General features: G+C 38.1%; 4 protein-coding genes and 1 pseudogene across 5 annotated transcripts in view; 2 read left to right on the forward strand and 3 right to left on the reverse strand.

Moving 5' to 3' along the window:
- The window catches only part of LOC143610176 (phenylacetaldehyde reductase-like), a 3,995-nt gene extending 436 nt beyond the window's left edge, over positions 1-3,559 (reverse strand). The window contains exons 1-4 of the mRNA XM_077084725.1: positions 3,429-3,559; positions 3,000-3,361; positions 501-666; positions 237-423 (exon numbers count right to left, since the gene is read on the reverse strand). Coding sequence (XP_076940840.1) covers positions 237-423; positions 501-666; positions 3,000-3,361; positions 3,429-3,546 — 833 coding nt within the window. The 5' untranslated portion in view covers positions 3,547-3,559. The remainder of the gene's footprint in view (positions 1-236; positions 424-500; positions 667-2,999; positions 3,362-3,428) is intronic.
- A 5,528-nt stretch (positions 3,560-9,087) lies between these two features.
- Positions 9,088-13,495, forward strand: LOC143610180 (ammonium transporter 1 member 2-like). The gene is made up of 2 exons (XM_077084727.1): positions 9,088-9,798; positions 12,241-13,495. Exons 1-2 carry the CDS (start codon positions 9,285-9,287, stop codon positions 13,281-13,283), a joined length of 1,557 nt encoding a protein of 518 aa, XP_076940842.1. The 5' UTR covers positions 9,088-9,284; the 3' UTR covers positions 13,284-13,495.
- Positions 13,496-17,262: 3,767 nt separating this feature from the next.
- LOC143610186 (uncharacterized) lies at positions 17,263-28,979 on the reverse strand (annotated as a pseudogene). Its single transcript, XR_013149547.1, has 12 exons — positions 28,844-28,979; positions 28,600-28,772; positions 28,295-28,486; positions 27,953-28,118; positions 27,683-27,868; positions 27,492-27,578; positions 19,219-19,346; positions 18,954-19,123; positions 18,496-18,687; positions 17,938-18,103; positions 17,699-17,849; positions 17,263-17,407 (listed from the first exon to the last, which is right to left on the reverse strand). The product of XR_013149547.1 is annotated as an uncharacterized LOC143610186 (transcript).
- A 603-nt stretch (positions 28,980-29,582) lies between these two features.
- LOC143610182 (photosystem I reaction center subunit III, chloroplastic-like) lies at positions 29,583-31,717 on the reverse strand. The gene is made up of 2 exons (XM_077084729.1): positions 31,282-31,717; positions 29,583-30,019 (listed from the first exon to the last, which is right to left on the reverse strand). Exons 1-2 carry the CDS (start codon positions 31,668-31,670, stop codon positions 29,710-29,712), a joined length of 699 nt encoding a protein of 232 aa, XP_076940844.1. The 5' UTR covers positions 31,671-31,717; the 3' UTR covers positions 29,583-29,709.
- Positions 31,718-32,214: 497 nt separating this feature from the next.
- LOC143610187 (uncharacterized) lies at positions 32,215-33,698 on the forward strand. The gene is made up of 2 exons (XM_077084732.1): positions 32,215-32,759; positions 32,830-33,698. The coding sequence occupies exons 1-2, from the start codon at positions 32,249-32,251 to the stop codon at positions 33,696-33,698; spliced, it is 1,380 nt and encodes a 459-aa protein (XP_076940847.1). The 5' UTR covers positions 32,215-32,248.
- The last annotated feature ends 19,805 nt before the right edge of the window (positions 33,699-53,503 follow it).

A 53,503-nucleotide genomic window follows, 5' to 3' on the forward strand; every position in this document is an offset into this window, starting at 1 on the left:
ATTGCTTATTTTACTTCCTTATGACTTATAACTTTCATAAAAAAGTCATAAGGTGTTTAGCAAAATTGAAAGTTGTGAGGAGAATAGGTTATAAGTTACACTTTCGTAAATTATAACTTATGAGAATAAGTTATAAGGAGGTGGAAATAAGGAATCCCAAACACCCCCTTATATAATAAATTACTAAATACTAAGAACTAGAAGTATTTAAAGTAGACCAACGATGCATATTATACCTTAGAGAATAGCCATGATCAGGGTAGAGTTTGTCTAAGATCATTATGATCTCTGATGATCGAACCACATCCCCGACCATGCAATATCTACCATTAGCTTCCGGTTTCTCTAATGCTAATATATGCGCGATAACAGTATCTCTCACATCAACAAGTATGTTGATTCCATCCGGAAATATTTCCTTTCCTGCATATATGTAAATTTATCAACTTCAATGCAGACTTCATTGTTTAAAATGAACTTTAGCTATAATGAGCAATTACCTTTTTCTATATAGTTTAGAAATCTCTCAGAAGTTTCGTTGAGAGTAGGCTGTAACAGAGGACCAATTACATAACCAGGATTTATGACCACCAAATCCAAACCATTCTCTTTTGAAAATATCACAGCAGCATCCTCAGCTAGGGTCTTTGAAACTTGATACCACCACTATAAAGAATATACAATCATATTTCGGTTCGTTTAATTTCCAAACCATTCTCTCTCTCTCTGTTCTTTTTTTTTTTTTTGCTTCATGAGCCATATTTTAGTTCGTTTAATTTCCGGTTTAATAATTGGTAGTTGCAGGTGACAGTAACAAGCTGCGCTACAACCCCTTTAAACAACAAGTTTATAAACTAACCATGGCTTTTAATCTTATATCTTCCACTAAAAGGATGACACGTTGTCCAGATGCTAGAATATGGGTTTCTTGTGCCAGCTTAGCACAAGAAAAAGGGTATCTTGCGCCCAAAATATATAAAAAAAAAAAAGGAAAAAAACCTAAAATATTTATAAACTTAATTTAATCTTTACTAAAACTTCTACATACCTAAAAAAGTAATTTAAGTAGGCTCGGGCTACCTTTAGCCAATGGGAGCCACGTACGAAATATCCGGCGTTACTTAGTTGGTCGTTCCAAAAAAAATAATTTGGGTAAAAATAATTTTAATACTTATTTTGAACATGCTTATTAAAGCCCCTATATTATTATAATTTAATATTTAGTCTTTGTAATACTTCAATTTGTTAAATCATATAAGAAAAATATAAAATTCAAATACAAGCGTACGCGTGTTAAAACTGTAACTTTCAAAACATATGAAAGCTCATTAGCTTAAAGCCTTAGATGGCTGGATGCGTTTTAACATTTAAAAAAACAAATTTTAAAAGTATTCAACCTAAAACTACTAATAATAATTAAATTTTGAAATTTCAATTAATCAATCATACCCAGTGAAGTCCCATCAATAGCAAAGCTATAGGTAGGGTCTGGGGAGGGTGGATGTAGGCACACCGTACCTCTATCCCAAGGGATAAAGAGGTGGCTTCCAGGGAGACCTTCAGCTTTAAAGTACATATGTATAAAGCAATACAAAAGAAATCCAAGTTCGACAGTAATATAAAAATACTAATGATACTAATACTAATAATAATAATAATAATAATATATGTAAAGAAAATATCATTCTGGTGTGTGATCAAAATAAGGAAAATAGGTGCCATAAAGTATTCATTTCTCCCTAAAAATCCTTAACTTTAATTCTACTTCTCCAAGAATTCTTATCCTCAACCATGTCCTCGGAGAGATTTAGGTCTATCAAATCATGTCTAATCCTCTCGTCCCAAGTCAATTTAGGTCGTCCTCTACCCCTCTTCCCCTCTATAGTAATGTTTTCTACTGATCTAACATGATTCGTCGTATGTCTTCTCTTCACATGTCCAAACCATCTCAATCTCTACTCTCTTATCTTGTCTGCTATGTTCGCTACCCCTAATCTCTCCCGAAACACAACGTTTGTTATTCGGTCTAACCTTGTGCGCCCACACATCCAACGTGGCATTCTCATTTCTGCTACCTCCATTTTCCGCACTTGTGCCTTCTTGATGGCCCAACAATCTGTTCCATATAGCATGGCCGGTCTAACTGCAATCCAATAAAATTTTCCCTTTAGTTTAGTTGGGAAAGTTTTGTCGCACAATATACTTGTGGCTGCTTTTCATCTACACCATCCTACCTGAACTCGATGGGTCACATCATTGTCTAATTCTCCATCACTCTGAACAAATGATCCTAGATACTTGAACTTCTTTACCTGCGGGACCACCTGCCCTTCAATGGTGATCTGTGCGTCCTCATTGTCATTTACTCCACCAAAATCACAATGGAGGTACTCCGTCTTAGAGCGACTAATCCTTAAACCTTTTGTCTCTAAGGTTGTTCGCCACTCCTCAAGCCTCATGTTTAGATCTTGTTTTCTCTCAGCAAGTAACACAATTTTAAGGATACGAGAAAAAAGAGTTTTAAACTGGGGTTTATGCGCTATAATGTTTTTGTCTTTGAATACTTTAAATCTTTTATAGCTCACTAAGATGCATATTCGTTAAAAGACATGAACAGTGTCATGTGCCCCACACAAGCATATTTTTGTATAGGTTTTGCACATGCTGACGCAGCTAAAACCGGTCAAAAGCCGTCGTGAAAAAAGAAGTCATCAAATAATCAATATTTGTAAATATGATTGACAATAATCATTCTTTTTAAAGAAAGCAATACAAAAGAAAACACACACATCTCTACAAATTAGAAATTAGAGAACTTTCAATGTTGGGTAATTACTTGGTAGTTATTACCAATGGATCATTGGCAGATTCATTACCAATTCATGTAACTATAACTAAAGGGATCTATAACATTAACTTCACAGACAAATTACCAACATAGTAGTTACCAACCAGTTTTCTTTTGTCGAACAGATTACCAACAGTTTTCTAGTAATTACCTCTTCCTGCTCACAAATGACCGGATCCGAAAACCAGGTTTCATCCACTACACCACCAGACTCTGGAAGTTTGACACCATACATAACTGCAGCCACCGAAGATGTCAACACCACTCTCTTGAGAGATTCAACTTTTGCAGCTGATTTAAGAACATTAAGTGTTCCCTTAACTGCAGGATCTATCAGTTGCGCCTTTGGGTCATCAGCCGAAAATATAACAGGAGATGCTGTGTGAAAGAGACAAACGCAGCCGTTAACCGCAGAATCAAAAGATCCATCTTCAGTTAAGTTAGCTTCAAATAAAGACAGTCTTTCCTTAGCTCCATCAAAATCAAGGAGATGTTCTGTCTTTTTTGGATCATCTGCAACGTATTTTAATGGAATTAGTATGTTTTAAAGGAAATTCAAAAGTTGGATGAAGAGACGGACCCAGGGAGCGGACAGTTGCATGAACAGTGTAACCACGATCAAGCAAGAGTTTAACGAGCCATGAAGCTATGTACCCTGAAGCTCCGGTAACGCAAACCACTTTCCCTTCTCCACTCATCTGTCTCAAACAATTAAGATTGGTAGATAGGTTAATTAATATACACAGAGCTGAAATATAATTTGATTCTGTGTGTTAAGTGTGTATGAAGTAATTGAATTGTTTTGTTTGAAAGAAAACCTTGGAAAATTTTTGTAATATTTAGTATAGATTGTGTTGTAAGTATTTTATTTTCATGTACTCTTTAATTAATACACACTAATGCATGAAGACAACAATGTGAGGTTATAAACATAGAGACAGAAATCAGATGAAATATAGAAAGGTTTCTCTATGTTAAGTAGTCAACAATGTGAGGTCATATATGTACCTTATTAACTAGTCAACCCATAACTAGCACGTTATGGGTTAACTAGCAATAACTAGCTAGTTACAATGGCGAAGGAAATAAAGAAAAATAACAAAGTAACCGGTTATTAGTGGGTGACCCCACAATAAGTTATCATTCATAGCGCTCATTAATGGTTTACTACCCCACCATAATGCGTGCACCTTTAATGAGCGCACGTTCAGCCTTGACGTGGTGAAGCCGACATTAATGTGACGTTAATGTGCTGACTTGGCACTCAAAACGCCCGCAGCCTAATAATGGTTGCAAGATGAGTTCTTTGTCTTATTAGAAAGTTTGATTTTGGATTGGCCGCCATGTATCAATTGTTATTGCCATCAAATTAAATTAATAATATTGTGTTAGTGAACAACTTATTCGTTTGTCGGATTATAAAGTTTGATTTGGACTTGCAAGACGAGACTTGGTATTAGCACCACTCTATCATTTACTGTTCCATAGATATTTATTATTAGGAAAGAAGTGGATAGAAAGGGAGAACAGATTGGGGTTAAAATCCATCCTTTTAAATTGGAAAGAATTGAAAAGAAGAGAAGAGGAGATATAGACAAAAAGAAAGAAATGTAGTCTTAAAGCATTTACATTTAATCCATCATATTATGTGAGTGAAGCTTTTATAATGTAGAGAACGATTTAGAGTGTTGTGCGTGATTACTTATATTTGAAAAGTTATTGTTCACACCCTATAATATTTTAATATATTTTGAAAGTGGTTGTGAGTAAATGAATGAGAAAGGAAATAATAAAAGTATAAAAAAGTATTATTTAATTACAAGAAAAAAGAAAATATCATAATTTTTAATGTAATTTTAGATTTGAATATAAGTGATTAGATGTGACACTAGAAACAAACCTCTAGTATCGTGTTTAGCAAATCTTCTGCTATGCTTATTTTTTTTCTTTGATTTTCTTAATATTACTTTGTCTACCTAACTAATCCAATACCATGTCACATTCAGGCAAATCTCTTGTTTACTACTGTCAGAAACTAATAAAATGAGGATTCAGTCATGCTCTAATGAAATGGCCAGTTATATTGATATGGTGGCATGGAACAATAAGAATGGTTATGAATCAGTGAATCTATGAATGTTTATGAATCAATGAATCCATGAATGTGTGTTTAGCTTATACATACATGCCTATACAAATACTTTGTTCATCTTTATATAGTAGGAGGAAAGAGACTCCATTTCATCTCTGGACTTTTCAGCTCTTAGGGTTATGTATAGTGGTCTCTTTCTTGCCTTCTTGAGTCTTCTCTCTCCAAGCCTTTGTCCACCGTATTTTGGCTTGGACTTAGAGGAGCCTATTGGTTTCAGCTTTTTTCCTTTTGACCATGGAGACAATGTCACCACCTTGGGAGACCAACTTGGATTTAACTTTCTTCACCTTGGTTTCCTGCCTACTCAACCTTAGCTTAGGCTCTTCCCTCATAGGCTTCAGTTTAGGCCCATTTTCCATAAACATCTCTTCTAGTCCACTTACTTAGTAATCCCTTCAGGGTTTCCATAAACATCCCCTTAATGTCTGACACATTACAAGGGTAACCTCTTCAAGTCTCCCCAGTCCATTGTGCTCGTTATTTATGACGAGTATAATGGCCTGATATAAGTTTTTCGCTATAATTTTAACTCGACGCTTCTTTATCTTCCGGAAGTGTTCACTTATGTTGTTTTCTCTATTGGCCCGATTTTCATGTTATTTTAAACAACTCAACACTTCTCTATAATCTTCTTAATACATTTTCTCTAGTGCCAGTATCCTTTATCGATCTCACCATCATCTTAACGGTTGCTAAAGTGAAAATGCTATTGTTGGGCTCCTTTCTAGGGTAACTTCATCCAGTCTTCCCCGTCTATTATCCTTATTATATATGATAAGGGTAATGGACAAAACCCCGACCCAACTTATCCTTATCTTTTTTGGACTTAAATTATCCAATCCCTTTTAATTTATCTTCGCAGCTTAAACCAGTGACAGTTTTGAAAATGCCTCTCATGCTTATCCCATGATGTCAATCTGTCACGATACCTTTTGAATTGTCTGTCTTTCTCTTAATTGCCTTATCCCTTTCTCACTTTCAAATTTGCATTTCTTTCACTCTATTTCCTTCTTGGGCAGTTCGATGTTTGGTTAGAGTAACTATTACCCCCCAAATATCTTGGCTTCTCCCAGGCTTACCTGACTTGGACCCATCATGGGATGGAGACCCATTTTCATAGCAGACCCATTCTTGAGTCCCCCTAGTCCCTTATGCTAGTTATTTATGATTGGGATAAGGGACATTAAATCCAAGTTCCTTTAACATAGCCAAGACAAGTTTCTTTAAGGAATACATAAACAATTTCCGATGTGATAATACATGATGAAATTTATCAAAACATCAACATTAATCATGATAATTTGAATTCTTTCTATATGTTTCTTTTGCAAGGTCTTGTCGGTTAATATGAAAAAATCAAGACAAAGGCGTTAGTGGATATTGTGTTTTGACTCGAGGGTACATATATTTAAGCACATTTTGGGCTATAAATTCACCTCATGATGTTTACCATTACGACCTAGTAGGCGATTTTGCACCATCTTGGAGCTCCTGGATCGTTAATTCGGCCATGCTTTTATCCGTTCAACATGTAATCGAGCTGTTCATCATGCAGAGACAAGGCTAAACCACTTATGACCACTTTATGTGTAAGGTTTGTGCTTAAACTGTGTATATGTGTTTCTTGTCTAGAAGTGGAATGAAGTTAAATTAGTTGTTTGATTAATCTATCTTTACGTTTGTGTTGATTGATAAATAGTTGTTTATATGAGATTCTCCTTTAACATCAATTGATTAGTTTGTGTTTATCAACATTCAAGATTAAGTTCTTATAGTCATTGAGCCGTTTACCTATGATAATTGATTTACGTGGATTTTTAAATTAATGAACTAGTAATTAGGTAGATTAAGTTCAATTGTGTTTAGTAATTGCTTATCAATCTTTACTGACGGTTCATGTCTATGTGTTTATCCAATCGATAGGATTCATAGTTTTTCATTTTATTGCATAACTTGAAGCTTAAGTGTAATCACTTTTCTAACATTGATTTTACATGTTACATTAAACCGGTTTTTGAAACTATTGTCATAATCAATTCTCTAAATTTGCTTGACATCGACTTTTCACCTTTAGTTAATTAATAAATAAACAATGAACTTGATTGGCATTTTTCACTGATTTCTTGTGGATTTGACACTTTATTTTCCCTTGCTAGTAAATGTATTTGTAACTGATTGACCTTTCGACATCGATTAAAATGAGAGAAATTGAACGCACACTACATATTAACAAAAAAGCATAAACCATATCACATAAGTTTGTTTGTTGATGATGTTATAAACGTATACATATAAGTTTGTTTAAGAAAGTGGTGGTTGTATTTAAGAAAGGAGTATTTGATGAATTGGAAATGTTATTGGAATTGCTCCAAACTATATACGGTTATCAACTTTCGATATGGTAGTAATATGCCCTTTGGGCTTGTGATTACATATTAAGTGTCACATTGAATTGAATGTGGCAATCACGAGTGCCGTTCACTCTCTATTCATGTTCTTTGTCACTTTCTTACACTTTTCAGCTGACTTTATAGATGGTGAGGGGAGGAACATATATCTTCCATGGTGCCCAAAGGGACCCATGTCTTCTCAACCAATTGTACGATCCACTTTTATAGGATGGCAAAAGAGTTGGTTTACCTTTTATGTGTTTGGAAGTGTTGATTTGGTACTTAAATATCTTCATGTTCTCTTATGTATGTTGTCTTTCTGTAATTTTATTACGGGTAACTTTGTAGAGTGTTCACAAAATTTTGTTACGGCAAATTCTAAAACTACGCTTTAATATATCGAACTATTATCAATAATTACCATAAGTTTACACTTAATGTCTATAAATTTTGATTTAGCTAGCATGAATTATTCTGGACGAAATACAAAAGTGTACCTACTTTGTAAGCGAAATCATGGAATATAAGTGTAAATATATGATGGTTATGTTAGCGAGATTGTCTATAATACAAAATTGAAAGTTAAAACTCACAGCCATTATATTTATTGGATATCATCAACGCATAAATTACCAAGAACAAATGCAGAAAGCCTAATATAGGTCTGTACTGAATCATATAACGACACCAACAATTGTTCTTGACTGCCCTACATATTGGAGCGGCATGATTATAACGATGCATTGCATCAAAAGCGTTGATAACCTACAATAATACATAAAAAAATAATAGTGTCACTATAAATAATTAATATTAGACTAAAAGTGAAAAATGGGAAGGTGGTTTATATACTATCCAAATGTTGCATGTGCCATAAAGTGACTCTATACATTTGTAATTGACGTATTAGTCCCTCTTATATTATTTTATAAATGCACTCTCATTCCTTACTAATCATATACCCCTCCTTCTTGAACTTTTGCTTTCTTAACATTTATAATTGACGTGTTAGTCCCTCTTATATTGTTTTATAATTCTCTCAAAATATTAAATAAAAATAATTAAGTTTTTATTTTTGTTTTCAGTTTTTTTTTATATTTTTATTGTTGATTTTATTATTTTATTTCTTTAAGATCTTATTAAAAATTTGTTTATTTTTTACATGTATTACAAAGTTTTGTTTGTTTTCTCTAATTAGTTTTTTTTAATAAAATTTATTCAAAAAAATTGATTTTTTTTGTTAGATTTGAATACACGAGATTAATGTTACCTAAAAAAAAGCCAAATTTGTTTATCAAATAGTGTGTTATATAACCCATTTATTTATATAAAATAATATGATTTTTTTATAAAAGAATGTAAAATATCTCTTAATTTAAAAATAATGCTCTCCAAAAAGATTATAGAAAAAAAACATTTTTTTAAACAAGAAAAACAACGTTTTTTTGAGAAGAGAAAAGTTGTTTTTCTAAGTAAGAAAAATGTTTTTGTATTTTTAAAGGCTTTTAAATATATATATATAAAATTAAATAGAAAAAAAAATTTAACAAAAATGAAAAAAATCCTTTTATAAAAATAATAATGATAATAAAAGATAACAAAATGACAAAAGAAAAAACAAAAAATTCTTAATCATATTAATATAAAACTTGAAAAAGGTGGTATGTTTATAAAAATAGATGGGTAGGAGATCAGGCTACTCTACATGCCTTTTATCTTTGAACTCCCAATTTTAGCGGTCCTCAACCATCATCACATTGTTGTGGACATAAATTGTTTCCACAATGGGTAGGGTGCGTTGACTTGTATAGTCCACCATCCCATGACTAAGCATATATATTCACTCTTTAAAACCACACCACACTAACCACAACCTCAACCACCCTTAGCTGCCATGGCGAAAATTTCGGCCTGCGAGGTGGAACAGCTAACCACTCTCCTGGGTTCCACTGGCAACGCCTCCATGGCAGCCGAGTACATATGCACACGCTTCACAAACACCTCGAATAATTTTACCAACGTCTCATATGCCATTGACAACACTTACCTGCTCTTTTCAGCATACCTCGTGTTCGCCATGCAGCTTGGGTTCGCCATGCTCTGTGCGGGGTCCGTGCGAGCTAAGAACACCATGAACATCATGCTCACCAATGTTTTGGATGCTGCAGCCGGAGGCTTGTCTTATTACATATTTGGCTTTGCTTTTGCCTTTGGTGTTGGTGTACCCTCAAATGCTTTCATTGGAAAACACCACTTCGGGCTAAAAAATATACCAAATGAGGATTTTGATTATAGTTCCTTTCTGTTCCAGTGGGCGTTTGCTATCGCTGCTGCCGGTATCACTAGTGGTTCCATTGCTGAGAGGACTCAGTTTGTGGCTTACCTCATTTACTCATCATTCTTGACAGGTCACCTTTTTGCGTGTCATCTTTTATTATCTTAGATTTGGTTTTATTGCAAATGGAAAAAAAAAATACAACACCAAAGGCGACTCTTTTGCATTAGTTTAGGTCAAAAAAAGTGTACAAGTCTTCACTTTTTTTTCACAGCTTAGTGAATATAAAAAATGAATTTTAATAGTTGAAGTTATTGTTAAGACAAAGCTCAAATTTTGTTAACAAGGATAATTCCACTAGTGTAATTATTATACACTAATTACATTTGATATTAAACTTACTATTATAAACACAACTCATTTTTTACTAAAATTTCCAATAAAATTCTTACAATTAATTTCAACAAACTTTTAATGCAATGAAAAGAAAATAATAATAATAATTACCTTGATTTTGCTACAGTATTGCAACAAAATAGTTTGATTTTTCATTAGAGAATTGTTGCCAACTCTCCAATAAAATTTCAACTAAAATTATATTTATATGATGTTTATTATTTTAGTTAGAAATTTGTTGGACAAAATTACAGGTATAATTATTTGTGTTATATATATTACTATACATTTGTTGGAAAGGTGTAGCACATTAGAAAAATAAAAACAAAATAAAATATTTTTGTAAGATTGTAGAAACTTTACCAAACATACTTTTATAGCAATTTTATAAATAAAGTTGTTGGAAATGAGTTTTTCAACATTTGTTTTCCTCATAGCATTCTTATTCTATCCTCCATAATTATGTAAGAGAAGTTTGTAAATTATAGAATGAGATTTTAAATAGTTGTAATTGTAAATTATAGGATGAAAGAGAAAAAGTAATATCTCCTCCATACTATACGTTACATTAAGCTTAATTAGTAAATATTGTGAATATTATCAACCAATGAACTCTAACTTGATTATTAAAATTCATCTTTTAACAAAAATATAAATAATATAATATATGTGGCATATGTTGTAAGTTAACACTCCAATACAAAATTTTATTTTGGCTAAATTCTAATTGAATATCTCCTTTTTTTTCCTACTAAATTCATCTGATAAGATGCAATAAAAAAGAATATCCGTGGACCAGTGTTTTTTTGATTGGCGTGAGAAACTGTATTATTTTCCAAAAGTTTTGAAAATATGGTATTTTATTTGTTTTATATAACACGTGTACGATTTCAAGCAATCACCGGTGTGACTGTGGACCATTCATTCAACTTTTATCTCCTAGCGAAACAAATAGATTTTTAAGATATGTATATGAGTACCACAAACAAATACCAGACTTATTTAAATATTGGATGATTATAAATGCTGTTAGAAAGAAAAATTTTAATATAACACGTGCACTTTCTCTGTTTACGTTTTCCATTTTTGATTTTTCTTTCGAAAACAAATTATCGATAAAAATAACAAATTTAATACGATTCTCCTCAAGACTTTCAATTCTTATATAAATTGGATATGGCTCAATGATAGAGCATTCAGTTTACTAGTGAGAGGTATGAGATTCAAAACTCACTATTATCAATTTATATGAAAGATATGAGGGATGACTCTGGCTTGTCAAGGTTCGAGTCCTGATCTCACCCGGTTTTACCAGCTCCTCGTTGCCGTGCCGTTTGGCGGGCGTGGGGTCGGGTTTAATCCGGGGAAAACCTCAATAGGTGAAACGCTAGGGGTTCCGTCCGTCCGGACTCTTAGCCGTTTCGGGCTATCTTTAGCCAATGAGGGCCGCGTACGAAGTAACCAGCGTTACCTAGTTGATCGTTCAAAAAATATAAAGACTTTCACTTCTTTGTTGGTGTACCGTCTCTTAGCACCTATATGAATAATCATGCGATGTGACTACAATCTTACTTTAAGATTAGATTTCAGATAGCTTTTTTTTTTAATATTTCAGGCTTATTCCCGTATTTCAATATTTAATATAATATGTTATAATATGTTAATATGAAGTTTAATAATAAAGTTAAGTGTTATTTTAGTACATGTGAGTTGTCTAATTACGCAACTTTAGTACTATTTTTGAATTTATTGTAAATGGCTACTTCAGGTTTCTAAAACTTGTAACTTTAGTACTTTTTACTAACTTTGTTTATTTTTCCCGTTAAATTAAGAATAATTTGGTAATTTCATTGTTTTCCTCATTCTTTTCATTTTCTTTTAATCAAATTATATCTCCCCTTTTGTAATATACACTTTTGTCTTCTTTCTATCCATGTGTATTTCTATGCACCACACACACAATGGAGCCATCTTCTTCATCTATCTCTAACCATCATCATAACCACCGTAACCAGCCACCGCATTAATTTTGATTTATAAAATATTAATAAAATTTGCTTAATAGACCATTAAATCACACTTTTTGAACACGTATAATTGCATCAAAATATGATTTATGACTTTGGCTTAGGTAATTAAAAATAAACCAGCCCTAACATGTTAATACTAATGATTACAGGTTTTGTGTATCCTATAGTCTCACATTGGGTGTGGTCTTATTATGGTTGGGCCAGTGCCTTAAGAAAATCGGAAAGTGGCAGCCTTTTGTTTGATTCGGGAGCCATCGATTTCGCTGGCTCTGGCGTGGTCCACATGGTGGGCGGGATTGCTGGCCTCTGGGGTGCGCTAATCGAAGGCCCAAGAATCGGCAGGTTTGATCGCTCTGGTCGGTCTGTCGCCTTGCGAGGCCATAGCGGTTCACTAGTTGTGTTGGGTACTTTTCTTTTATGGTTTGGCTGGTATGGTTTCAACCCGGGTTCCTTTTTGAAAATCTTCGTATCATATGATACACCAAACGATTATTATGGTCAATGGAGTGCGATTGGAAGGACCGCGGTTACCACCACGTTAGCCGGGTGCACAGCTGGACTGACTACTTTGTTTAGCCGACGGCTACTAGTTGGTCATTGGAATGTGACTGATGTTTGTAATGGGTTACTAGGTGGTTTAGCGGCCATTACCTCGGGTTGTGCGGTGGTTGAACCATGGGCCGCAATCGTTTGTGGGTTCATTGCGGCTTGGGTGTTAATAGGGTTTAACAAACTAGCAGAAAAGTGCAAGTATGATGATCCATTAGAGGCTGCACAATTGCATGGTGGGTGTGGCGCATGGGGGTTATTATTCACTGGGATGTTTGCCAAAAAACAATATGTCAATGAGATCTATGGCATACCTTACGGACCACGGCCTTATGGGTTGTTTATGGGCGGTGGAGGGAAGCTATTCGCGGCACAGATTATCCAAATACTAGTGATCATTGGTTGGGTGAGTGCAACCATGGGTCCACTTTTCTACATTTTAAAGAGACTCAAGTTGTTGAGGGTTTCTAAAGAAGATGAGATGGCGGGAATGGACATGACCCGACATGGTGGATTCGCGTATGTTTATCATGATGAAGATGGTAGTACTCACCCGCCTGCGGATTTCACGATGAGGGGGATTGATCCCTCGGGTACTACTAGTCCAGGGCCAATCAACGGATCAACAAACAATGTTGTGTAGCCAACTATCTAAATCTTCTTTTGGTGTCTTAAGTCACATTGGATATCATTCATGACAATGTTATATAGTGTACTAAGCTTGCTTTTAAGGTTGAAATTGTGATCATAAATATTGTAAAGTGTTCAAATTTAAATATACTTTATGTAGTCGGTCTTATTCGTGATAAACCCGATCTTAGTGTTGTGTTTAATGGTAAACATATGTATATTATATGGATTTGTTATGTTATCATGATCTCTTTTTTCTTTTTCTTATATTTTTTACCAACAAATCAAACTTTTCATTACAACGAAAACAAATACAACAACTCAACAAGATACATAATACTCAACTCCGCCTAATCTAAAAAATACAACAATTTAATTCAAGACTGATCACGATCTTTACAATGAGTCTCCAGTTTGTTTTCCATGGCTCTTGGGTAGCCATCAATCATCGCCGCTGAGTCTTCAACCAAAAGATGTTGGCTTGCCTTCTAATTGAAAGTGCATTGTTTTCATTGAGCTCCAGTTGCCTTCAATGTGCACATGAAAGAATGATGTCATTTTTTCACACCATTTCTTGCATACCCTTTTGGCTAGTTGTCTATCAACATATTGTACTACGTGTTACTTGCTGCATTATACAAGCCAAGACCCCCCCCCCCCCACCCCCACCCCTATAGAAAAAAACGCACACCACACGAAAAGAAACACACAAACAGAACATGTTTTATTTGGTGACAAGCAAACACCGCCTCCGCTCACAAGAAAAGCTCGGTTGAATCGATATCATAAAGGTTCACACGACCGTTTGGTAGGTGACTAATGTGACATTTGTCAATTTTTGCTTTATAAAAAATCATCGTATTACTTTTATTTCTTGTTTTTGTTTAAACTATCAAACTTGTGCAAATAATACCCCTATCTTAAGTTATACCAAGTGTGAACATCCAACAAGAGACAAGGAACCTAATTATAAATTATCTTAATATTCTCCTTCCTCCTTTATTTTCTCCTGTAGTCAATAGGAACTCCCCTCCGATTATTGCGTGTAAACTTCCAGAAATCACGAGATATAATATCATCAAATCGTTAACTTGTTTAAAACATGTTTAAGATATAGTTTATCTTGGATTTTGGCAGCTAATTGATTTCAATATTTGATCTTATCAATCCATGGTTAACTCGTCCTTGTTACGCTATATATACATATCCATAACGTAATTAAATGAAACCAGACAAACCTCATCACAACGCTAACATATCCCCTAAGTCAATTCAACGCTGAACTCGCTTAAGATCCAGTTTGTGACATCTCGGATTTTTCGTATTTGAATTCGTTTATGTTTAACCCGACTCGTAATGTATTTTGGATCTTTCAAATTATTTAAATATTTTATTTATTAGTATTTAACTTGGTTTAACTTATTTTATATTCTCCTAACTTTCAACTCGTCAAACAATGCCTAGAAACCTTTAAAATAACTTAAAATGGCTAAAAACGAATTCTTGAAAGTACATGGACTAATTTTGCCAAATTTTTCCTATTTTCGGCTAAATTAATGAAACTTAAGCTCCAAGATATGCCAATTAATGTTGTAAAACATCCCAATTCGTGTACATGGACTAATTTTGCTAAATCTTTCCTATTTTTGACTAAATTAACGAAACTTTAGCTCCAAGATATGTCAATTAATGTTCTAAAACATCCCAATTCGTGTACAAGGACTAATTTTGCCAAGTCTTTCCTATTTTTGACTAAATTAACGAAACTTAAGCTCCAAGATATGTCAATTAATGTTGTAAAACATTCCAATTCATTTTCTTGTTGTCAAAGCCGAATTTTGTTAGTTATTATACCCACTTTTCTCATTAATAGTTTATTTTGTTTTATAATCGAGTTGATTACTTCATAATTGTATTATAACTCTCAACACTTAATCAAAACATATTCCTAAACCCTAAATAATACTGAAATTCAGCATCTCTCCTGCATTACACGAAATCCCTCTCCCCCATTATCAATTTGTTAAAGATTATTCAAGTTCTTCAAGCCTCCATTGACTTTCAGGCTTCAAGACTCTTTGACCTCGTTTATCTTCTCGTTCCTTAACCTTTCTGGGTAAGTAGTCTTTTGATAAAACTTGTATTTTTCATCTCATAAACAAAAGCCCTCAATAAATTTCAGTGATTTAGGGAGTCTCGTTGGTCAATTTGATCTCGGCCCGTTTAAGGGTATTTTAGTAAAAACCTTTGACTTGTCAATTTCTCTACATTCTGGTTGGAACTAACGTTCGGGCCAGAAGTCTTTTATGTTTGTATTAAAATTTGAGTGTACTGGTCAGAACCCGTTCTTTGACTCGAAGTTCGGATTCTGAATACTACCAGCTCGCTTAGATAATTAAAATCTTATAACTTGAGTTTTATACCTTCGTTCGATATGATTCTAGCGGCTATGTTCTCTTTTTTAATTCTAGTTTACTGTATAAACTTCCCGGTTAGTTCGTGTTGAATCAGTCAGCTCGCTTAAGGCTTGGGACTCGTTTACATGTTTTATATTTAACTCGCCTAATTTTACTTTTTCGTTTTATGTATGATGTATGAATGATATATGTATGCTATAGAAAAGATTGAGAGTATGCATGAAAGTTTATAAAAATAATTATAGATATAAAGAAAGGTATGGTATGGTATGGTTGTATGGAAATAAGGGGACCAAACCCTAACAATATCCGAGGCAGAAGGGAACCAGGCCCTAATAATACTCGAGGAAGAAGAGAGTCGGACCCTAATAATATCTGAGGCAGAAAGGGAACTGGCCCCAATAATACTCGAGGAAGAAGGGAACCAGACACTAAAAATATCTGAGGCAGAAAGGGAACCGGGCCCTAATAATACTCGAGGAAGTAGGGCGAAATGCTCATTAAAACATATAAGTATGTATGTAAAGTAAGATAAAATATGAAAGTATGAAAGAAAGAAAGTATGAAAGTAAGAATGAATGTATATACTTATGTATGTACGAAAGAAATTAAAGGAGGTTAGGTATGTAATATATGAGGTAGCTTATGATAGTAAGAATGAAGGTATATACTTATGATTGTACGAAAGAAAGAAAGTATGAAAGTAAGAATGAAGGTATATACTTATGTATGTACGAAAGAAAGTAAGAATGAAGATAAAATATATGTTCACCGCGAAAAGAGATACGGTGACATCACTTGCTACACGTCACCGACGCACCCAAAGCCAGAAAACCGTTCACCGGACAACCACCCTTCACAGCCACCAACAACCAACATCATCTAACATACCTTTTCTCGTCGATTTAAAGCATACCAAACATTGTTAAACACGAATCGATTTACAATTTCATAATAACCAACATATCTGACTTTTTCCAGTGCTACTCTTTTGTGTTTAGCACAAAAACCATAAGACGAACCCTGAAAGTGTCAGTGAATCCATATCTACACAAGACGAACTTCGAGCAACTTTATTTTCTCAGATCTTCAAACTTTATTTCCAAACTTGTAACTTTATTTTCAAAAATTCAATGGAATTAACGCCTCGATTCGGGTAATAGAGGAAATAGAACCCGAATATCAAGAGAAAAGTTGAATCATAAGATTCGACCCTCTCTGATACCAATTGTAGGTCCCAAAAACGGCCACTCAAACGGTTTTTCTCTTGATAAAGTATCGAGACGGATGCGGTAAATCAAATGACCGAACACAAATATAAAGATAAGATATTTCAAATCTATTCATTTATTTTGTTTTTTTAGCATTGCATTTTACATACAATAATATTCGTGTAATTAGCTCTAAATAAAAAACGGTGCAAATTAGAACACATGAACTCCCAATATTTTCTGTTATCATCTAAAATATTACACAGTCAACACACAAAAGCTTTTTATAATGTTTCATTATTTATTATTCCTTATTAAACACAATTACAGTCTCCTCTTGTTCTCAAGCAAATATTTCAAGAACTTATAGGTTAAAGAACTTCTTCTCTTTTAGACTTTCAACAGTATCCTTGATGCTTACCTCCAATGGAGTAAACTTAACGCGGAGACTTTTCGCCTTTGCTTTAGATACAATATAAGGTATCGTCTCGACACACTTGTCTTTATACCTATCCAAATTTGAAAAAAAATAAACAAGTGTTCCTAACATCCTCTTACATAATCGATCACTAATTACCCAATAGCAAGAAAATCGAGTCTCTTTGGCTTGTTTAGTCTTTGGGTTTTTATTTGACGATTTGTACGGCTCTTGTTTAAAATTTTTTCTAATTATATAAATATGAAAGATACATGCATATCGATTCGGTTTGATCCTTTTATAACAAAACTGGGATAAATTTCATTGAAATTCAATTAAGAGAACGAATGTCACTTCTTATGAGTATCCGAGACACAATTACCTTAGAGAATAGTCAAAGATCATCATTATCTCCCAAGATCGAACCACATTCCCGACCATGCATTCGGGTTTTTCAAAAGCTAATATATGCGCGGTAGCAGTATCTCTCACGTCAACAAGTGTGTAGATTCCATCTGGAAATACTTCCTTTCCTGTTTAAATAAAATTCATCAACTTAAAAGAATATAAATCGGTTTTCATTGTGGGAATGAACTCGATCTAGTTATAATCACCAATTACCAGTTTCTATTAAGCTCATAAATCCCTCAGAAGTGAAGTTGAGAGAAGGTTGTAGGAGAGGACCAATCACATAGCCAGGATTTATAATCACCAAATCCAGACCATTGTCTTTTGAAAATTTCACAGCAGCATCCTCAGCTTGGATCTTTGATACTTGATACCACAACTTAAAAAAAACACACACAAAATTAATCATTAAGTATGACATTAGGAGCCTATTGACTATAATCATTCACACAAATTGAAAGCAATATATAAGAAGCTGGCATGAAACCATGAATTGCTTTCAAAATTGTTTAAGCTGGCATGAAAGCAATATATAAGTAGCCGATTTACTATAATCATTCATACAAATTGAAAGCAGTATATAAGAAGCTAGCTGACATTAGTAGCCGACGAGGTCATGCAAGAGGGGGGGGGGGGTCTTCAAAAAATCAAAAATTAATTGTTTCACTTAATTGTAGTCGGTGAAGAACAGAGTTAATTAGACCACGCTGACTCGAAAAAAAAGGTTTTGGTTCTGTCACCGTTGATATAATAGAAGAAATTCAGGTATACCTTTGTTTGCTCACAAACAACCGGATCTGAAAACCGTGTTTCATCCACTACACCACCAGACTCTGGAAGTTTGACACCATACATAACTGTAGCCACTGAAGATGTCAAAACCACTCTCTTGAGAGATTGAACTTTTGCGGCTGATTAAAGAACATTTAGTGTCCCCTTCACTGCAGGATCTAGCAATTCCACCTAACAAGAAAAAAAAATCTTGAATGCACCCACATTGTTTAAAACGTGTACAAATTTTGAAAAAGTGAAAGCAGAACAAACAGTGGCAGACCCAAGACATTTTCTCACAGGAGTCAAATTTTCTCAGTTGACTATTGCTATATACTTACCGGGGTTGGTAAGTATTTTTACACTATAATAGTACTAAAACTATTTTTTCATAGAGGATGGCTGACGCCATACCATAAGTGTAGGTCCATCCCTGAGCAAAAGAATGAGAAGTTAACCTGTGGGTCATCAACTGAAAGTAGAACAGGAGATGCGGTGTGAAAGAGACAAACGCAGCCGTTTACTGCAGAATCAAAAGATCCGTCTACAGTTAAGTTAGCTACAAACAAAGATAGTCTTTCCTTAGCTCCATCTAGAGCAAGTAGGTGTTCTGTCTTTTTTGGATTGTCTGCAAATTCAGCAACTTATTTTAGTAGAATTAATAGGTTTCTGTATGAAAGCAGATTAAAAGCCATAATTAAAAAGAGGGATATATAGAGTTACCTAGGGATCGGACGGTAGCATGAACGGTGTAGCCACGATCAAGCAAGAGCTTAACGAGCCACGAAGCTATGTAACCTGAAGCCCCGGTAACACAAACCACCTTTCCTTCTCCACTCATTGTCTGAAACAGTTGGGAGATGTTGATAAATAAGTTGTTTGTGGTGGTATGCAATAGAGCTGAAGATTATTTTTTTCTGTTGTTATTTTGACTATAAATTAAACAATATTAATACCTCTCTTCTGATTTGTTTTCTGTCGCAATGGCCACGTGACTAATGTTTTCTGTCGTCCAAAAGGGCTTGACATTTCATGGCATGATTTAGTTATGGCCTGCCTTCGTTTTACTGCTTCCACTTGTTCATTTTACTGATTCTGTTATGGCTATAGCCTATATATCTTTATTACTGAAATAAAACTTTGACTTTTATTGTCAATTAAATTCTAGAGGTTTTTAAAGGTGTGGCTGCTAAGACATGAGTAGTCATAACTCTCCACCCCCAGATGTTATGCGTCACGTGACGCCTGGTCAGAGTTACGGTTTTTTACAAAAACAGGGTGTAGTCATAACTCTTCATCCCAGGCGTTATGTGCCACCTGACGCTCAGTCACTATTAATTTTATTTGTTTTTTTTAATAATAATTCATTTAAATAATTAAACATAAAATTAAAAAACACATTAAAATTTAAAAAATACATTAAACTTCCAAATAAAAACTAAATTAAAATAAAAAAATACATCAAATTAAAAAAAAATACATAAATAATACTAATAAAACTACATGTGATATTTTTCTAAAATTTTCGCTTGTCGAGCGGCTTTTAGTGATCGGACTCTCGGGTCGTCTTCGGTTAGCTCGCTTGATAAAATCTCGATGTCTTTGTTCATTTCATTCCTTCTAAGTAGTTCGACGTCGTCCAAATTTACTTTAAGTCGTTGGGTTCCAAGTTCGTGTAACTCTTGGAGTCGAGAGTTCATTTCTTTGAATTGAGTTTCCATTTCGGCATTCGAACCCGTTGCCGACGATGAAGCGACTCCTTTCCCCCTTCCCTTGCCCTTGCTTCTTCTACCCCCCCCCCCCCCCCGCCGAGACATCTCAGTAGTATTCAAGGCTTCATTATCGCTTAGATTGAAGTTTCGAGTGTCAGAACGGAGCGTGTCTGGATCAACCGAAGACGACGTTTTAGACTTTTTATTACGCGGACACCCTTCGGCTTCGGCATCCAAAACCAGGCCCCATTTTGGGTGAAACCTCAAGTAGTCTTTCCAAATGCCAAAGTAATTGAAGGATCCCGATACCTTATGTTGTATCACCGTCTTTTTAACCCGAGGTTCGCCGGCGGGCTTCTTTGCGTGTTTTCTCGGACGTCCGCATTGGCTCGAACCGCCTACGGTCTCCGGGACGGGTTGTGTCTCCGGCACGAACTCGACGTCGGGTTGGGTCTCCGGGACGGGTTGGGAACCCGAACCGGCAAAAATGTTTATCGTTGGGTTTTGGAAACCGGGCACCACATTTGGCATAGAGTTTTGAATGCAATGTACGCGGCCATTTGCGAGTCGAACGGATTTGGGGCGGGTACGGTTGGCAACTGGGCGGTAGATGGGTTCGGTTGTGGATTTTGGTTGCCTTGACAGGCATATTGACCGAAACCGAGAACATTTTGGTTGTTATTCGGAAACAATTTGGTAGAAATATTTATGTAAAAAATATAATTGGTATAGAAGTGGAAGAAAAGAACGTGTTAAAAAAATGAGTTTTGTTTGGTTTGGTTTTATAGTATAAATTTAATTAATAAATTTTTTTTAAATCCAACGGCTCCATAACGGTAACATTAACGGTAGTTTTTTTTATATTTGCGTGCCTTTTCAGCGTTTTACTCCGGCAGCCAATTCAATCACTCCGGTGGACACTTCAATTGTATCTTTTAATTCCTCTCCTTCTCTCTCCATACGTTACTGCTCAATCAATTTATTATTCAACAACCAATCAATTGAATGTAATATATAAGGCAAACAGGAACAGCAGAATCCTCATTACCAGGCTCTACACCAGGTATGTTATCTCTTCCTTTGTATTATAATAATTCCCATGATACTTCATTTGATTGAACTTGAGTTTTAACCTAATTCAGTTTCCTTGTGTGTTATTGGGTTAAATTTTCTTTGGTTCTTTGATTTGGTAATCTATACAACCAGCTTGATTTTTTGGATTTGGTCTCTATTGTATTTGCAGCCTACTCACCTTTAAATTCTGTTTAATTGTGGCTTATTTGGGCAACGTTGACTTTATTTTGTCAAAGTAGAATCATACTGACTTGACTGTATCTTTAAATGCTTTTGTAATTTTGGTGTTTGGTTGTTTGCTTTGTTTTGGCTAGCTTTTTAGTTATATATTATGTGGTACATAATTTGTTGTGCAATCTGTTGGCTTTGCGTTTTAATTATGCCATCTTACTCTTATCATAACTTATGTTGTTATTTCTTTATTACAGCATGTCAACATCAACACATACGTCTGTACCAAGGCAGATTTACCCCCTCGCTTCCTTGAACCCGTATCAAGGAAACTGGACCATTAAAGTCCGTGTAACGTCTATAGGGCACATGCGTCACTACAACAATAAAAGAGGTGAAGGCTGCGTTTTTAGTGTGGAGCTAACTGATGACGATGTAAGTTTCCGTTATCTCGATAATCCTTATAACTTAGAATCATTTATGTGTTATTCTTTTTTACTTTTGGTGTTAGAAGCATGTTGTTTATAAGTTCAATTCGTTAGTATTGTGTTTAAGTTATAAACATATGAGCTTGCTGTCAATTACCTTCCCAGCTTTGAGATTTTGGGCATTAAATACTCGTTATATTTTAAACATGCAAAAGCTTATAGGAACTGTTGTCTCAAAGCAGGGAAGCAAGAGGCTCTACCATGTTAGGGCCCGGTACTGATTTCAGCAGAAATGGTTACCTCTATATTGGTGGCCTTGCTTAGGTCAGTTTTACATTTTAAGCCGCTAAATTACCCATTTACCATTTCATTTTTATTTCAATTCCTCAAGGCATCATTATTATGTGATTTAATTACTCTTTTTAATTCAAGTCTAATATTGGTCTTTCCTTTTGGTCTGCTTACAACTTCCTGCCTTTTGTTTATTACTTTATTTACAAAGGTGCGCCTCATGTACCTCCAGGTCTAAATCAGAGTGTGTAGATGTGACTTTAAGGGACAAAAGTTAGTAGGCAATATATTCTTATTTATGTATTTGTTTATTGTTTAAGCTGAATGTATTGTAATATGAATTATATGAAATTATGAACAAATCAAGACATGAGATGACAACATTAGCTATTTGGTTCTTCATTTTATACAACCAATTTGTTTTCTTTTTATGTCCTTCTGATTTCTCGACATCTGTTTATGGATAATAAATATTATTTTTTGTTTGTACTCTGTCATTCTTTTTGTTATAATGTCGGATCTGAATTCTCTGCTAGGATCGGGCCGTTGTTGTTTGCATTCATTTAATTCATTCGAGTAAACTAACAAGCATAAATTAACATAACCAAACGAATGAATGAGACACGTTCATGTTCGTTTGTTTAACTAAATGAGAAAATGTTGTTCATATACATTCATTTGTTAAATGAACAAACTTCTTGCTAAACAATGTACTGAAAGTTAGGTTCGTTTACGGGCCTCCTATCTTACACCTTTTGCATTTAATCTAACTTCATAAAAAGTGAATATATTAATTAATATATTATTGTAAAACAATTTTTTGCATTTGTTCAACTTCAGCCTCAAGTGGAGCAAAGCCAGTACAATGGCGGCGGTTACTACGGTTATGGACATGGATACGAGATTTATGGTTATGCTCCGGTTGCACAAGACCCCACCACCATGTACTATGGAGGCTATCCTGGATATGGCGGTTATCCACAAGTCCAACAGCCGCCACAACATCCTCCACATACACAACAACCTCAGCAGCATCAGGAATGACCAACCAGTTAGCATTTTTTTAGTCAACTTTATTGTCAAAATATGTATTTTTTTGTGATGGGCTTAATGGTACAGTGATATGCATGAGCATGTTGAACGTCGAGGCACGCACTGTTCTAGGAATGAACGGTAGAGTATTGGGCCCCGAAAGAAAATCTGTTTTGAATCTGCTTTGAGATGTTTGTGACTTTTTTCCGAAAAGATAAGCCCTAATTAGTTGTTTTAGGCCTTAAAATTGCTTAAGGACAAAAAGTGTATACAAATTGTACTTGTAAAGGTTGTAGACTACATGGGTTTTATAAAGCTAAAACCACCAAAGCTTTATGAACAAAATAATTTTGTGGGTTTTATGCGGTACATATTTACATGTACACTTTGGATGATTTTTAATTTTTTATAGTAATTTTAATAGTGGTGGCCCTAAGATTCAAATGTCACGTCCAAGCTGGAAAAAATATGTTTCTTATGCTTTAATAAACTAAATAACGTAAAAAAAAGTAGGCCTATAAAGTGTTGCGGGTGTTAAAGTCTTTTGAGTAATTTAAAAAAGAAAAATAAGCCTATAAAGTGTTGGGTACTATAAAAATAATGGTCTTATAATATTAGAAATTTTAAAATTTATGTGCCAAAAAAATGCCCTGCCAGACGCCCACATCGCACCTCTCAAAGCCTCCCCTGAATTTTTATATAATTATCCAGGTAGTTTTATGCGATAAAAGTACACTTTGGAAATTTTTATCTGCCCATTTGACATGTTTGTTATTTTATTTGTTCTGCATATATGAAAAAAAGGGTGGGATGTGTAATCGGGATGAAGAACACTAACATTTTAGGTGCTATGTGACAAAACAAAAGAAAAGTTAAAAGACCAAAATCTCGAATAGCCATTTTATGTAATGTACAAATGATTATACTTCAAGGACCGCCCCCAACCCACCCACACATACACACACAATCCACGTTGCATCACCCCTGCACCGCAAACCGAACTCATGCCCACCATATTCTCATCGTGTCCCCGCCGCAATGCGCGGACACACCTACTAGTGATTATTGATAACGAAACGAAAATAGTTATGTACCTGTTGATGATGATGACAATGATATTGAATTTTATCATATAAGTGATCGTGAACTTGATGCATTCAATCCTCAAATGGCATAAACCTATTGTAGACTTTATTTAAAAAATCGTAATAAAAAACTTTATTGTTAACTGATTTTGGATTATTTTTTAAGTTAGAGTTGTATTCTAAAAACTATCAAACCGACCGATATTACCTTTTGTACCGTTTCTTAGCCTGACCCGGTACAATATACAAATCAGGTTTTAAATCATTACAAAGCTCTTTGAGCTAGTGATTTAAATCTACTTTAGTACGTATAATGATTTCTATACTTGTTCCAGACTTCCCTCTTAAATCAAGGTAACCCAAATTTCACCATAAACCCTATTTGTATTTGTTGCATATTTGATTTTTGTTTATGTATTGGTATTGATATAAACACCAAATTGTCGATTTGTTTTCTACGTTAGTTTGAATTGTTTTATGTGAAAGCTTTGGGATCTAAAATTATTTTACCTTTGCATGTTAATAAGAACCAAATGGCTAATTAATTTATGAAACCTGCTTCAATATGAGGGAGAGCATAGAGTTAACACATATTACAATTACAACTCTATGTGTTACACCCCGACCAAAGGCGGCAGAATATGACGGAACCTAATGTATTGATTGGAAAGTAGCTCAAATATACTAATTAAAGCGACAATAATTATGTAATTTCATTGATATTAACAAGTACACTAGTTCAATAAACAAAACAAATACATCATACTTTTATATTTTGAATAAATATCATAAGGTAAAACTAATATATTTGATCTTGAACAATATCAATTACTTATACCTGTAGCATGTATAAAAATTAAAGTTTGTCAACACGAATGTTGGTGAGAATTCATATATTTAAGTTATATATATACATATAGATAGGTATATCACAATTCATATGTAATTGTTGAGCATTACAAATCATATGAAAATGCATACAATTAAATATGTGTGGACCCGTTCCTATTGATAAAAATCAATGTACTTGGGTAAATGCATGGTCATACAAGATGAGAATAGATGATGATGCGATACCAACCACCAAATATAAAATTAGCATTTAAGCACATAAAGCATAATCATAGAGCATGAAATAATCACACATAAACATATATTGAATTGTGTTTTAAATAGATGTGGAAATAAAACATGAATAAAATTGAATAAGGTATACATGTTACTCCCAAAATATAAAAGATGAAAAAAAAGGTATGTAAACTCACTTTGAATTTGGTAGGTAGAAAGATTAAGAACTTGATTAAGCGTGTGAATGTCCTAATTTGTAAGCCATAAATAAAAGTAATAAGACTAGTTTTAGTTTGTTTTTTATGAATAATTAACTAAGGATTATAATGGTAAGATGCTATGATAACTTGTACTTGAAAAAGGTAAAGAAGGATGAAAACATAATTTGGACAGCTTGCTGTCATAGCATAGATAAATTATTAAAAAATAAGAAACAATTCCCAAATATTATAAAAAAAAACTTCAGTAAACTAAATCAATGTGTTAAGAACAACCTTCATTAAGAAATTTTGATCATATTCGGACCCGAGATTGGCTAAAACATTCATTCTTTTAAAAGGGTACAGATATGCTCAATAATTTTAGTTTGACCACTATGGAGTCATAAAAATGAATTAAAAATGCAAATAAAACGTCATTAGAACCACAACTCAATGAATTTATTCGTAGGCTTTGGTCTTGGACTATTTCAATTTTTTCTGAGAAAGTTATGACTCAACCTTTGTTGTCCAATAATTATGTCAATTCTAAATCATTACAATTAGTAATGTCATTTACATTTTGAAATGACTTTTGATGGAAATAAATTATAAGCCATTGACGGGGTTATGTTAAAAGAGAAAAATCAAATTAAAACATAAAGTTACAAGGATTGTAAGAACTTTATTAAGGTGTGACCATTGAAACTTTAGTTCTTTGTCTCCTCCACAACACACACCATGGTGTATAGATTATGTGGGATCGTTGACATGCATGAATATATGACGACATTGAAAACAAAGTAAATGAAGAAGATTATCAAGAATAAAAGAAACCTTAAGATATATATTACAACTAGTATTACACAACAACTTGATTACCTTAATTATTAGAAAAATAATAACGATAAGAAAAATGAAGAAGATGGAGACGAGAGAGAGAGAGGAATATAAATTCTTTTTTGAATTTCAAAGAAGAAGAATAACGATACAAAAGAAAAAGAGAGGATGATAGTCTCTTATAAATAACAAGATTTGTAAGGGCTAACTTAGGAAAGTTTGTTTTTTGTTAAAAGTTGTAAAACTTGGATAAGGGGAAAGGGGTAGGTGAACAATTTTGGGGGTGTTTTGGGTTGTATTATATTGTATTTTTAAAATAAGAGATGGAACATTTGCTACGATAACTATAGATATAGTACTTAGGCTAGTTACATGTATAAAGTTCCATGTAACAACTTATTGTGTTATAAAATGAAAGAAACACATTTATGAGTTATGACTTATTATGTATAGGCAAAATACATATTTATAACTTATTAGGGACTCGAATTATCTAGTTAAGTTATACGAGTTTCCAAACGCTTTAAATACGTAACACAATATAAGTAATGATGTGAGGTAACAATTTTAGATTCATCAAGACTTACGAATATGTTAGCATAGATAGTGAGATATAACTTTAGTATCAATGACTAATAACATGATTAAAATATAGACATATAACATTTCATTGATTATAAATGTTTAAAATCACATTGAAAACCAAAACGGGTGAGGTTTCGGGTTTGAAAATTAATGAATGTTAAACTATGGATGATTACAACTCCTTTTCTTTTATTTATCTCTTTATCAACTAGTTTGTTGTATAGAGACAAAGTTTTAACTCCATTTCTATTACCGATTCTTGTATTTAAACACATTACGTTCAATGAAAGATTTAGTTTATGATATCATAAGCTATTAAGTTGCGACGCTAGCTAGCTCTTTTTTAATAGCAAAAGTTAGTTTATTGAAATTCCATTTTTCATTATTGCTTATTGAACACACACAATTCAAGATTTCAAGTATCCGTTCTTTGTTCTCAAACAAACATATGGAGAATTTATGGGTTCTGGCATCTCCTCTTTTAAGCTTTCAAGAGTATCCTTGAGACTAATCTCCAATTGAGTAAATTCAACACCTAGACTTTCCGCTTTTGCCTTTGATACGCTGTATGGAAGCGTCTCGAAACACTTTTCTTTATACCTATTCAAAATTGGAAAAAAAAAAGTGATCCCAAGTAATCACTAATTCCCAAAAACAGGAAAATGAGTATCTAAAGTAGGTCAATGGTACTAATTAGTAATTACCTCTCTGAATAGCCAAGATCAGGGTAGAGTTTGTCTAAGATCATCATGATCTCAGATGATCGAACCACATCCCGACCACGCAATATCTACCATCAGCTTCTGGTTTCTCAAATGCTAATATATGCGCGGTAGCAACATCTCTCACATCGACAGTTATGTTGATTCCATCTGGAAATATTTCCTTTCCTGCATATATAAATTCAACAACTTCATTTCAAGATCTCATTGTTTGATATGAACTTTAGCTATATATAATAAACAGTTCGTTACCAGTTTCTATAAGGCTCATAAATCCGTCAGAAGTGAAGTTAATAGTTGGTTGTAAGAGAGGACCAATCACATAACCAGGATTTATAACCACCAAATCCACACCATTCTCTTTTGAAAATTTCACAGCAGCATCTTCAGCCTGGATCTTTGATAGTTGATACCACAACTATAAGGAATACATAATTATTCATTAATTGTAACATTCGTAGCCGATTAACAATAATCATTCATACAAAGAAAGCAATATAGAAAAGAATCAGCTAACCCGTCTAAAATTATTTTTAAGAACCAAATAAGTTTTACACCTTAGTTGTAGTCGGTTGGAAAAAAGAACTAATATACCTTTGTCTGCTCACAAATAACCGGATCCGAAATCCAGGTTTCATCCACTACACCACCAGATTCCGGAAGTTTGACACCAAACATAATTGTAGCAATTGAAGAAGTCAAGACCACTCTCTTGAGAGATTGAACTTTTGCAGCTGATTTAAGAACATTAAGTGTCCCCTTCACTGCGGGATCTAGCAATTCCACCTGATGTAAAATGAAAAAATAATCAATCTTGAATGCATCAACATGTTTACAACTTACACCAATTTTTAAAAACTAAAAGCATAAGAACGAAAAATGACCTGTGGGTCGGTAACCTTTGGATCATCAACTGAAGTTATAATCACAGGGGATGCTGTGTGAAAGACACAAACGCGGCCATTAACTGCAGCATCAAAAGATCCATCAACACTTAAGTTAGCTTCAAACAAAGATAGTCTTTCCTTAGCTCCATCTAGAGCGAGTAGATGTTCTGTCTTGTTTGGATCATCTGCAACGTATTTTAATGGAATTAGTATGTTTCAAAGAAAACTCAAAAGTTGGATTGAAAACAATATTTACCAAGGGATCGGACAGTAGCATGAACGGTGTAGCCACGATCAAGCAAGAGCTTAACGAGCCATGAAGCTATGTACCCTGAAGCCCCTGTAACACAAACCACCTTTCCTTCTCCACTCATCTTTTATGAAACAGTTGGGAGTTGGCAGATATGCAAGAAAATTAGACAATGTTGTTCTGTTCTGATTTTGGCTATAATAAAGTGTATGCAGAAATTACTTAACTTTTGACAATTACGAAATTCAATCTTAATACGTCTTTTAAGTTTAACTACTAAAAAATCAACAATGTTCTATTCTGGTTTTGATTTTAGATTAAATACCATTATATTTAATAAATTTCCAATAATAATACTGTTGGATATCAAAAGAAGTTGAATTGTTTGTGACTTGTGTAAGAGATAAAGTTAATAGATAGACAACATAAAAAATGTAGAAATACTTTTAGTACTTGAGTTGCAGCAGTAGGTTTTTGAATAAATTTTATATCATTACACAAAGTAATGTTTTACATCGATCGAAAACAATAAAAACAAATAATGGTAACAGCTGTTGTTTGTCGGGAACGGTGTCGTTCGTCATGGCACCCGTACGGTATCAACAATCGAGACTACTTACGATACCAAAAAAAGTACCTTATTTCGAATGTAATTCTATTTTCAGGAAAAAAAAATATACCTGAGCGTCGAGAAAAAGAGTAAAGACGTGTTTTACATTAGCCAAAAATCACAAACAAACAGTAATGTCACAAACACATAGGAAAAATGTACATTTGAATTTGTGAAACAATCTCTTAAACCTTGTAGACAAACAATGTAACATGATAAGTTTTAAACATTAGATACATATAAACTTGTCGCAAACAAAAAGTTAAACGTTTGGGTCGATGAGTTCCCCGTTTAAGAACTCACGGTAAGCTGCAATGGGCCAACTGAATCCACGAAATACCAACCTAGAAGCCAGAGGAACATCGATGATGATCTCTTTTTGTGTGGGCTTCTTCTCGTCCCGAATAGCAATCAAGTAACTCCTTCCAACCCACCCGATCCATCCAGCTATGTACAGAAACAAAATCCCGGGGGTGATGAACTCTCCCCAATGTCTTTGATCACCACTTACGATCAAGTGTGGCAGCCCGTCCGATCCACACAACAATCCATACTTTCCATAGTTGTCGAACCTACACGTGTGTAAATTAAATACATTTCGATTGTTTTACAATCTTTACGTTTCAAACCATGTGTTAAACAAGTCGTGTTCAAGTAGTACGTTGAACCTGACACAAACCCAAAATTTTCGTAGGTTGACAAGAACATGACTCGTTTAACCCGAATTTTTTTTTATCTTGATACTCTAAATTACAAAGTTATATAAACCCTATTTTTTTCTTCCTTTTTTCCAAACTCTACAATAAAATACTTTAGTGTTTAAACAACGGTTGTTTACAGTCTGGTTTAACCAGTTTTGATAAACTACATATTCTTGTTCGAACTAGTACCTACGGTTTTGGAATTATGCAAACTGAACACGCCGGGTTCATAGTTTGATGATTCGGTTTGCTTATTCCGAACCAAAATATTATTATTTTTAGGTACTTAAGTTTGTATTAAAGAATTTTTAAATAAATGATAAGGATTGTTCTTGAATTTATAAGATATACATAACCTTATTTTTCTAAAAGAAAATCAAATACTAAATGTTACACGACAAGTTCCAAACTGTAAACCGGACCGTAAGTATTTGAAACCATCAAATCAGCCTGCTCTTTTGGTTTGGACTGTTCGATCGGTTTCAATTGTGTATGATCGAAAAACCTCTAGATTAAAGATTATAAACAACACCTTTTTTTATTAATAATAAAGGAGCCGAAACACGACCGGCCGACCAGAGGCGACTCGTTTAGCTAAACGTAATGGGTTGACCTAAAGCCGACCCACCTATTATTAGTGCTGTCACTTTTACCCGAACACGAAACCAACACGAGAAAACCCGAACCCAACCTAACCCGAGAAAAGGCGAGCCCGAACCGAAGTAATTCAGGTTGGTTCTCAGGTCTGATTTCTAGGTTTCGGGTCAACCCGAAAAACACCAATAAACTACTTGTTTAAAAACATGATATTAATATTAGGTATGTACACCGTATAGTGAACACTCTACACGTTCCATTTGTTTATATTTCCACCTATTATTCTTGATTGACTATTTATTATTTATAAATCTTTTCTAACCGAGCGCAACTATAATAGATAAAAATGTTGTGTTACCGGGTTATGTTTATTTATAATTTAATTATTTACAACCTAAACCCGAAAAAACTGTGAGAGATTTGGTCTGGATTTCGGGCCTAAAATTAAAATTTTAAAACCTAAAGAACCCGACCCCAAGAGCACCCCTACCAATCATCCTAAACTCATAGTTTTCTTGTCACTTTTAAGAAATTACCTGCGTTTAGTCTTCTCAATGGTAGCGTTAATAGCAAGAGCAGGAGCACTATCCGGAGCATAAAGCTTCAAAGAGTTTTCAAGCTTCTTAAGCGACTGCTTCTCTCTCTTCGCAAACTGCTTCGACTCTTTACACGGAGTCAAACCAGATATATCCGCATTCGCAGGTAACACCGGTACAGTTGACGACACCAGGATCGAAGACAATGCAAGTGCAGCCGACAACGCCTTTAACGACCCTTGTCCATCAACTTTATGGCTCTTGTCTTCGGTAACACTTGAACATATAATATTATTATTTGGACTGCATGCAACCTTTGGTTTGGATGATGGTTTGAGGTTGGATACCTCAAGGGGTTGGATGAAGCTTGTGGAGATTGTGAAAGACATCTTTTGGGTTGATGTCTTGTGGATTAAGGTGCAAATGATGATCAAGGTTGTAGTGTTGGAAGATGTAGAAATGGGTGGTGGGGTGAAATCTGTGGGATAAGATGAGAAGATGAGGTGGTTGTGGTTGTGGTTGTGGTTGTGGTTGGTTTGGGCATCCGTTGTGTATCTTTTTAGCCAAGCAAGTGGTGTTCTTAGATTATGTTAAATATTTTCTTTTTGGATAATAGTTTAAGCATAGTATATTACTACTATGTTATGTAATATCATTTAAATATTAGGCCAAGTGTACTGGGCGCGAATTCACAGCGAAAATGGGCGATCTTTTGGAGGAACACCGCCCTCCCGGCGATAATTGGGCGAAAAGGGGCGGGGACGGGATATATTTGTCGCATGCGAAGATGGAAAGAAAATAATATAATAATAATATTGCCGTTGGGTAACGGCTATATATAAAAAAAATTAATTTAAAAACTTAATATATATATCAAACTTTATCTAACCATTTTCACCCTATCATACACAAACTCAAACATAAAAATACCAATCATTTTTATTATTTTCATACTTCTTCAAACTCAATGAGTTCCCCGGATTCCACGAACTCTGCCGAGATTTTGGATCAATTAATAAACGAGAGTCGAAGGATTCATCAGATTCACCGACAAGTGGCGGAAGAGCATTTAGAGGTCACGAACGCGGTTCGGGCCGTCGCCAATAACATGGTGTCCGGCTCTGATCCATCTACGGCACCACGTAGACGGTCATATATCCTTCGGGATCGTACGCAAGAGAACGCTCGTTTGATGAAGGACTACTTCGACAACACACCTACATTTAACGACGCCATGTTTCGACGTCGTTTTCGGATGTCCAAGCGTTTATTTTTGCGCATCGTTGGAGATATGGAGCGGGAGTATGAGTATTTTCAACAGAAACCCGATGCAAGAGGATATTTAGGATTCTCCGCCATCCAAAAGTGTACTTCGGCTATACGCATCCTCGCAAACGGCAACACGACCGATATCAATGACGAGAATTTAAAGATGGCTGAGAAAACAACGAGAGATGCGTTGGAGAATTTTTGCATCGGTAATATTTAAATTGTTTGTATTAACTATTGTTTTTAATATAAATATTGCTTAATAATTTATTTGTATAGGGATAATACAATTATACTCTCGTCGTTATCTGAGGATTCCTACTTCAAATGACCTGACTCGCATATATGATGTACACGAAAGCAAACATTCTTTTCCAGGCATGATCGGGAGTATAGATTTCATGCATTGGGAGTGGGCCAACTGTCCAACCGCATGGCGAGGTCAGTACACTCGTGGTGACCATGGAGTGCCAACGGTTAGTCTTCAAGCCATTTGTTCACATGACCTCTGGATTTGGTCAGCCTACTTCGGCTCAGTCGGGTCCAACAACGACATAAACGTTCTCAACGCGTCACCCGTGTTAGAGTATTACATTAGCCGTAGCATACAGGTCTTACCGTTTTATGCCAACGATACCTTCTATCGTCACATATACCATTTGGGAGATGGGATATATCCAGAGTACTCGATCATCGTCAAGACGTTTCAAGACCCTATCGAAGTAAAAAGAGATTATTTTAAGAAGAAGCAAGAGTCCGCGAGAAAGGATATCGAGAGGTGTTTTGGGGTTCTAAAAAAACGTTGGCATTATGTGAAAAACCCTTGTCGTGTATGGACGTTGGCAAAAATGAGCGATGCCATGTATACGTGTATCATATTGCATAATATGATTTTAGAAGACGAGGGAAAAGCAATATGTCAACACTATATACCAAGAAGCGTTCCAGAACAGTTCCCTGAACCAACCCAAGACCAACGAACGCATAACATTCACCAGCTCACATCAAGTGATATACATAACCAACTGAAGGCGGATTTGGTTCAACACGTGTGGGATAATCATCCCATTGAGGAGGAGGACGAAGACGAGTACGAGGAGGAGGACGATGACGAGGACGGGGACGAAGACGAAGATGAATACGAATAGATTAGTTTTTTTATAGAAATTTTTACGTGTATTTTTATTTTGGTGTGTTTTTTTATTATAATTTATTTTTATTATTCGTGTATTTTTTTTAGTTTATGTATTTTTTTATTTATTTTTTAATTTTAATACATTTTTATTTAATTATTTAAATAAATTGGTTTTTATTTAATTAGTTTAGTTATAAAAAGAAAATAATAAAAAAACACACTGTGGACCCAATTGTAGCCCCTACACCATTACACCCCAAAAACAAATTCACCCATTTTGCTAACTGGACGCAACGTGTCACAATTCGCCCCCATTTGAAGCCCTTCCACTACACATAGCCTTAGAGCTTATGTAGTGGTTACACGACAAAGTAAAAATTGTTTCGTCGGGTTATTATTTAATAACATAGATGAAAAGCGTCTCTCACACAAAGGGTACCTAGTGTTTCACCAATCTAATATAATTAAAATAGTATTTATATTATATGAAGGAATAATTAATTAAGAAAGTGGGTAATTGTTATGAGAACATGGGCCGGCTCTGAGAAGGTGAAAACTTTTTTGGGTTTTAAGTTAAGGAATATTTTGTTGGTTTAAGCAATTGAATTCTAAATTGGCTTACTTGATTATTATTTGAGTTGTGTGAAAACTTTTGTACAAAAATAAGTTTAATAATGTCTTAGATAAGACTAAAACCCACAACATTTTGATTAGATGTCATGCCCCTTTGCCACTAGACCAATCTAGTGATTATGTAATTGTGTTGAAACATTAATTATACATATTTTTCAATAAAAGTACATATAATTTAAAAAAAAACAGGCCTATGGCCGTCAACTACCCCGACATACCTTATAGCTGGCCCTGATGAATACCAACAAAAAGGAGCTCACACTTGCCCAAACTTCATTGCGAAGGAAGCAGGGCAACACCCACTTCTCAATACTCACGCAGTGGTGTTAGGGCGTGATGAGGGTGAATTGGAATGGGCCAACGCCCGGTTACGAATTTAAAAATAAATAATCTCAATGCGGACATATGGTGTTTTGTCTTAAAAATATCCACTCAGTTATTTTGAATAATTTCAAACGTTGTTAAAAGAAAAATAGAAACTAAGAAAGTGGACCATCAATTTAATAAATACTAAATAGTGCCAATGAGCTACTGATAGAGGGATAAGAGAGAAACTTGTTGTTTCATGTGACCCGGGTTCGATTCATATCCTCATCGTTTAGTTTCGAGGCACTGAGGTGATGATGAGAGACTAGACGAGTAGGTGGCTTTCAATAGTTAGGTCCTTGAACTGAACGAGTTTTATCTTATCGCATTGTCGTGCCTTTAGAAAGTGTTTGCGGGCGTTGACCTTAGTTGATGGTTTTTTCCAGATTGAAAGAGAAATGGTCCCGATATAGTGAAATTAGACAATAGCCTGTTTGGAAGATTTGTTGGCCGTTGAAAAAATAGTAAATAGTAAATACAACTGATTGCCTTATTGTGAACTAGAGGTGCACAAAAAACCCGAACCCGGAACCGGACCCGAAATAAATACCCGAAACAGGTTTTTCTAATACCCGGGTCTTTTATACCCGAACCCGTACCCGACCCTACCCGTAGGGTACGGATAGGGTATGTATTTTGGCACTAAAACCCGAACCCGAACCGAACCCGATTTGTACCCGGTAATACCCGAAAACCCGATTTGTACCCGGTAATACCCGAACCCGAAACCGGGGTTTTCCAATACCCGAAACCGGGTATTTCAAATACCCGATGTATATCCGAAAAATACCTTAACAATACCTGAATAATACCCCTAAAAAGTGTAAACTTTTAAAAAAACCAATCTATACCAAAAAAAATACCGGAAAAAAACCTGTAAATAGGGTTTTTTCAATACCAAATAATAAGGTATTCAAATACCCGGTGCTATACCCGACCCGAACCCGATGCATAGGGTATGGTTTTTAGAGACTATACCCTACCCGAACCCGACCCGATTACTACCAATACCCGATCATACCCGTACCCGGTCATACCCGACCCCGATTCTATACCCGAACCCGGGTATTTAAGAAACCCGATTTGTGCACCTCTATTGTGAACTAGAAGAAAACTTGGGCTGAACTTAAATTAATTAATTAATTTGGGCTTCGAATGAAAGAAAAGAAACGAGCCCACAAAAGGTATGAGTCGGCTAGAAGGCGGCGGCTCAAGTTCGACGATAAATTTTGTAAATTAAAAATTTTATTTTCTCTCAGTCCGGATAAATCAATGATAATTTTTAACACTGAGGTTTATTTTCTTAGTTTGATTGAATGATTTGTAACACTTACATCCGAATGTTTTTTTCGAATTAGCATATTAAGTTGATAAATAAAGTTGTTATTTTATTTATTTTTCTAATAAAATTTCTAGTTTTAAAACCATAACAAGAGTCTGATTCTTAACAAAAGTAACCAATAATGGTTTACATTTGTCTATTAATTTAAACTCGTTATAGAATTACAAGATCTAGTTAAACATTTCTAATGGCATGGGTTTTATTTTAATCATCAGTTTCATCATTGCGAACAATGTGTTCTTACAGCAATGGGTTAGCTCTAACCAACAACGTGAAATCTAACTGAAGAAACACGGAACCGTTCCCCTGGTATGGTTCCTGGATCCAATGAGTCCACAGGGTAAAATACGATAACTATCAACACAGTATGAGCACAACTTCCCAAAGTCCAGTGACTGGAACCTGCAAAACAGACACCGTAAGTCTCGTTACAGAAAACCCTCCGGCGTGAGAATCAGTAATGTTCGTAAAGGAGAAAGTACTGAAGTTAAACAGACTAAGAGTAGTCAGAGTATATGTGAGTAAGAATATTAGTGAGTGAATGAATGCCTCATGCAGGTTGACAAGGTATTTATAGCCGAAGGATGTAGGAAGGTGATTGGGCCAGCTGTCCTCTTATAGAAGGTCTCAATAACCGCCTGGACGCGTGTCCTCTTGTGATAGATCGAGCTATACGTCCCATGTGCATGGGTATAACAACCTGGACACCCGTCGCCCAATAATAGGACGGATTGCACCTTGGCCATGTGCACGGTTACAACAACCTGGCCAGGTGTCTCTCGTTCATTGGTAGGCAAGTCACGTATTCTTCAAGTAACAATCGTGGACACTCTTTTAGAGGGTAGTTAGTTATTGACAGCTGTCCAGTTGGCATTGCCCTCCGGTCATTTTGACGGACAGATGTCTTGTCCTGCGGATGACTTCTGAAGGTACCAGGATGCCTCCGCGCGTGGTACAAGGACGTCCTTCCTCTCCCGTGAAGTGCGGGTGATCCGTATGCCCCGCGGGTGACATGTGAGAGGCTCCTCTATGACCCGCGGGTGGTACTTAAGGGTTATATGGGTCTTTTTAGTACCCTACCTCTATAAGTCCCCCAGTCCAGTGTTTCTTCCGTGTGAAATCTTTGTGCGGGTGAAATTCTGGACTTAATGTATTTTGGGGGTTTTTGAATTTCAAAGTTAGGTAGAAAATACTGTTGGTATAAATAATCATGAAAAAATGACAAGTTGACCACTCGCAGGCGCGTGGACAGGTGATGGAACGTTTTTGACGGCTGTCACTGTACCCGACTGTGCAACTTTTTCTCTTTTTCGAATTTCCCGCGTGACGTGGCGGTTGTTTATTGGGCGATGATTTTCTCTCTCCACTGTTCATATCCCATCGCATTAATTGCGATGGGTATAAATAGTGAGAGATATCTTATAGTTAAAGTTTTATCGCCTTTATTCTCTAACTATCTTTTTGCTTTCTCTCTGATAAAGCACTGAACTTTCTTGTATTCTCTCATCAAACCTTTCTGTAATGTCGAACGTTCAAACTGAGATTGACGTGATAGAAGTTTCATGGGACTATTCTGATTATGAGAAGTTGCTAGAGACTTACGGCATTCCACCGGAGTGGGGGCCGGAATTCCCTTCTCCTAGTACCATAGCCAGTTTACCACCACATGGTAAAATGGCCGTCTACTCGGATTATTTCGTTTATGGGAATTTCCGCTTTCCTATAACGAAATTTTTCATGAAGGTGCTGACTACCTATAGGATTCATCTCTCCCAACTGCACCCGCGTGCTGTCATGCGAATTCACCACTACGAATTTGTATGTATAGCACGTGACCTGGTGCCACATGTTGACCGATTTCCGGTTTTTTACCGTTTTGCCAACCGTGACGGTTGGTTTACATGTCAAGGCTTCTCCGATAGGAGTCTTGGTTATGAAGTCGAGAAGGGGTCCGCCGACTGGCGTAATAAGTTCTTTTGGATTTCTGAGGACGTGGTGCCTGTTGCCATGGTCCAGGTTATTACAACTGCTCATGAGGGGCGCGATTGGTTCCGCACTCTAATGGCGGAACCAACGCCAATGCGGGCATTACCAGAGGAAGCCCTGGTGTGGGCAGGCATGAGCCGCTTATGACCATCGGAGTTTATGGAGCTTGTCTTTATTGACTTACATGAACGTAAGTTACCCTTATTGTTTTTTCTTTTCCTTGGATTTTTTTATAACTATTTTTTTTTATCTTTTCAGGTCGGAGTTCTATGCTCAACGCTCTCTTCGAGGATAGGGGTTGTGTCCGTAAGAGCATTCGTGATGCGGGGGGCCAACCCATATTGGAGAAGACCAAGTCTCGATTTCTCTTTCCAAAGAAGGTGCGGGCTGAACCTGTCATTTCTGATGCCACCTTCGAAACAGGTGCGTATGTTCTAAACCCTCCTCCGCTTAATGCCATTACTTCCGTCGGGATGATCGCCATCCTATCATCGAGCGATGATGATGGCGATGCTTCTGAGTTTTCTGCTTCTCAAGAAGAGAGGGACTTTGATGAGGAAGCCCCTGAACTTTCCTGTGTCTCGTCTTTATTAGCAGAGTTGGAGAAAAAGAGAGCTTTCTTGGATTTTCAAGCAAGCCACGCAGACGCAAAGGCTGCGGACACTGAGGCGGGACCATCGAAGAAAAAACGAAAAACTCATCGTTCCAAGAAGCCACAGTACAGTCTTGTTGATCGTATTGACACGATAGAAGGTACGTATTACCCTTGAAGTACTTTACTATTTTGAGCTGTTATCTAAGTGTAGCTTTTTTGTGCAGATCCGTTGATCTTCTCGGAAGACGTGTCTGAGAAGTTGCCTACTCCAACTCCTCATACTGAGAAGCAGCCATCTCATGCTCCAGAAAGAGAGGCGGAAGACAAGCCTCCCACTCCTCCTACTGAGATTGTCGCGGAGGATCGGCCAACGTCTCCTCCAATTGAGACGACTACCGAAGAAAGGCTACCGACTCCTCTGGTCGATACTGCCACAGCTGAGCCCGTTGTTCAGTCTGAAACTGATAATCGCTTTACTTATCTTTTTCAGACTGGAAGTGCTTTTGGTGATCAGGGGGCAACCCTGATGTGAATGAGGAGGGTTATAGGATTAATGAATCTCCTCCTCGTCCTCCTCCACAACAATCATCTTCCTTCCCAGTTCGTCTTGAACCTTCAAGTTCCCGTTACTATGAGGACGCGAACTTGGGTGATAAGCATGATTTGTTTGTCCCTCCATGGGACATTACTAATAGATCCCGGTTCACTGACCCCGGGGTCTGCATGAGTTTTGTTAAGCACTGCGTGCCACCGGCCGAAATGGTGCACCAGCGTGATCTTTCCCGCCACGACCTTCATATAGACGTAGCTTATCATCTGGCTAATGCTTTAGCCGGTAGTCAAGAAGTCTTACATGAATGGCGTACCATGGGTGGGAAGTTGGGGGAAGCTCGTCGGGAAGCTGAAGCTGCGAAGAAAGAGGCTGAGGCACATCGTGTAGCGGCGAATACTGCAAAGTGGAAGCAGACCGATGCTGTGACAACCGGTAATTTCCCATAAGCTAAGTAATCAACCTAATAATTAGGTGATTGTAAATATTAAGCGCGTGCATTTGTTATGTGCGCCCTGCGCGAGCGCGCCATGTTAGTCAGCGCGTGCAGTTGTTATGTGCAACCTGCGCGAGCGCACCATGTTAAGAACCAGCGTGAGCATATGTTATATGCGCCATGCGTAAATGATTTGGCTTTATGTTTTCATGTAACTTAAACGTTATGTTGTCTATGGGTTGACCATCCCGCATGATGCTAAGGCGGGTGCATCCTACATCGTTTATGCGCGTGCGGAAGGGAACTAACCTACCCGCATGGCGGGAACGTTGAGAGCTAGTTTGTCTGAAGCTCCAAGATGGAATTAACTTCAACATGACTGATCACTATGTTGAAATACCAAGACCACCTGGAGAATCTACAAATGAAACTCAAATGTCCCTAACTGCGAGAAGGTTACGCACCTACCCGCAGCAAAGACATGTCCTATACGCAGAAAGCTATGCGCACCAAGTTATACGCGCAGAACACTTGGTCTATTCTCCAGTTAAGGAGATTACTCCCGCCCGAAAGGAAACAGTAGCGTGTTTCAGAGATTTTCCACTTTTTACTGTACACTGACAAAAGTACCTGAAAAAGCACACTGTAACATGAAAAGTCAACTGTCAGCCACCCTATTCTCACCAACCCCAGACCTGCATGTTCTGTCCAAATCAAATCAAAATCTTTTATCCACCACTCCACTCTTAAGTAAATAATAATAACTTCCATACCTTATCATCATTACATTTAGATATGAAAAGATTTCAATCCCCTAAAGCAAGGGATTGTGTTCCCTTGAGTTTGCCTATAAATTTGTAGCCTAAATTATCACCCAAAACACACTTCAAAGAACTACAAACTTGCACTAATCCTTTCCCAAGCATCCGTTGTATCCAGCTCCGATCCTGTTACTAGGTAAGCCGAGAATATAACCTTGAGACCTACTATCCAACCCTTATATTCTCCTATTTCTTGATCTTAATATATATACTTGTTATTTAATCGTATTCTAGACCTTCGATTCCGAGGCCAACACCAAGAAAACCCGAATCTCGATTAATCCCTTAACAAGAACCTCAGGTGAGTCTCACAGCCCCTATTTTCACTGTTTTCACTGTTTTTAAACTGCTTTCGGGGCGAGGGACACGTACTTAAATAATGTTTTATCATGGTATACTTACAAGCTATGAAAGCGATTATGTGTTTAAGTTATGTTTCATGATGAGCAATGCAAACGGTTATCTAAGGTTTTCAATGTATGTGCGCTAGAACTCGAGTAAGTGATCACTTTACCATTGGAACTCTAAGGGTAGGGACTGCTGGTTTGATCCGCCCACTCGTAGGGGTCGCACCTCTTTGCATGGACGAGTGCCTGGCATGGGGCAGTACTATGGGGTTGAGCCCGCTCGTAGGGGTCGCGCCTCTTTGCATGGACGAGCGCCTTGTTTTCTGGCACAACGTCTGCGCGTAACCCGCGGGACGGTATCCTTAGCTCGTAGGGGCAATGCCTCTTTGCATGGACGAGCACAGTTTCTCAGAATTGTTCGCGCGTAACCCGCGGGACAGTATCCTTAGCTCGTAGGGGCAATGCCTCTTTGCATAGACGAGCATAGTTTTCCAGAAACGTCTGCGCGTAACTCGCGGGACGGTTTTACGTTATTTTAGCTCGTAGTGGCTGCGCCACTTACATAGACGAGCACCGTATCCAGAATTTGTTCACGCGTAACCCGCGGAACGATTTTTATCAGAATATTGTCAGAATTATGTGTTAATACGATTTTACCAAGCAGATGTTAATGATGTTGCCAGAAATGTTTCAGAATGATTTTATCAAGTTACTAAAACTTGTGAACTCACTCAGTTTATACTGATTCAAATGTTTTTACGTGTCTTTCAGGAGATAACTAGGTAGCGCATGGAGTCACACTTAGAGCACCACACGCTGAACATCTAAAACAAGCTTTTTGGAAGATTTTGGTTTTATCCCCTCGATGCGCACGGTTACCCGCCGCGCAAGGGGATATGGCGAGGAAATCTTCAGTTTTATACTTGGATGTTTCTTTTTGTAATCTTTGAACAATGTAATGTGTTTGTAATAAACTTCTCATGCGCAATAAAAATCTTGAATGTTTTGCAATGGCCCGTGCTTAATTATCAATCCCCACTCGTGCGCGCCCGGCTGTTTCCGCCGCTCAGGGCCGGGTGTGACAGATTGGTATCAGAGCACTGGTTATAGCGAACTAGGAAAAGAAGTTTTTAACCTAGACTATAACCTTTGGGGAATCGCATGAAATATTTTTCAAAGAATATTTTCAAAAGAAAAATCACACACGCACTTAGGAACACGGGTCACAGTGTCTAGAGATAAGAACATTATGTGCTCTGAGTACATACGCTAAGTTTGTTATATTTTCTTTTTATGAAAAGAATGCCTCCAACCAGAGCCAAGGGAATTACCATGACACCCGAGGAGCTCGCAGAAATAATCGCACAGGCGATTGCAACGCATGAGGCCAGCAAGGCCGAATCTAGTCAGGGTCGCCAAGAGAACGAGACCCCAGAACCCGAATCAGGAGCCTTGAACAAAGGATGCTCCTATAAAACATTCATGGCCTGTAGGCCTTGGCCGTTCAAAGGCACCGAAGGAGCCATTGGGCTCTACAATTGGATTGACAAGATGGAGACCGTTCTCTCCATCAGCGGATGTAGTGAAAACCAGAAGGTCCTTTACGCGACCTGCATGTTCCAAGAAGCAGCTTCGTCTTGGTGGAAGCTCCAAGTAAAGACTTTGGGGCGAGAAGTTGCTCTTCACAAGACCTGGGAAGAATTGAAAGAAATGATGATGAGAAAGTTCTGCTCTCGCGCAGAAATTCAGAGCTTGCAACAAGAATTCTGGAACCACACCATGGTAGGAACGGATATCGATGCCTACACCAATCGTTTCAACGAGCTTTGCCAGCTGGTGCCAGACATGGCAAACACAGAAGAAAAGAAAATCGAGAGGTACATCTTTGGGTTACCTCCTGTCGTTAGAGTCCCGCTCAACGCCGCCGCACCTCCGACCTTTGACGAGGCGGTTGCGCGAGCCATCACCCTTACAAGGGATACGGTTCGTGCGGGTATGTTGACCGCTCGCTTGAACGAGCAGCGAACCTCTGACTCCAAGAGGAAATGGAACTCCCACCGAGGGTCAGACTTCAAGCAGCCACCGCCCAAGAAGCAGGAAAGCACAAGGGTTTACGCGATTCAAGCCGCGGAACCATCAAGGAAAGGATACAGCGGGCCTCGCCCATGGTGCAGCAAATGCAAGTATCACCACGAGGGTGAATGCGCAAAAATCGAATGCGCCAAATGTGGCAGACCAGGACACAAGGCGATGAATTGTCGCATCAGAGAAGCTGGATCGAGCGACAGCTGCTACGCATGCGGGAAGCCTGGACACTTCAGTCGGGATTGCCCACAGAAAGGAAACCAAGCTCGCGGGAGAGCTTTTGTGATCGGCGCGGGTGAAGCAAAGGAAGAGCCGAATGTGGTAACCGGTACGTTTTTGCTTAACGGTCATTATGCATCTGTCTTATTTGATACTGGCGCTGACCTAAGTTTTATATCCCATGAGTTTAAAAACTCCCTGGGCTTAGCGACCAGTAGGCTAGACAAACCTTATACTATAGAACTAGCCAATGGTAGGCAGTTATGCGCGAATGAAAGGACTGAGCAATGTGTATTAGTCATGGGAGGTCATGAGTTCAATATAAACTTGTTGCCAATAGATTTGGGAAGTTTCGATATTGTGGTAGGTATGGATTGGTTGGTCGAGAATCTCGCGGAGATTGTTTGTCATGAGAAGCAGGTTCGGATTCCACTGTTGAACGGAGAAACTTTGATGATTCAAGGGGAAAGAAAGGGAGTTGCGACGAAACTGATTTCGTGCCTAAAGGCGCGCAAGTGCCTAAGGAAAGGGTACTACGCCTTCCTGGCGCATGTAATAGAGAAGGGAGATGAGCGAAGAATTGAAGACTTACCTGTAGTGCGCGAATTTCCAGAAGTTTTTCCTAAAGATCTGCCCGGATTGCCGCCACCGCGACAAATCGAGTTTCGAATTGATTTGGTCCCAGGAGCTGCGCCAGTAGCCCGAGCGCCTTATCGATTAGCTCCATCTGAGATGCAAGAGCTATCCAATCAGTTACAGGAACTTTTGGATAAGGGTTTCATACGCCCAAGCTTTTCACCTTGGGGAGCTCCAGTACTGTTTGTTAAGAAGAAGGATGGTTCGTTCCGGATGTGTATTGACTACAGGGAGCTGAATAAGCTGACAGTCAAAAATCGGTACCCCTTACCGAGGATTGACGACTTATTTGACCAGTTGCAGGGATCCAGTTATTATTCGAAGATAGATCTACGGTCAGGATACCACCAACTTAGGGTCCATGAGGAAGACGCGCCAAAGACAGCCTTCCGAACCAGATATGGCCATTATGAGTTCTTAGTGATGCCTTTCGGGCTAACTAATGCGCCGGCTATATTCATGGATCTGATGAACCGTGTGTGCAAACCATACTTGGACAAGTTTGTGATTGTGTTTATAGATGATATTCTAATTTACTCTCGAACCAAGGCCGAGCATGAGCAACACTTGAGGTTGATTTTGGAATTGTTAAGGAAAGAAAGGTTGTATGCAAAGTTTTCTAAATGTGAGTTTTGGCTTAGAGAGGTTCACTTTCTCGGTCACGTTGTAAACGAGAAAGGAATACACGTCGATCCTTCTAAGGTTAAAGCCATCGAAAACTGGGAAGCGCCAAAAACCCCAACTGAGGTGAGGCAATTCCTTGGACTAGCTGGCTACTATCGACGCTTCATTGAGAACTTCTCCAAGTTAGCTCTACCTCTGACCGCGCTAACTCAGAAAGACAAGGCGTTTATTTGGGGCGAGAATCAGGAAGCGGCATTTCAAATGTTGAAACAGAAGTTATGTAGTGCGCCAATTTTATCTTTACCAGAGGGGACGGATGACATCGTCGTTTACTGCGACGCTTCACACCAGGGACTCGGATGTGTCCTTATGCAGCGAGACAAAGTTATAGCGTATGCCTCGCGCCAACTCAAGACCAATGAAAAGAACTACACAACGCATGATTTAGAACTTGGAGCGGTTGTCTTCGCGCTAAAGATTTGGCGCCATTACCTCTACGGTACGAAATGTGTAATCTTTACGGATCATAAGAGCCTCCAACATATATTCAATCAGAAGGATTTAAACATGAGGCAACGAAGATGGGTTGAATTGTTGAATGATTATGATTGCGAGATCAAGTATCATCCGGGGAAAGCAAATGTGGTAGCAGACGCGCTAAGCAGAAAGGAGCGAATAAAAACACTACGGGTCAAGGCCCTAAAGCTAACAATTCACGCAGAGCTCTCTACGCGCATCCGAGACGCTCAGCAAGAAGCCTTGAAACCAGAGTTTGTTAAAACTGAATCCCTTGGGGGTATGATTAAGAATTTGGAACTTAAAGGGAACACTCGATATTTTGCCAACCGCATATGGGTCCCTCTCAAGGGAGGACTGCGCGAGCAGGTATTAAACGAAGCTCACAAGACGCGGTATTCCGTACATCCTGGCGCAGACAAGATGTACCAAGATGTTAAAATGTTGTATTGGTGGCCCAATCTTAAAAGCGCCATCGCGACACATGTCAGTAAGTGCCTGACGTGTTCAAAGGTAAAAGCTGAATACCAGAAGCCGTCGGGGTTACTTCAACAGCCAGAAATTCCCATGTGGAAGTGGGAACAAATCTCCATGGATTTCATCACCAAACTACCAAGGACACCTGGGGGTTACGACACGATATGGGTTATTGTAGATCGGCTAACTAAGTCAGCGCACTTCCTGCCGATTAAAGAAACTGATAAAATGGAAAAGTTAGCCCGACTATATATTCGAGAAGTAGTTTCAAAACATGGAGTCCCAGTGTCCATCATTTCTGATAGAGATAGTCGGTTCACCTCAAGGTTTTGGAGATCATTACAAGAGGGGTTAGGTACTCGACTGGACATGAGTACGGCTTATCACCCCCAAACGGATGGACAAAGCGAACGAACGATCCAGACATTGGAAGATATGCTGCGCGCGTGCGCGATCGATTTTGGAGGTAGTTGGGATACCCACCTTCCGTTGGTTGAATTTTCTTACAATAACAGTTATCACACAAGCCTCAAGGCAGCGCCGTTTGAAGCGTTATATGGGCGCAAGTGTAGATCCCCACTGTGTTGGGCTGAAGTGGGCGACAAGCAAATGACTGGTCCAGAAGTGATCCAAGAAACAACAGACAAGATTTTTCAGATAAGGGATCGCCTTAAGGCAGCACGCGACAGGCAGAAAAGTTATGCTGATATGAGAAGGAAACCGTTGGAGTTTCAAGTAGGGGATAAAGTACTTTTGAAAGTCTCTCCATGGAAGGGAGTCCCCCGTTTCGGTAAGCGAGGAAAGCTAAATCCGCGCTACATTGGACCATTTGAGATCCTGGAGAGGATCGGTCCAGTTGCTTATAAACTCCGTCTACCCGCCGAACTTAGTGGAGTTCATGATACGTTTCATGTATCCAACCTCAAGAAGTGTTTATCTGACGAAACGTTGATTTTACCGTTGGAAGAAATTCATATTGACAAACAGCTGCACTTCGTAGAAGAACCCATAGCAGTAACCGATTGGAAAGAACAAAAGTTACGCAGAAGCAAAATCAAGTTAGTAAAGGTTCAATGGAACTCGAGGCGTGGGCCTGAATTCACTTGGGAAAGAGAAGACCAGATGCGCACAAAATACCCACACCTCTTTCAGAACATGGCTTCTGCCAGCAACGTCTCCTAAATTTCGGGACGAAATTCGTTTTAACGAGGGGAGAATGTGACAACCGGTAATTTCCCATAAGCTAAGTAATCAACCTAATAATTAGGTGATTGTAAATATTAAGCGCGTGCATTTGTTATGTGCGCCCTGCGCGAGCGCGCCATGTTAGTCAGCACGTGCAGTTGTTATGTGCAACCTGCGCGAGCGCACCATGTTAAGAACCAGCGTGAGCATATGTTATATGCGCCATGCGTGAATGATTTGGCTTTATGTTTTCATGTAACTTAAACGTTATGTTGTCTATGGGTTGACCATCCCGCATGATGCTAAGGCGGGTGCATCCTACATCGTTTATGCGCGTGCGGAAGGGAACTAACCTACCCGCATGGCGGGAACGTTGAGAGCTAGTTTGTCTGAAGCTCCAAGATGGAATTGACTTCAACATGACTGATCACTATGTTGAAATACCAAGACCACCTGGAGAATCTACAAATGAAACTCAAATGTCCCTAACTGCGAGAAGGTTACGCACCTACCCGCAGCAAAGACATGTCCTATACGCAGAAAGCTATGCGCACCAAGTTATACGCGCAGAACACTTGGTCTATTCTCCAGTTAAGGAGATTACTCCCGCCCGAAAGGAAACAGTAGCGTGTTTCAGAGATTTTCCACTTTTTACTGTACACTGACAAAAGTACCTGAAAAAGCACACTGTAACATGAAAAGTCAACTGTCAGCCACCCTATTCTCACCAACCCCAGACCTGCATGTTCTGTCCAAATCAAATCAAAATCTTTTATCCACCACTCCACTCTTAAGTAAATAATAATAACTTCCATACCTTATCATCATTACATTTAGATATGAAAAGATTTCAATCCCCTAAAGCAAGGGATTGTGTTCCCTTGAGTTTGCCTATAAATTTGTAGCCTAAATTATCACCCAAAACACACTTCAAAGAACTACAAACTTGCACTAATCCTTTCCCAAGCATCCGTTGTATCCAGCTCCGATCCTGTTACTAGGTAAGCCGAGAATATAACCTTGAGACCTACTATCCAACCCTTATATTCTCCTATTTCTTGATCTTAATATATATACTTGTTATTTAATCGTATTCTAGACCTTCGATTCCGAGGCCAACACCAAGAAAACCCGAATCTCGATTAATCCCTTAACAAGAACCTCAGGTGAGTCTCACAGCCCCTATTTTCACTGTTTTTAAACTGCTTTCGGGGCGAGGGACACGTACTTAAATAATGTTTTATCATGGTATACTTACAAGCTATGAAAGCGATTATGTGTTTAAGTTATGTTTCATGATGAGCAATGCAAACGGTTATCTAAGGTTTTCAATGTATGTGCGCTAGAACTCGAGTAAGTGATCACTTTACCATTGGAACTCTAAGGGTAGGGACTGCTGGTTTGATCCGCCCACTCGTAGGGGTCGCACCTCTTTGCATGGACGAGTGCCTGGCATGGGGCAGTACTATGGGGTTGAGCCCGCTCGTAGGGGTCGCGCCTCTTTGCATGGACGAGCGCCTTGTTTTCCGGCACAACGTCTGCGCGTAACCCGCGGGACGGTATCCTTAGCTCGTAGGGGCAATGCCTCTTTGCATGGACGAGCATAGTTTCTCAGAATTGTTCGCGCGTAACCCGCGGGACAGTATCCTTAGCTCGTAGGGGCAATGCCTCTTTGCATAGACGAGCATAGTTTTCCAGAAACGTCTGCGCGTAACTCGCGGGACGGTTTTACGTTATTTTAGCTCGTAGTGGCTGCGCCACTTACATAGACGAGCACCGTATCCAGAATTTGTTCACGCGTAACCCGCGGAACGATTTTTATCAGAATATTGTCAGAATTATGTGTTAATACGATTTTACCAAGCAGATGTTAATGATGTTGCCAGAAATGTTTCAGAATGATTTTATCAAGTTACTAAAACTTGTGAACTCACTCAGTTTATACTGATTCAAATGTTTTTACGTGTCTTTCAGGAGATAACTAGGTAGCGCATGGAGTCACACTTAGAGCACCACACGCTGAACATCTAAAACAAGCTTTTTGGAAGATTTTGGTTTTATCCCCTCGATGCGCACGGTTACCCGCCGCGCAAGGGGATATGGCGAGGAAATCTTCAGTTTTATACTTGGATGTTTCTTTTTGTAATCTTTGAACAATGTAATGTGTTTGTAATAAACTTCTCATGCGCAATAAAAATCTTGAATGTTTTGCAATGGCCCGTGCTTAATTATCAATCCCCACTCGTGCGCGCCCGGCTGTTTCCGCCGCTCAGGGCCGGGTGTGACAGATGCTGAGATCGCCCTCAGGGGCGAGCAGGACCGGAACGCTACCGCTGCCCGTCACTGGAAGGAGGCATGTGAAAGGCAGAACTTTCTTCTTGAGGCTGCTCGGGCTAAAACTCAGAAAGAAAAAGATGACCTGGCCCCGGCTCGAGAAGCAAATTCAGCTCTGGAAGATCAAGTGACCCTTCAAGGCATTCGAATCCAAGAGCTCGAAGCCAAACTGAAGTTGCAGAGGGAGAAAACTGAGCTTAAGGATAAAAGTTCCGTTGAGGTTCAAGCTGCTTATGACTCCCTTCTGCAGGCTAATGAAGAAACAACTGCGGAATCTCAAGCGCTCCAGGTGCAAGCTGAACGCGCGGAGCAGGACCGTCAGTGGTTCCTCACTCAGGGAGTTGATGCTGTAAGTTCTTTCCAACTTAATGCTCATTGTCTATCTTGTGCTTTGATATGAAAGACTTATTGTTTTATTTTGGCAGGTCATCCGCCATATCAAGGGAAGTGTGGAGCTTACTGATAGCTTTGCCAATTTGATGGCTGCTTCTTCCTCGTTTGGACGTGTCAGAGGCTTTCATGAAGGGATGACCTACGCTCAGAGTAAACGCATATTCAAGGATCATCCGCTTCATGGACATGACGTCAAACAGGAACGTACCGTTCGAATTAAAGAGCATGATGATCTGGTCTTCCCACTTCAGAATATGCTTCCGAGATTTGCTTCCGTCGATGATGGCGTGCTGCAATTGAGGAGCTACTTAGGTGAGGATTCTGAGGATGACTCCTCGGAAGACACGTCATCGAAGGCTCCGAAAGACAAAACAACCTCAAACCCTTAGGATAGGTTTTAGATGTTTTGTAACTTGTAACTTTTCTTTCCACTTTTGTAATAGTCTTTTTGAGTTATTAATGAGAAAGAACTTTTTTTGACTTTTGTGAATATCCAAATGTTTTAAGGAAAATATCCTTAGGAGATATTTTTTCCTTTGAAATTTGAAAATTTTGAGAGTTGGATAATTATGATGACGTGGCGGAGAGAGAAACTTCCTGGAGACAACTGATAAGACGTGTATGACGCCTTTAACATCCTATTTGCAATTTCTTGAATCTCCCGCCTGACGTGTCAGTCATCTGGCGGTACGCGGTTTCTCTCTCTTCTGGCACTCCATCAGTCGCATTAATTGCGATGAGTATAAATGCATAACTTGTGATTTCCATTTACCTCTTATTACTTTCGAATTTCCTTTCATTCAAACATTCAAAGCATAAAACTTTCTGAGATTTCCTTCTTCTTCTTCTTCTTCTTCTTATTAGATGGTCGGAGAAAAGAAAGGTACCCCAACCATTCGTGACGTCGTTGTGAACATGAAAGAGAAAGACTTTGATGACGTTGTTAATGTATACGGGCTGGCATCTGAATGGGAGCCAGAACGTCCGACAAAAGGTTCTGTTGCCACCAGTCCGCCGCCGAAGAAGATTGCTGTGTATGTGGACCATTTTACGACCGAAAATTTCCGAATTCCGGTGACGAAATTCATTCAATCTGTCTTGACAACCTATGGGATTCATATATCCCAGGTCCATCCTTTTGGGATGTTGTGAATTCGTCACTTCGAATTCTGTTGTCAAGTTCGAGATTTCGAACCGGCTGCTGCTTATGAAGGTCTTTCCTGGTTTACAGCCCTGACTGCTACTCCGACTCCCATGCGCCCAATCCATGAGGGGGCGATAGTGAGTGCGAAGATGAGCCGATTATGGCCATTTCCTACCTTGGAGCCTTACCATGAGAAGACTGACAAGAGTAAGTTTGGGGGTACTTTTATTCTTTTCTTTGATATACCTCTGACTTATGACTGTTACCATTATTTGTGCAGGGGAGGGTTCTGCCTTCAATACTTTGTTGGATCAGGAAGGGGGAATGATGGTGCGTCGCCCTATTGATCTAAGGGATTTGCCCTTTGTAGAGCGCACCAGTTCTAACTTCCTGTTTCCTACTGCGTTTCGCTCGGAACCAGTGGTTTCCGATGCGATGTACGCCAAAGGTGAGGATTATGTTGAAGAATGCATCCAGAAAGGTGAGGGTATTCTACAACCTCGACCTGTGATTGCTATTACTTCTAGCGGAGTGATTGTACTCTTTTCATCTAGCGAAGAGTCATCACTCTGCGGAGGAAGTTTTCTAGCTGATGCTAACAACGTTGTGGACTCAACTGCAGGTCTCACCCGCCAAACAGACACTACCAGCCAGGCAACAGGTCCAGACGATGTTAACGCTGCTGCAGAAGGCAAACGTCCCGCACCTGATGATGTTACCGCTGAAGGTGAGCCTCAAATTGCTGATGCGGACGTTTCAAAGGTGGCTGGCAAGCGCAAGGTTAACCCTGCCAAGGCCACCCCTAAGAAGAAGTCCAAAAAGGCAAAGCCTGCTGCTTTGGAGGCGCACCTGGATCAGCTTGACGTGGAAGATCCTTCGTTGGGTAAGTTAAAAAATTTCTTCCTTTTGTTAACTGTTATGGATTAGAATTTTTCTAACCAACTTTTAATGTTATTCAGTGAACCTGGATGACCTTTCTGAAGGTGTTTTAGGTTTGAAGGACTCAACTCTTCTTCCGTCGCCACCATCTCCGCCTCCAAATTCTGCCAAGGAACCGATTGAGGTGATGGACCACTCTCCTTTGAAGGATAAGGAGGTAGACAATACTGATCATGTCAGTATGTCGCCTTCTTATAATGTTCACCATTTTAGAGAGAAAGGAGGTGTGAGCATGTTTCCTCATGCTCGTCAGACATCTCCGGCTCCTCAAGAGGAGGATCCTACTCCGCATCGTCCACGTTGGTCCTTACGTCGAGATTCGACGTTTTGCGACGTGGATTTATGTTTTGAGTATCTTCGGGAAAGCCTTCCTCCCGCTGAGAAGGAGCGACGTCGCCGTAGTATTCGCCAAGAATTATTGAACTCCAATTCTTATTATTTGGCGAATACTATTTCCACCAGTCAGGAAATAACTCGAGACTGGTTGGCGATGAACGAGGAATGGGATGAGCTGGCGGCCTCTGCTTCCGAAGCCAAAGAAGAAGCCCTTAAAGCTATAAATGAGGCTAGAGAGAGCAGTCAAGTGCTAGAGGCAGAGAAGATCGCTCGCGCCAATGCTGAGGAAGCCAAAGTTGTTCTCCAAAAGCAATTGAATGAACAAGCTGAAATGGTAAAAAATCTGCAGGCTGAATCAGCAGTTAAGGAAGAGCGCTTGACGAATCTTGTTGCTAAAAACCGAGAGCAAGCCTTGGAGTGCGCTGGCCACAAGATGGAGCTTGTCCATGCCAAGGAGGACCAGAAATGGCTGCTAGCGGGGGGGACTCCCAAGGTATGAATTTTTTCTTTGTTGTAAATAATCTCAATGTTTGAAGTTACTTATATATATCCATTCCAACAGGTCATCGCTGATGTCCGAGCGAGTGATGAACTTGGGAACTGCGTTGATGTCCTCTTGAAGGCGTCCAAGCAAGCTGGCCGCCAATTGGGCTTCGAGGAAGGCTAAGTTTGGCTCGACTTCCAGGGTTCCTGAAGAGTATATTTTGGCTTGCCAAGATACTACTGTCGTCCTTAAACAAAAAACAAAGGATTTCGATTCTTTGAAGTTCTCTTTGGCGGAGCAAATATCCGAGCTTGCGGATAAGGAGGATAGCATCAAGCAATTAAAATTTCTTCTTGACCTTTATGAAGAAGATGAAGAAGATGCTGAGGATGCGGGAAGCGAGGGTTCGAAACATAATGATGCCTCACCATAGATAGATACCTTTTCTTTGTAATTAAACTCTCCATGTTTTGTAATCCCTTTTGTATGAATAAAGAAGGCTTGTTTTTATATCCGGTACACTTTGTTTATTTTTCATAACATAAGTGTTTGGAGGATCTTCTTTGTAAGCCAATAAAGGATTATATAACAATACAAGTCTTAAACGACTGAAATGAAAATTTCTATAAATGAGGCATAAGCCGAATTAAAAACATGAAATTACATAGGTTGTGAATATCTAATTAGGCACGCAGGCCAAAAAGAAAAACAAACTACATGTAGCATTTCTTCAGTTGGGCCCCATTCCAAGTTCTAGGGATCTCAGTCCCCATCCAACTTTTCTAACTTGTAGGCACCTTTAGATAAAACTTTCTGAATTTTATAAGGTCCTTCCCAAGTTGGGGCCAACTTGCCCTGAGGCTCTTGCCCAGAGGCTTCATTGTTGCGGAAAACAAAGTCTCCCGCATCGAACTCACATCTTTGGACCCGCGAGTTATAATACTTTTGCAACTGACGTTTGTAATTGTGCTCGCGGATTGATGCTAATTCTCTCCTCTCCTCGAGGAGGTCAAGATTCATCCGGAGTTCATGATCGTTATCATCAATCAGTAAAACTCTGGTGGATGGAATTCCAATCTTGGCTGGAATCATGGCCTCTGTGCCATAGGTTAGACTAAAGGGGGTTTCAGAATTGCTGGAATTCTTTTGGGTGCGGAAGGCCGATAGTACATGGGGCAATTCGTCAACCCAGCCTGTCCGTTTAGTCCCTAACCTTGCTTTGATTCCTTCATTGATCGTCCGGTTGGTTCTCTCAACCTGACCATTCGCTTGCGGGTGGGCTACAGAGGTGAAGATTTGAGAAATGTGTAACTCTTTTAACCACTCTTGTAGCCCACTGTCCGCAAACTAAGTTCCGTTATCGCTAACGA

Source organism: Bidens hawaiensis, unplaced genomic scaffold, assembly GCF_021521415.1.
Source record: "Bidens hawaiensis isolate Kalapana, Puna unplaced genomic scaffold, B.hawaiensis_p1.1 tig00024830_1, whole genome shotgun sequence".
In the NCBI taxonomy this organism is placed as follows: domain Eukaryota; kingdom Viridiplantae; phylum Streptophyta; class Magnoliopsida; order Asterales; family Asteraceae; genus Bidens; species Bidens hawaiensis.

Excerpts from the sequence above, each read along its gene's own strand:
- LOC143610180 (XM_077084727.1), top strand. The coding sequence starts at position 9,285 with ATGGCGAAAATTTCGGCCTGCGAGGTGGAACAGCTAACCACTCTCCTG. Across the intron at positions 9,799-12,240 it reads TTACTCATCATTCTTGACAG|GTTTTGTGTATCCTATAGTC; the intron begins GTCACCTTTTTG and ends TAATGATTACAG.
- LOC143610182 (XM_077084729.1), bottom strand. The coding sequence starts at position 31,670 with ATGTCTTTCACAATCTCCACAAGCTTCATCCAACCCCTTGAGGTATCC. Across the intron at positions 30,020-31,281 it reads ATTGAGAAGACTAAACGCAG|GTTCGACAACTATGGAAAGT; the intron begins GTAATTTCTTAA and ends ACACACGTGTAG.
- LOC143610187 (XM_077084732.1), top strand. The coding sequence starts at position 32,249 with ATGAGTTCCCCGGATTCCACGAACTCTGCCGAGATTTTGGATCAATTA. Across the intron at positions 32,760-32,829 it reads GTTGGAGAATTTTTGCATCG|GGATAATACAATTATACTCT; the intron begins GTAATATTTAAA and ends TTATTTGTATAG.